The 72,089-nt window shown below is 36.6% G+C and overlaps 2 long non-coding RNA genes across 5 annotated transcripts; one reads left to right on the top strand and one right to left on the bottom strand.

The window, feature by feature from the left end:
• The first annotated feature begins 6,813 nt into the window (after positions 1-6,813).
• LOC104221550 (uncharacterized) lies at positions 6,814-10,218 on the top strand. Its single transcript, XR_709759.2, has 3 exons — positions 6,814-7,071; positions 7,466-7,551; positions 9,749-10,218. It is a non-coding gene; the product is annotated as an uncharacterized lncRNA (long non-coding RNA).
• Positions 10,219-29,112: 18,894 nt separating this feature from the next.
• Positions 29,113-46,593, bottom strand: LOC104221555 (uncharacterized). Of its 4 annotated transcripts, none has more exons than XR_011402196.1 (4): positions 46,339-46,593; positions 45,894-45,994; positions 35,286-36,883; positions 29,113-29,371 (listed from the first exon to the last, which is right to left on the bottom strand). It is a non-coding gene; the product is annotated as an uncharacterized lncRNA (long non-coding RNA). The 4 variants fall into 4 exon arrangements; XR_011402197.1 differs by having other exon boundaries at positions 36,519-36,883; XR_709760.2 differs by lacking the exon at positions 35,286-36,883 and having other exon boundaries at positions 46,339-46,581.
• Between the last annotated feature and the right edge of the window lie 25,496 nt (positions 46,594-72,089).

Below are 72,089 nucleotides of genomic sequence, written 5' to 3'. Positions count from 1 at the left end.
TAACCAAAATATAGTCAAGATGACCAATTTCTCAACAATCTTCAACAACAAATCACATGAACACGATGAACAACACAACTCCAAATTAATGGAAATAAATTAACCATATCGGGAACCAATCCTGGTTAACTTAGACCAAAAATGAACGAGCAGAACAAACAACAAAATGCATGATTCAAATTAAATCAACAAATCAAAAACAAAACAAACTCAAATTAAATTACTGGACGAACTTCAAACAATGAATAAACATGCATTAAAATCTATTTTTAAACAACAAACATGACGGATTAAATGATTCAAACAACATTAATAATTTCTGGAAAATACATAACAACATGAAACAAATTGAAGAAATAATCAATTAAATTTCAATTTGAATCTAACAAACATTAAACTAACAAATTTTACCTAAACAATAAAACAAACATGAAATAAACATGAAAAACAACTAATTAAATTTCCATTTGAAATCTGAATATTAATTCAACAAAACATACGAACATGAACAAAACAAAAAAAAATCAAATATCTAACGATTTTAGATTCGAGAAATATCAAAATGAAATACGGACAAAATAAAACTCAAAATCTACTAACCGGATCGAAACAAAATATGTACGGACTGTTTTGATGACCCCAACCAAAACTCGAACAAAAGACGACGAACACGAACCTAATTAGTTGACGTTGAAACAGTAGCAGCAGTTGACGCGAAACAGAAGCAGCTGGGGGGGTGCGTTTGGTTTGCTTGAAGTTGAAAGCAGAAGAAGCAGCTACAGAACAACTTGGCCATGGTGAGCTCAAGCTCGAAGAAGATGAAGTGAAGCAGCAGCAGCTGGTCGACGCCGAACAGCAGCAGCTCGACGAGGCAGAAGCTGGAGCAGCTGGAACGGCAGCAGCAGCGGTGGCGCGGGCAGGTTTGGTCGCCGCTGGTTCGGGTTCGACGACGATGAAGATGGAGGCTAGGAGCTGCTGGGTGCGTTGCGAAGAACATGAAACTGGAGGGGGTCGTTCATGGTGGTATGGTGGAGCTCGATGTGAAGCAGATGTTCGACGAGAAAAAACGCAGCAACATTGTTGCTCGTCAATGGCGGACGATGAAGGGGTCGTTTGAGAGGGTGAAGAAGATGAAGACGTGAGGGGTCTGTTTGGAGGATGGTTGCCGGGCAGCCATGTAGGGGAAGGTAGCCATGGTTGGCCAAGGTTTGGAGTTTGAAGAAGATGAAAGTAGGGAAGGGGGCGGATGGTTTTAGTTTTAGGGTTTTTGGTTTTTTTTTTTTTATTTTTTGTTTTGTTTTGTGTTGGACAAAAATGAAGAAGGGTGTTGGTTATTTGGGTTAATGGGGCGGACCGGGTCGACCCGGTTCGAAATGGACCGGGTCATGGGGAAGGTTGGACAATTGTTTGGGCCTGGGGTTGAAATTTGAAGAAGTGGCCCAATCCGATTTTTCTTTTGTATTTTTGTTCTCTTTTCTTCTTTCATTTTTCTACAACTAAATTCTAAAAACACTTAAATTATTATTAAGAACTAAATTAAGTTATAAAAACGCAAATTAACTTCCAATAACAATTAACGCATAATTAAGTAATAATTAAGCATAAAATTATTCATTTGGTCATTAAATGCTAAAAATGCAAAAGATGCCTATTTTTGTAATTTTTTAATTTTTGTTTAACTACTAACAATTATAGAATTAAATCCTACATGCAAAATGCGACATATATTTGTATTTTTTTTGTTAATTTAACAAATAAACAAGCACAGACAAATACAAATAATCATCCAAAAATATCACAAAATTCTCACAAAATTACAACCAAGGAAAATCATTTGATTTTGAATTTTATTTTTTGGGAGTAATTCTCATATATGGCAAAAATCACGTGCTTACAATTACTACTCACATTACTCGTATCGAAATACCAAACTTGTCACCTCGAGCGATCTATACGACTTTCTTCAATCAATCTATATAATCACATCAACATCGATCTCGTGTTAATTTTCTTGTTTAAGCTAATTCTTAGCTAATTTAGAATACCCAACCCTCGGGGTTTCATGTTTGACTCAAAATTCTCAATCTGCCCACGCTATGAGTAATTAGTAATCTATCAACTTCAACTTGTTCATATAATTTATCTATCTAATTTTATAAAGTTCTATGGATTTTTCATGAAGAAAAATTCTTAAATACGCGAATGAACTAAAACCAGTAGCATTACTTGTCTATACTTATCCATAATATTTCTTACTAATGTGAAAATTTTCTTTTTCTTGTGAAATCCTTTAATCATAGAAACGAAATTAAAATTTGCAAGAAGAACTCAAATAAGAAGTTTAAGTATTAATGCTCAAAATTTTCGCAGCTGCTATTGCTATGGTTCCAACACACAGCTTCAGTTTTTTTTTTTGGTTAAATGACTCATATGTCCTTGTTTGAAATTCATGGCTATTACATATATGGAATCAGAGATCATTAAAAAAATTAAGTATTTTTCTTATAGACATTATTTAATATTGAAGGTAAATATAGCACGAGCTAGCCAGTTTTTGGATTGGTCATTCAAAAATAGCCAGCGTTTGTAAAGTCATTGAAAAATATTTACTATTTTGCTGCAACAGGGATCGGTCCAGCATAATATACTGGATATCAGTGTACCTGTGTATGAACTTCCAGCATATTATGCTGGAACTCTAACGCGGAAAGTTCCAGCATATTATACTGGAGATTGGAGCATATGTGTATGAATTTCTAGCATATTATGTTGGACCGGTATATTATACTGGAACTCTATTATAATATGCTGAAGTTTCAGTATATTTATGCTGGAACTCCATTATAATATATTGGAGTTCCAGTATACTTATGCTGGAACTCCAGTATAATATACTGGAGTATTTTTGAATTTTGAACAGTATTTTCGTTCAGATTTATTTTTACATGAAAAGTGGCTAAATTTCGATTGCTTTTAAAACTATGGCTATTTTTGAATGATCACTTGTAGTAAAAATAGCACGGTACAGCCAGTTTTCGAACTGATCATTCAAAAATAGCCAACGTTTACGAAGTCAATGAAAAATAGCCATTATTTTACTGCAACAGAGACCGGTCCAGCATAATATACTGGAGTTCGGTGCACCTGTGTATAAACTCTAGCATATTATGCTGGACCGGTATACTTTGCTGACTCCAGCATAATATACTGGAGACTGGAGCACCGGTGCTCCAAACTCCAGTATATTATACTGGGCAATTGTATTTGCTGGAACTCCAGTATATTATGCTGGAGTTCTAGTGTACTTATGCTGGAACTCCATCATATTATGCTGGAGTTCCAACATACTTATCCTGGAACTCCAGTATAATATGCTGGAGTTCAAGCATACTTTTGCTGGAACTCCAGTATAATATACTCAGAGGCGGATCCAGAATTAAAATCTTATGGGTTCAATATTCAAGGTTTTTAGTATTGAACCTATTTTATTTTTAAAATTATGAGTTCATATCAACTATTTTTGCAATTTTAATAAGTTTTTACATGTAAATTTTAACTCCGCGTCAAAAGTTATGGGTTTAATTGAACCCGTTGGTTCAATGCTACATCCGCCCCTGAATATACTGGCATATGTTTCTGGTTTTGAACAGTATTTTCGCTCAGATTTATCTTTACATGAAAAGTGGCTAAATTTCGGTTACTTTTAAACTGGGCTATTTTTGAACGACCCGTTATAAATCTGGCTATTTTTGAATTTCTCCCTCACAAGTAAGCTCTTTACTTGTGGCTCAGTCAATCGCATCTATTTTGTTTATATGACAATAGATTTAATTGTACATAATGTTTGAGGTATCGATTTGATTTATACAGTACATTCATGAAGTAAAATTTTAAGGTAATAGGTTAAATTTTTAATTTTTAGTTGAGGAAAAAACCATCATTAAAATTTGTATTTTGATAGTTAAATGAATTTGAATGCTTGAAAACTGTATAAATATATGTATTAGAGTATTGTTAAAGAAAATGTTACTGTTTTTATGAGGAATATATTGCTAGACGGATTCAGGATTTAAACTTGATTTTTTAAAAATTCAAATTATTTAGCACTCAACTTATTGAACATTTGTAGAACATAATATTTATTAAGATCTTTTATATATATGTATATATATTATGTATTGGCTCCCCTTAATTTCCTGGTATATTTACTTATACATATTTTGACACGCCTTAATGAAAATTCTGATTCCGCCACTATATATATATATATGACACAAAACCAAACTGTATGAATAGCAGGTTTACAAGTCAATTTCCCATTGATTCTACTTCTTCTGTCTGTATTTCATTATTGAGTCAGATACGTGTTATTGATTCTCTGAATTCTTAGCCATTTCTTTGTTTCTTTTGGTAACTACCTATTTGTTGGCAGACGGAAAGAGTTGTAAATTTGCAATAACATCAACCACTTCTACATAGGATAATGATATTGACAACACATTGTTCCTGCCATCATATTTGTTTCAATTTTTATGGCATAATTTAGCTGGACATAGTATTTACAAAAATAATTTTTCCTTACAATTTTTGATCCTAGATATACTGTAACAATTATGTGGGTAAATGTTTTTTGAAACTTATGATCTGAAATATGTCATAACATTTGTGTAACTATAAATTTTTTATCATTAAGAATAAATAGGTAGTTCAACTTAAATTATTTCCAAATTCTGAAAAATATCATTTTTTTGGAGCAGATTGTATTATTATTTTTAAACAGAGAGAGTATGCTTCATGGGTATTCATTGTACTTATAAACACTTCCTTGTTTAATTATTATTAATTTCCTTACAGTTAAATTATAGAAAGAGCATTACATCACTAAGGGATATCAAGTAAGCACACGAAGAAACTATTGTCCGGCAGAGTGGTTGAATTACTTATCGAGTTTTAACTTCTGTATATTAACAGAGAATGTGGAGATTCTCTTTCTAAAAAATATTTCCACATAAAAAGCAAATGAAGGAGAAGTTTTCAAAGACTCTTTCCTGTTGTCCAAAAACTACTAAGCCTCCAAAAATGGATGAACAGAAGTTGAAATGCTCCGTTTTGCACAGAGGCGGATTTATAGATTCAACTGTATCTATTACTTTCAGTTCGAACAATGTATACATACTCAAACATAAGTTCAAAATATATACATATAATATGATCAAACTCATCCTGAACTCACGGAGTCTAAACGATGGATTCGCCTCTAATTCCTGCATTTCTCCGACTTACCAAACTATTTATTTATATGCACTCAATTTTTCTGCTTTCCAACATCTATTTACCTTCTGAATGAATTCTTCAACTTTTCTTGTTAGCTCATCTTCTTCGTCGCAATCAGTCGTTTCATTTTCGTTGCAATTGTTCATTGCTTCAACTGCATTTTCTAAACCATTGTTCTTGTCCATGGGAAGTGGAACAAGTTTATTGTCATGACTAGTCTTTGAGCTTGGCTTTGAACTATTAACTAGTAAGATGACAATGATCAAATTGCAGAAAATGAAGGCAACAAAAGAATTGTAATTTGTCTGATTGAGCAACTCAAATGTTGAACTCAACATATTTGCAAAAAACAAATAGGATAACTTATAATAGGTGATGGATTAGGCCCCTTTTAAAAGCATTTCTATGACTCTAAAAAGTGTGCCAACTTAGCTTTTTGAGTGGTGTGGTGTGCAACCTAAGTTTATTGACTTCTTTTAATTGGATTAATTAAGTCATGTACATGTAAACAATTACTTTAAGAAACTTCCTTTTCAATTAAAGTATGAAGTTGTCTTTAATTATTTTACTAAAGTCTTACTTTGCTCCCTCTAACTACTAAAGATTCTTGAGTGCTTGATTATTTGCTGTTACTACTGACCTCATAATCAGGGACGGATTTAGGGGTGGGAGGGGGTCGCTCTAATACCTTTCGCAGGAAAATTACATTGTACATTTAAGGTAAAATTAGTTTTTTGCCTCTATATATTATATTTTAAATCTCTTTAATACAGCCCAAAAGCATGCTCAATGTTAGAGAGTTCAAAAATCAAAATATTTGTGAGGTTGTTGATTACTTCCCACTTGTCATATAGTCTCTTTTAGATTTTTAAGTTTTTTCTTTTTTGAACCACTTTTTAGGAATTCCTGCCTCCGCCATTGCTTATAATGGCAGGGACGAATGCAGTATTTGAACCTTATGAGTTCTAATTGTATAACAACATCAAGTTTTAATAACTGATTCTAAATTCAAAATTTCTAATATTTAATAAATTTCATAATACAAATATAAGATTTAGGACAAACCGAGGTTCAGCTTAACCCATAAGTTGTCTTAGCTCTACCCCTGGATAAAGACATTTTTTTTTCGAATTAAGTCATTTATATTAATGTACATCGACGGATCTATAATTTTAATTTAGCTAAATATATAGCTCAGAGTTGAAAAAAGTAAATGTGTCCGTTACCTATGAGCATTGAGATGTATTCCCTTTGTGTGATATATTATGATTAAAGTTAGTTAGATCCAGAGGCGGATTTACGGTGAAAAACCATGGTCCCTCGGCTAAAATATGTATATGATGTACATAATTTCCAAAAAAGTAGTTATATCATATGGAGTGGTGCATTGGTTTTGCCTTCTTATTCCTAAAAGCTAATTGCCTAGGAGCAAGGGATCGAATCCCTACTTGGCTTTTGGATATTTTATTTGTTTTTCTTAAATCTTTTTTTTCTCTTCTAGTTATTCTAACGAGCGTTTCATATATCCTATTAGTTAGATATATCAGTGCCCAACTTCTACACAGAGATGACAGATTCACATGGTTCCCCAATTCCCAAATATCAAAATTATTTTCTAATTCCTAATCTCAATTTATCCCAAAAGGTCACACATTAAAAAAAAAAAAAAAAGCAAAACCCTAGATCCTATTTTGATTTGTGCTTGTCTCTTGTTCTAAAAGCTAAAGCTAATCTTGACATCTTGTCTCCATTTACTCTATGACTGCTTGTGCAATGCTATTTTCCAATTCCTCCAAGGTAAGGTCCAATCTTTTTCTAAACTAGTTAATAAGTTTTCTTGTAGGTTTATTCCGATTTTGGAATTTTTTTTTTCCTGTAACTATTGAATGAAGGAGATTTTTTTTCTGATTTAGATTTATTTTGATAACTTTTCTTGAGCTAATCCTTTTTGAATGATATTGAATTACAGTGTATATGATTTACTCTATTGAAGCTAATAAAATATGCATAATACACAAAGTGCTCCTAAGAGCTTATTCATAAATAAAGATAAAAGCAACTCTAAAGTCTAAAGTCTACTGCAAATTGCAAAAGTACCATATTATCACTACGAATGACTCTTCAGTGAAGCAAAGTTTTTTTTTTTTGTGGTTTTATTTCAACAGAGGTTCTTTTAATATAAAAATTTCAGGATTATGTCAAGTGAAGAACTGGGCAGTGGGCAAGCACTTCCATTTGATCTCAAAGATAAAATTATCAAAAGTTGCAGAAGAACTGGTAAGTTTTCATTTTATTTTAATTGAACTTGAAAGGGGTGTGATTCCTCTATTTTATTATGTTTGAAAAGGTGTGATTCCCTTATTTTCTTGAATATAGAAGGGGTGTGATTCCTCTTGTTTATTATGAATTTAAAAGTGTGATTCCCTTAGTTTTATTATGAATTTGAATTTTGATGATGGAGATATTTGAATTTGTAGAAACATCAAAATGGATAAATTTTTGATCAGGTCAAACATTGGCCAATCAAGTTCCAATGGTAGTAGTCAGCCTTCTGTTAGTTCGAATATAGCTCCTGAAATCCAAAGAGGGACAATCTTTTCCCCTCCTTCAAATGTTGATAGTGTTCTTGAGCTAGGATCCCAATCCTGATCCCAAAGAAAGAATACTGATTCTTCAGTATGCCCCTAATATCTGAGATGAAGTGAAGAGACATTATATTCAAAAAGGGGCTTGTCAACCGAGTGGCCATGCTTTCCTAAAACTAAATTTGAGAACAAAATGCGTCAATTTAATCCTGATTGGTTTAAGGGTCCATAGTATCAATGGTTTGAATATAGCATAAAAAGTGATGCTGCATTTTGTTTGTGTTGTTATTTGTTTAAGAATGAACTTGAAAGTCGCGGTAATGCGGGAGATGCATTTACAAAAGATGGTTTTAAGGGTTGGAACAAGGGTACAGAAAGATTTAGAACGTATGTCGGGGAAGTAAGTAGTATCTATCACAAATATTTTAATAGGATGCAAGATTTGATAAATCAAGAACAATCGATTCAATATTCTTTTCACAAGCAAAGTGAGAAAGTAAGAAGTGATCATCGGATACGTTTAAATGCCTCGGTTGATGTGGTAAGATTTCTCTTGTGAAATGGATTGTCATTTCGTGGTCATAATGAAAGTGAAGATTCCGAATACAAAGGTGTTTTTCTTGAACTTTTGGAATTTCACGGGGATAAGCATTCAGATGTGGGAAAGATAATATTACATAAAGCTCCAAAAAATGATATGATGATTTGTCCAGCAATTCAAAAGGATATTGTGGATGCTTGTGCTAAAGAAACAATTAAAGCTATTATCCAAGATTTGAATGATGACTTTTTTGGGATATTGGTTGATGAATCAAAGGACACCTCACATAAAGAGCAAATGGCCCTTATTATACGATATGTTAACAAAAGAGGGGAGGTAATTGAGCAATTTTTGGGTATTGTCCATGTGAATGATACATCTACACTATCATTACAGAAAACAATTTATGATTTGCTTTTGGATCACTCGTTAAGCTCATCCAAGCTACGTGGACAAGGTTGCGATGGAGCTAGTAATATGAAGGAAGAATAAATGGCCTAAAGTCTTTGATTTTACAAGATGTTTCATCTACCTATTGTGTTCATTGTTTTGCCCATCAGTTGCAATTAATACTTGTAGCTCTTTCTAAAAAGCATCCGGATGTGAATAATTTTTTTTGATGTTGTCATTAACACATTGAATACTATTGGTGCATCTTTTAAACGCGGGGAAATACTTCGACAACACCAAGTAGAGAAGTTGGAAGAATTACTTAAGTCTGGAGAAATACTTACCGAGCATGGATTGAATCAAGAACGTGGGCTCCAACGACCGGGTGAGACTCGTTGGGGTTCACATTTTAAGACCTTGGAAAATTTATTGATTATATTTTATTTAATTCTTAACGTGCTTAAAGATATGCAACAAGATAGTCTTCTTTCTCTTGATAGATTTGCAGCAAAAACCTTTTGGGAAATATTCAAGAATTTGAGTCTGTGTTTTTATTGCACTTGATGTTCAAAATGTTGCTTTTTACAAATGAATTGAACAAAGCTTTACAAAAGAAAGATCAAGACATAATCAATGCTATGATGTTGCTTGACCTTGCAAAGATAAGATTGCCGACTATGAGAGAAAGTGAATTCGAGTTCTTGATGAATGAAGTTTACTCGTTCTGTAGTAAACATGATATTATGATCCCCAAAATGGATGAAGACTATCCAAGATCAAAATGAAAGAGGCCGGGAGTTTCATATTCACATCACTTTAGTGTGAAAATATTTTATGCAGCTATTGATTTGCAACTTCATCAGCTAAATAGTCGTTTTGATGTAGTGACTAGCGACTTACTCCTTGGTATGACTTGTTTGAATCCGATTGATTCATTTGCTAATTTTGACAAAGACAGAATAATGAAGTTGGCCGAGTATTATCCAAGTGAGATTGATGACAACAAGCTTCGAGATCTTAGCTTTCAGTTGATAGTTTTATTGTCTATGCTTGAATGTCTCATAGCAAATTTATCAACTTGAAGGGAATGAAGGATCTTGCTATAGTGATGGCAGAGACGAAATTGGATCAAACTTGGTGTTATATTTATTTACTTGTGAAGTTGACTTTAATTCTACCTGTTGCTACTGCAAGCGTGGAAAGGGCATTCTCCTTAATGAAGCTCATAAAAAGTGATCTACATAATAGCATTAGTGAAGAGTTTTTGAATGCTTGTTTAGTTGCAATATAGAGCGTAATTTATTTGCAACTGTAAGTAATGATGCTATTATTGATCGTTTTCAAAGTATGAAAACTCGTCGAGTACAATTGTAAACTGATAATATTTGTTTTTGTGATAATGAAACTAATTATTTTTTTGCTCGGTAAGTTGTTGTGATTGTAAAATTTTATATTATCAAACTAAATGTTAATCTTGAAAGTAATGGTGCACCCATCGTCCCGAATTTCTAGATCCGCCTCCGGTTAGATCTCTAATCTCCAAAGTAATTCAGCCCTTCAACAATAATTATACCTATCATTGCTATTTCCTTGAAATTATCCCAAATTTAGAACTGTAAAGTCCAAATTGCTATTTCCTTGAACTTATTTTTTCAATTTTTCTAACAATAATTGCTTTCTTGTCAACTTCTGTTTTTCCATTATAGGCTACAATTTGAGACTTAAAATTCAAAAAGAAACAAATAAAGAAAAGAAATAATGAAGAATTCATTGTACAAAATTGTGCATTATAGCACAGTTATATAACAGCTACTACATACAATTTTCTTGTACAAATGTACAATTTTCTTGTTTCATAGACTGGCTAATGCTCAACGTACAAACTAACGAAGCATACAGTTCATTGACTTTGGTAACATATTCCCAACTTCTCTGCCCTCCAACCCCTATTGACCTTCTCAATGAATTCTTCAATCCTTCTCCTTAACTCATCTTCTTCTTTGTCATCACACTTCTCAAAATTGTTGGCATTTATTTCCTTTCTTGTTTTTTCCAAATACATTGTTCTATCAATTGTACCATTAGCTTCTATAATTTCACACTTGAAACTTGCATCGTCTTGATGATGAGATTGTTCATATTCGCAATATTGAAATCGAGCAACATCGTCGTATGCTCCACTTTTGTTGTCTTGATTTATATCCCGGAGTAGTTGTATGACCGATGTGTCATTCGATACAGAAAATGTATGTATTTCTTGTGATGAGACACATGTGTTGTCCATTTTTCTAATTTCACAATCAAGGTTCATACCTTTTTGAACTTTTTTAGGCTTAACAATGCCTATTGCTTCTTTTTTCTTGGACATGTCATGATCAAGAATATTGGTCATGTTTTCTTCTGAACTAGGTTGGAATCCACCAAGTAGGAGAATGGCTATAAGAAAATTGCAGAAACAAAAGATAATGTGAGAATTGGAAGCAGCCATAATGATCAACTCACATGTGTAACTCATCATGGTTGAAAATCCCTGAAATAATAGATCACTTAAAAATCTTAACCAGATATCTCAATTCTAGCCTTGAGAATAGAGAACTTTTTAGTAAAAAGTATTTTATCCTTTGGTGAAATCTGTCCGATTAAAATATGGATTAGTCAAGCTAATAAATTTCGAGTACGGATGGTTAACTAGAAAAAAATCTTGGAAATAAAGAACTTGCATCAAGAAGCTGATAGGGTGGAGAAGATATTGGATATTCTAATTTGAAGTACAATGGGATGAAATGAGGCTATTTAAAGGTTTGTTTTGAGTCTTAAAAGTGTGCCAAAGAAGCTTTTAAACCATAATAAGCTTAGAGATGATTGATGAGGTGTGAAGGGAAAGCTAATGGGGTTGACGTAATATTTTAGTATTTGGTTATTTTAAATACTCCGTTATTTAATAGAAACTTCCCTAGTAAAAAATTACTATTAAAATGTGGGGGACATTCTTTGAATAATTTATGTGCATCTATAGTAAGCGACAAAAGAGGAGCATGTATAGGAGCTTGTCCATGTGAGTCTTACTTTTTTGTTTTCTATTCGGGGTCGAGATCATATTCCCTACGTTTCAATTTAGATGATACACTTAGAATAACATAATTTTATATTTAAAAATAATTTAATTTTAAACTTTTGAGAAGCTTTTATACATACAAAAATATCATGGCTCTACTAAGCTTTAACCTCTTAAGCTTTTAGGATCACATGTTTTAAGTCTTTTTTTTTTCCTTAAATTTTTTGTCAAGTCAAACTAAATCATCTAAAATCGAAACGAAGAGAGTAATTAATTTGGATTTGTACCGCATAAGCACGCCTTACCTAAGGTTTTTCTTAAATTACCTCGTTAAGATGGAAAGAATTCTATCCATCCCACTACAACTTTTAACGTAGGACTTTCTTGAATATTTTTTGTGCGTCTACATTATGACAGCTCGAATTAAGACTTTGAATATCTTGTTTTTAGTTCTAACTTCTGAAGAAGTTCCTCTTTTTATATTATGGACCTACAGGTGGCAATCGGTTTACCTGTAAGGACGAGTATATAATTGATTAATCACTAGCCTTTCTTGTTCTATTTTTTTTTTTTGTTGGTGTTGCCCACATTCTATTTAAACCTCTTATGGGATTTAAAATTGTTTAAAACATACAATTTTCTTCTTCTTGGAAATTTTCAAGAAAATAAACGAAAATTAAACTATAATTTTTCACGGAATCAGTTAAGCAATAGTATTAAAGTATACTAAAATTTCCCATGGATGATGATGTTGATTATATCATCATTCATCATTCATCATCGTCATTGTCATTATCATCGTCATGATCTCATTATCATTATTTATTTATTTATTTCTTAATGGGTGGAGTTACAAAAGTGGAGCTTTAATTTTCTAATTTGTTTTTGTAATGTCATTTTCATTTATTTAGTCGGAAATGTATTGATCTAACTAGGCAATTGTACAAGTTAATTTGACATGTATTTTTAGGTTTTCTAATCTATTTTTATGCCATGTCAGAATTCTTTTAGGAATTTTGTAGGTAGGGGCGACCCTTCCATAAAGCAAGTAAAACAACCGTTTTAGGCTCCATATTTTTTTAGGCCTCATTTTTTGTTACACCTAATAAATTATGTATAACTTTTAAAAAAAGTTTTGCAAAGTGAAAAAGTTTGATTTCTTTCTTTAATAAATATAGATAAGAAGGATTTGCAATTGCTATGATTTCTACCAAGGAAATTGCACTTGAAATGAATATAGGAAATTAAAAATTTGATGTGAATGTTGATAATGAAATCTCAAAATCTTTCGAAGAGTACTTTAGAGTTGATTACTTTTATACATAATAGACAATGCTATTTTTCACTTCAAAATAGATTTGAACAATTCACAGCATATAAAAATATATTTGGTTTTCTATTTGACAGTAAAAACTAAGATCACCAGATGTTTAAAATTTAAAAAGATATTGCCTTAATCTTGAATGTTCCTTAAAGCATAATAATCAATTTGTGTTCTATGGTTTAGATTTATTTTCTGATAAAAATATTAAGGAAATACAATTAGAAGATAGCAGCTGAACTGATACACTTAATAAAATAAAAAGATTTAATTCTTTTCCAAATGCCTAAATTGCTTATAGAATAATGTTAATAACTCATGTTACCGTTGCTTCAGCGGAAAGAAGTTTCCAAAATAAAAATTGACAAAATCTTACCTAAGATCAACGTCACAAGAAAGGTTAAACGGATTAGCTATATTGTCAATTGAGAAATATTTATTAGGAGTTATTGATTATAAGAAAATTATTAACAACTTTGTATCTAAGAAAAGCTAAAAAAAATAGACTTCAAATGAATAATAATAAAATTTAAAATTAAGGCCTCTCATAAAATTTGACTTTAGGCCACAAAATTCGTCAGGTCGCCCCTGTTTGTAGGGCTTGAACTACAATGACTTTTAAGTGATAATAGTAAAATTTATTGACTTTTAAGCGACAAAAATAGATAAGAGACTTTTAAAATTAAATATTAATTGAATGACCTTCAGTGAAATTAACCCGACACTTGAAGCGCGGGAGTCGGAAAGTTAAGCCTAAACCTCTTGTCTTCAAGCTATTCTCGAAAAGATTCCAATGACATCATCCAAAGTACTATAGTTGTGAGTCCTAATAGATGGATTTCATAACACAGAATTTAATGGATATTGTATAGGTCAACATCTGCCTCAAAGAGATTTAGCATGAAGTGGTATTACGGAAAGTGATGTGACCGAGGTCGACTAGTAAATAGTGGGGCTCATTGGCTGGCATTCAATAAAGGTCGAGGTCAAGTATCAAGGGCAGTATCAACAAGTAGTTTTTGTACTAGGATATTTGAAAGAATATTCCATTAAATATTCTTTGTAATTGTATCTTAAGGGTTGACTGGGGATATGTTACATATAAATAGAAAAAGAGATAAGGGAAAAGACATGTAATATTCACTAGATAAGAATACTTTTTGAGAAGAAGACTCTCTCTCTCTAGAAAAGATACAAACATTATCTTTTCATTAATATTCTATCATCCATTATTCAATACTTTTCCACCAGATCCGAGAATATATCCAACATTTTAGGATTTGTCTGTCATTCTCACTGTCAGAAACAAGAATCATTCACCTCATTCAATATTGGGTGAATCATTCTCTTTATTTATGTTAATGCCATTTATTGTTATTTACTACTTGATATTTATATCCCATTATTCAAACCATTTGGAATATTAAATGCACACTGCATTTAATCCCAGCAACATTATTCTACATTACTTGTGTTAATCGATTATAAATCTAGGGATATTATTATTAACTAGGTTTAACCCCTCATTAAATAAAAATAATTAGTTTAGCCTAAGATTTACGCTTTTTGGTCAAACAATTTGTCATCGTCTGTGAGAATTTCCTAGTTAAATTTTTAGTTTCTTCTAGAGCTATAACTAGTGCAGTTAAAAAAAAGGGGCAAAACTTATATTTCCTTGTACACACAGATGTGACATGGCAGATAATAGAGAAGAAAGGATGAAGGCAGTGGCTGATCTCACTGCCAACCTCTTGAACACCATCAATGAGTTTTCTAAAGCAGAAGGTGAAGATTTAACGCCTAATGCCTCTCCCAAGCGAGGTGGGTCGCCCTTCCTTCACGGCAGCATCACAACGTCCTGCGGTAAAGGAGCTTCCACATCCACGAAGGAAGAGACGCCACCACCAATAAATAAACTACTTGAGGCTTGTCTGACAAATACGCTGACCAGCATCCTTGACAAGCCCGCCCAGGAGGCAGTTAGAGAAAACGCAAGGACTTGCATTGCACCAACAACCGGCCGAGCAACACGGCCCTCTCCCTCCAGTAACAGGTATCACTCACAATGTTAATAATGCAGGTGACGACACCCTCACAGCAATTCTGAGGAAGATGGAAGAAATGGAAAATGAAAACAAAATGCTTCAGGACCAAATGAGAGAGCACCAAGAAAGAGTCGACAAAATACCAATTGCCTCAAAACTCTTGCCAAAAAGAGATGCTAGTCGGTTCGTTGAGCAACCATACAGTGATGAAGTCGCCCGCATGCCATACTGAAGACCTTCAAAATGCCGCCCTATCTGAAAATATATGATGACACGATCGATCCCGAAGATCACATGACTCACTATGTCACTGCTGTAAAAGGTAATGACCTCACCATAGAGAAAGTGTCCTCTATCTTGCTGAAAAAGTTCAGCGAGACCCTCGCTAGAGGAGCATTAACTTGGTATTCACAACTGCCCCCGCGCTCCATTGAAACATTTGAAGAGATGGCCGACAAGTTCGTAACGGCCTATGCTGGGGATAAAAAGGCAGAGTCAAGAGTGAACGACATATTCGCCATCAAACAGTCACCCTGAGAGGGATTGAGGGATTTCCTCGCTCGATTCAACCAATTAATAATGACTCTACCAAACGTAACGGAAGGAATGGACGTAGCTGCTTTCCAAAATGGGATGAACAGGAATGGCTCGAGGGCAACCAGAAAAATATTAAGCCGGCTTATGAAATATCCTCTAACCACTTGGGATGAAATATACAACACCTACTGTGTCGAGGTCCGTGCTGACGAAGACGACCTGAATAGGGCCAACCCATTAGTTGACCTCAGTACAAGCCGAATCCAGGAAGGTTTGAAGAAACAAGTCAGGAAGTATCTTGCAGCCCCACGACCCAATCAAGAAAGGCATCAGCCGTATATCAGAAGTGCCATCATTCCCCCCTCTCGCCCCGAAGAGGGCCCATCTAGACCAAGGACAAGGACTCACCGGAACGAGAGAGGTATGCCCCTTTATTATCCGCTCACAATTTTTGTGTGTTGCCTTTAGAAATAGTCTACGCATTGGAGAACCTCGGACCAAAAGTGAAATGGCCACAAAAGATAAAGTCAGATCCAAGCACCAAAAAGTCAAACGCCCTCTGCGAGTTCCACCAAGAGCGAGGTCACAAAACTGAGAATTGCATCACTTTAAGGCAAGAGGTCGTAAACATGCTTCACCAAGGACACCTCAAAGAATTGTTGAGCGACCGAGGGAGGAACAAATTTGCCCGAGGACATGAACAACACCAGGGACCGCCAAAACCACCCTCATCGAGGTTTTCCCTCACTATGATGCCCTTGTTATCACTTTACGAACTCAAAGAAAGTATCATCTTTGATAAGTCGGATACCCATGGTTTGGTTTTCCCTCACTATGATGCCCTTGTTATCACTTTACGAATATTAGATACAGACGTAAGACACATTATGGTGGATGATGGGAGCGACGCGTGCATTATCCACCCTCGAGTACTTGTACAAATGAAACTCGAGTATAAGATAGTGTCGCACTTCATCACGCTAACAGGTTTTAACAATGCAGTTGAACTAACGTCTGGAGAAATCACACTCCCCGTCCTGGCCGGCAGCGTCACTCTGGAAACCACATTCCACATCATGGACCAGGATACGGTGTACAACGCCATAATAGGTTGACCCTGGATCCACGCCATGAGGCCCATCCCCTCCGGCGTGTACCAATTTATCAAATTTTCAACCCCATGGGGAATATTCAGCATATGAGGAGAACAACGCACATATCGAGAATGCTACCGTATCGCCCTGGATTGTACAACTACCCAATAAATGAAGGGCAAAGCAAAAGAGGCATAACAATTAGCAAGGTCCAGGTCGAGCTGTGATGAAAGAGAGGATGTCATCAGAGATCCCGAAACCGTGGAGGCCACGGGATCAACCATAGAAGACCTCGAACCCGTCCAACTTGATGATAAAGACCACAATAAGAAAGCCTACATTGACCCGTTCCACCCCCAGTAAGGCAGGTTAGGCGGAAGTTCGATTCTGCAATAAACGATGCAGTTCGCGAGGAGATCAAAAAATCATTGGAAAATGGTTCCATCAAGGAATCAAAATACCCCCAATGGGTCGCTAATGTGGTCATGGTGAAAAAGAAGAACGGAAACTGGCGGATGTGTATGGAATTTACAGATTTAAACAAAGCATGCCTCAAGGATTCATTCCCTCTACCTCATATCGACCAGCTCATTGACGCAACGGCCGGGCATGAACTGCTGAGCTTCATAGATGCCTACTCGGGCTACAATCAGATCCTCATGGAAGAGGAGGACCAGGAGAAGAGTACCTTTATCACCCACCAAGGAACGTACTGCTACAAAGTTATGCCTTTCGGACTGAAAAATGCAGGGGCGGCATACCAAAGGTTGGTGACCAAAATGTTCAAAGATCAACTCGGCAAGTCCATGGAAGTCTACATAGACAATATGTTGGTCAATTCCAAAAGGAAAGAAGATCACATCGACCAGCTGAAAGAGGACATCGATATACTCAGGCAGTACGGAATGAAGTTAAATCCTGAAAAATGTGCATTCGGTGTGACCTCAGGAAAATTCTTGGGCTTCCTAGTATCACAATGAGGTATCTAGGACAACCCCGGCCAAATCAAAGCCATAGAAGGAATACCAGAGCACTTAACCAGCAAAAAACAGGTTCAGAGGCTGACTGACTGTATTGTCGCCCTGTCGAGATTCATCTCGCGATCATCCAACAGATGCCACAAGTTCTTTGGCATACTTAAGAAGGACAACAACCTCTAGTGGACTTCCGAGTGCGTCCAAGCCCCGAAGGAGTTAAAGGCTTACTTGTCATCACCGCCGTTGCTTTCTAAAGCAGAACCAAGGAAACATCTCCTCGTCGTATCTGAAGTGGCGGTGAGTGCAGTCCTGGTCCGAGAATATAAAGGTACACAATCTCCCATCTATTATATTAGCAAAACCTTAATCGATGCCGAGAAGAAGTACTTCCACCTCACAAAATTGACTTTGCCTTGGTCGTAGCTTCGCGAAAGCTTAGACCCTACTTTCAGTGCCACCCCATCTCGGTAGTCACAACTTTCCCCTTAAGAAGCATTTTGTATAAGCCTGAGATATCGGGCAGGTTAGCCAAGTGGACCATAGAAATAAGTGAGCATGATATCACATATCAACCGCAAACGGCGATAAAATCACAAGTCCTTGCTGACTTCGTCGCCGACTTCAGTGTAAACATGATGCCCAAAGTCAAAAGAGAAGCCGCCCATGCTTTTCCAAAAACACAAGATCTATGGATTTTGTACACCGACGACGTTTCTAATGCGTCAGGGTCCGAACTGGGACTTTTGCTCGAAGTCCTGACAGGCAAAGTGATTCGCCAGTCCATAAGGTGCCCGAACATGACTAACAACGAGGCCGAGTATGAGGCTGTGATTGCAGGAGTAAGGCTAGCACTCAAGTACGGAGCGAGACGGGTCATCCTGCGCTGCGACTCTCAACTCGTCATCAACCAAGTCACAGGGACTTTCCAGATCAAAGAGCAAAGGTTACAAAGATACTAGGCCGAGATCTATAAACTATTGCCCAAGTTTGACGAATGTCAACTCGACCAGATCCCTCGAGCACAAAACATCGAAGTAGACGGCCTCGCCAAATTAGCGACAACCACTAGAAACATAACCAAAGAAGGAAAAGTGGTCACCCTCCTCCACTCAGCGATAGCTCAAATCGAGTTAAGGACTATAAATCTAACTTGGGACTGGCGCAACTGTATTGTTACATACTTGTAGGATGGTGTACTCCCAGATGATAAAAAGGAAGCCAAGAAGCTTCGGATGCAAGCGGCTAGGTACAACATCATTCATAATGACCTATACAAGAGGAAGTATGGTGGCCCCTAGCGAAATGCTTAGGCCTGAATCAAACACGACGCGTCCTAGAAGAAGTCCACGAAGGTCACTGTGGGGCTCATTCTGGCAATCGAGCTCTGGTCAGATGTCTCATACGGAAAGGTTACTACTAGCCTACTATGAAAAAAGAGGCCGCAGATTTCGTGAAAAAATGTGAGCAATGCCAAAAATACGCCCAATGATCCATCAAGCGGGCGAGCATGTAATATCCCCTAATTTTAGACAAGAATATATTGGTCATTAGCAACTAATTTAAAAAAAAAAACAAATGAACCAAAAGGCCCAAGCCCACCAGATGAAAATCTGGCCAAAAGGAAAAGAAAGAAAGGGATTAAGGGAAGGGGAGGAAGGCTCACGGCAGGAAAACAAAAAAAAAAATTGGATAGTAAAAGAACTCTAATGCAGGGGAAATTCACGGGCAGCAATGCTTTAAGGGAAAAGAGAAGCTTTGACCAGTAAATTTCAAGAAGGGAGAAGGAAAAAAGATTATCAAGCTTCATTGCTGATTCCTACATAAAAAGGTTAATTTTTCCCTTTCTTTGATTCTTCTTCAGTTTCTAGGATTTCTTTAAATCCCGATTTATATATTCATGGAATTCTATCATGTATTAAAAATTTAAGTATCAAACCAAAAAAAAGGATATTATAGACAATATATTATTTAAGTTTTAACTTATATACATGAGTAAAGAAATTGAATAGTACATGGAATTAAACTACATAAATGCCTTCTCCTTTTTTAAAAGAAGATTTTGGACTAATTTAAATTACTCATAGCATGGGTAAATATGATTCAGCGAATTAAGAGTCAAATATGAAACCTTGAGGGTTGAGTATTCTAAATTAACTAAGAATTAGCCTAAACAAGGAAATTAACACTAGTTCAATGTTGACGTGATTATAGATTGATTGAAGAAAAGTCATACAGATCGCTCGAGGTGACAAATTTGATATTTCGACACGAGTACTGTGAGTAGTAATCTTACCGCAATTTGTATTTTCATAACTTGCATGATTTACACATAATTTTTAATATGAATATATTACCGATTATTTTGAGTTGCATGTGGGATAAGTCTTTTACTCGATATGATACCGAAATAGTTATTTGAGATGATTACCGTTGTTTTAATTATTCTTGTTGTCACTAGATATGTTCTACCGTTACTTGAATTTACTGTTATCAAAATGAAATTATATGATTTGATAAGAACCGAAATGCCCTATATTATTTTAAAACATTTTCCTATGAGTATATACGGATACAGAGATAAGTATAAATGAGAGTAGACTTTGAAGGATCCCGTAACTAACGGTGCGTTCGTTAGACCTGGTGCACCTTGTATTTACCGATTACAGAGTACAATTATAGCCCTCGCTAGTGGGAAGGTAGAACTAGCATACCGTTACCGATTTTCCCTCGAGTAGGGACTACCGTTATATTTGACTTCTTGCGAAGAAGTCCACAGTTATACCGATTACATGATCCGTTCATTGAAACCTCCCAAAATGTGAATACTGATATTATACAGTGGTTACCGAGCTTATTACTGAATTATTAATTATATTTTACTACAAGAAAAGCGTGATGAGACTAAAAATTATTTATTGTTTCTGAAAGGGCATTTTTATGTTGTTTTCTGTTTGATATACTAGCATGTTTTCTGACTTGTCCCCAAATTAAAAACGGTTGTGGTTAAGTGTTATTACTCACTGAGCTAGCAACTCATTCCCCGCTAATTTTTTTTTTACAGAGACAACAATTGACGCATGCGAGAATTTCGTTAATTAAAGCGCACAGGTTGAGAATTCTTGGTGAGCCTCGCACTTGTTCGCGTGGGCGGAGATTTTTATCAATTGTTATGATCTTTTCTTTGAATTCTTAGAGTCGCTCCATAGTCATTTTAGTGTCATGAGTATTCTTCGTTATTAAAGACTTATGATGAGTATCACACTTTCTTATCAAATTTAGAGATAAATTAGAATTTCTGGTTGTTAGTGGGTTGATTATTATTGGTGGAGACTTGTTTTGGTTAATTGCTAAGTTGTTGGTTGGTTGGTTTGATATTAGGATGGTTGGTTGTTGATTTTGAGACAGGAAATTATTTTTGGATAGTCCTAAAACAGGGAAAACTTTGTCCGATTTTCTGTAAAATATCGATGAGGCTTACTTGGGGGCAGTTGCTCTCAAGCGCCGGTCATGATCCTAAATTAGGTCGTGACAAAGTTGGTATCAGAGCACTAGGTTATTCTTGTGACTAATGGAGCACACGTCGGTAGTAGAATCTCAATTATGGTTATGTAGCCGGCCATTTCCATAATTGTGATTCTACGAGGGCGTGATAGGATGTGTCTTATCTTTCTTTCTTATTCCTCCGTACGTGTGTGGCGATTAGGGTCAGATAACTGAATCTATCATTACTTATCCTATTCGTGTATGGCTCGGACCAATTACCCTATAATAGAATTTGGCTAGAGGTTCAAACTTCAAAGACGTCAAATTTCGCCAATGGACATGCAGCCATCTCCAAGCAAAGAAATGCTACATAAGTAGTATACAAGACCAGTGAAAGGTTCATTGCGCCGTATGAGGTGCTTACTGGTAAGATACGTAATAGGGTTCATTTCGGAAATTTATACTAGTCCAGTACTCCAGCGATAAAGGAGTGCTATCACAAAAGGAAAGAGATCTTTATGGATAGAATAGATAAACATGAGAAGAATGAGCAACAGAATAGAGGCTCTAAAGTGCTCATGCATCTAGGAGATTATGGGGAACAACAAAATATTCTTAATAAAGTTTCTAAAGTTGAAACTACTAAGTTTATTATTTCTGATAGTTCAAAGGATCCTTAAAGGTTTTTGTAGAATACTTATCACATTATAAGCTATAGGATATTTCATGAAGAGGTCAATGGAACATGCAACTTTTAGACTAGAGAACATGGCGAATACATGAAATGCTACTGTACTCTTAGAGATGCCAACAAGAGCAACACAACTAATTTGGGAATAATTTCACTAAAGTGCTTATGAATCACTTCCTTCTTAACAGTTTGTGATGTAAACTTGCCTGCTATATCATTTAATAAATTGATTTAGATGTTCGGTATACTTACATATAACACCAAACTTTCTCAGCTGATACGCAAGCAACATCTTATGTTTAGAGGCTTATTGAAGGTTGGTTAATTGTTTAAATAAGATAGTAACTGCATATATGAAGACTTGACCCTCTTCTTTAGCAGTTGCATTTACCAGAAAGATTGAAAATATGGACATGATAGGCGTGCAAGAACTCACATAAGAAGATCGAGATTAGAATATCTTTCAGTATGAATTTTAATATGAGTCGAAGATTTAAAAAATCAAAAAATATTTTGAGATACTAAGCGATTCTTTTCGGGTCCACATCTGCGGAAAATTTTTAGTAGTTAGGCATGTGTTTAAAACTTTTAAGATTCAAGTTAAGAAAAAAAACCCTAGCTAACCAAGTTGTACTTGATATGGTTGACTCTAACGTACAAATGGATATGGATTAATTATCTTCTTACCATGCTACCCTCGGTTACAATGGAAAGACTATTAGGTTTGTTGAACAATTGAACTTGAACTTTAAAAGCTGGTTTTGTCCAAAAAGAGGATTATAAGTTTTAGAGATGAGCAAGTTATATATTTTGAAGACTACGATTATAGAAGAAAGATTATTTGGATCTCATAGATACGGTAAGGGGCACAAGAGAAGAAACACTTAGTTTGAGAAAAAAAAGGTATCATAATGAGAGATTCTCTAATGTATCCCTAAAGATTTACTAGGACTACCTCCAATATGAGAAATAGACTTCGGTATTGAGCTGATACCTGACATGCAAACTGTATCATATGGCACCAACAGAGTTGAAAGAGCTAATTGAATAATTGAGAGATCTACTAGATACATGTTTTATTATATAGAGTGTTGCGCTATTGGGTACACCAATTTTTTTTTTTTTAATTTTAAAAAGAGAGGGGATAAGTACTTAAGAATGTGCATCAACTACAGATAATTAAATAAGATAACAATATACAATAAAAGCCCATTGTTTTGTATAGATAACTTGTTTGATCTGTTACAAGGAGCCATTGATCTTTAATTTGGTTATCATCAGCTTACAATAAGAAAGTAAAATATTTGGATGTTTGCCTCTAGAATCCGATACATACATTAGGAGTTACTTATGATGCTTTTTAGACTAGTCAATGCTCCAACTATATTGATGTACATAATGGATAAGGTTTTCAAGTTGGCTTTTTGGAGGAAAAAGAAAATTTCATAGTTCTTAAAAGCGATATTCTTGTATATTCTCGTAGCTAGGAAGAACATGGGGATCACTTGAAAAATGGGTTAAAGATGCTGGAGGAAATCAGCTATTTACCAAGTTCGCAAAGCATGAATTTTGGCTAGACTCGGTGGTATTCCTCGGGCATATTGTAACTAAGGATGTGATCACGGAGCAGTTCAAAAGTGGCAAGGATCAACTACTTCTATGGAAATTCATAACCTCTTGGGCTAGGGAGGCTACTACAAGATATTTTTGTAGAGTTAGTAGCGGCGCCATTTACCAAGTTAAAAGAGGAAAAAAAACATCAAAGTTTCAATGGACGAAAAAATGTGACCAGAGCTTTTCGAAGCTCAAGACATGGTTGACCACTAACAATATTAGCCTTACCATTATGTTCTAGAGGATTTACAATGTTATGTAATGCTTCGAATGTCAGATTACGATATGTTCTCATTTAGACTGATCATGTGATAGCTTATGCTTCAACACAGCTAAAGAGGTACAATCCCATCTATGATTTGAAGATTGCCATAATTGTATTTTCTCTGAAGATTTAGAGACACTACTTGTACCCTGAAACTTGCGAAATTTTATAGACCACAAGAGACTAAAATATGCCTTCTAGCAGAGATATTTGAATTTTTAGCAAGGTAGATAGATAAAACTATTTAAGGATATGATTATTGCATTATTCTATATCATCCCGAAAATGCCATTGTTGTGGCCAATGCATTAGGTAAAAAAAAAATGTAGGGTAGTTCAGCACATATAGCTCCTATAGCGAGACTTTTGGTTAAGAATGTGCATAAACTAAATGGTACAAGTATCAGATTTAGTGTGAAAAATTTCAGATCTTTTGTTAGCTTGTGATCAACTAATATTTTGATTTTTTAAAATTTTTTAATCTATTAAACTTCAGTTATGTGGCCTTATCCACATCATGACCTTTTTTTTATCATACTTAAAAAAAAATTTTATATCAAATTTAAATAAGTTTTATCCTTCTTTGTTCTCTATGATAGAAATTTTGATTTTTTCTCTGTTTGTTTCTTATTTTGCTATTGTATATTCAATACTTAATATTATTAACGTTGTCATGTGCTTTTTATTAGTTTACTTGAATTTAATATCGACTTTTATCACATTCATTTAATATAATACAAATAATAAATAAAAATTATTTCAATAGTAACTTTGAATCTATTGCTCATATTCTTAAATATGAATTTTCTCATCATATTAAAAAAAAAAGTCCAATCTCAAATTCAAATATATCTTATTCTTATATTTTCTCCATTGGACCATATTTCTAAAAATCATCTTATACTTTCAAACTTAACCTAGCAATACTCAATTCAAATATTAATCGTAAAAACTCTAATTATTGCAATAATATTTTCACTATTATTTTAAGAAATATTTATTTGTCCGAATTGTCAACATTAACATAACCTCATTATATATATATATATATATATATATATATTTAAATTATTATTATATATATATATATATATATATATATATATATATATATATTACTATTTAATTATTTTTCCTACCATAACTGAATTATACACAAAATTTAATTAAACATACCTATAGTAATATATATTGTTCACAAATAAGGTCAGATACAAAGCTTGTACTAAATAAAAAATTATTATTTCAACTTAAAATTAAAGTGTAAGATACAAAATAAAATTTTAATTAATTTTTTCTCAAAAAAAGATACCTATAATAACTGAATTATACATAAAATTTTAATTAAAGATACATTTAGTAATGTATAATGTACCCAAATAAGGTTAGATACAAAGCTTATACTAAATAAAGAATTATTATTTCAACTTAAAATTGATGTGTAAGATACAAAACGAAAATTTAATTGATTCTTTCTAAAAAAGAATACCTACCATAACTGAATTATGCATAAAAGTTTAATTAAAGATACCTACAGTAATGTATATTGTACCAAAATAAGGTCTGTTACAAAGCTTGATCAATTAGTTAAAATTTGTCCCTACCATAATTATACAAAAAAATGTTAAGTAAATTATACTACTAATAGAGATTTGTATCGTAATTAAAAAACAATTTTTTATTGAACTACTACTTTCATTAATTATGTTTCCATTTATAATTCAAATTTTTAATGTTGTCTTAAAATTGCCAAGTGGCTTTTTTTTAGCTTGCCACTTGGCTTAACCTCATGCTTCACTACTCTCCTTTTAATATAATACTATTATTAGTACCTGCGCGATGCACGAACACAAATATCAAATTAGAATTTGAGTTATTGGAATTATCTTAAAATTTAAAACTTCCAGATAACATGTTCCTTTTTATTTATATTTTTATTTTATATATGTAACAATCTAACTCCTTGATTTAGTACTTGTATTTTATTTTGTGGTCAATATTAAATAATACTCAACATATCACGTTTGTGATATGTCTTGTTTGAGCATATTATTTAACAAAATTCTTACTACCACTTTATGTTTCACCGCAAATTCGAATAAGTCTTATCCTTCTATATTTTCACCCAAGACAACTCTCTCTTTAATCTTTGCTTATAGTTATTGCATTATCTATTACTTAATAATGTTATATTCATGTGATCTTTTATTAGCTTACTAATTGACTTGATATCCTGCTTATTACCCTTTTGATAAATATATATAAATATATATTTTTTTATTCCTAAAATTTAATTTATTTTTGTACTTTTATCCTCTTACTTGGAACTCTATTTTCATTTAAATCTTTCAATAATATTTTTGAGTATTATTTAATTATTTAATATACTTATACTTAATTAATTCAAAGTATAAATATTCTCACACTATCTCTATTTTCCTCTTTATACATCCTCTTCCCTATTATGAATTTTAATTAGTTTTTTTACATTAATATTTTACCAATAAACAAAATATATAATATCACATTTTATTTTAAGTTATAACTTTGAATAAGTTTAAAATATTAATAGATAATTTTTTTATTATTATATTTTAAATCTATTAAATTTTCTTATAATTATTTTTTGTATCATGTGTAATTAAATTTTCTTTCTCTTTTAACGTTAGGATAAAAATAGACTTTAATTTTCGTTCATAAAATTACCCACACGAGATATTTATTTTGTATTTCCTTAGTTTTAATTTGTTATCCAATTTTTAGTTTTTTATCTAGTAAAACTTTAATTTTGTAGTCCTATCCATAGTTTGAGCGTTTCACCATAATTTTAATCTAAATCTCAAGTTCAAATCGTCTTTCCCTTCTATTTATAATATTAAATATTTTTTAATTTTTGATTATTGCTATTAAATTACCTAATATATAGTATTTTATTTTCTTATGTGGCTTTCATTAACGTGTCACTTTATTTTATATCATAATCTATTTATATCCTTTAATATTATTATATAAATCGCTGTATGATTTTTTAATCTTGAAATGAATATTTATTTTATTTAAAATTAATACCCAAAATTATCAAATTGTTTAAATTTATTAATAATATTTTAAGCATTACATATTTGCTTTATTTTATTTTTTTAAACTAATTCTTAGTATAAATAATCTCACATTATCTCTAATTTATTAATATTTTGATTTTTTTAAATTTTTTAATCTATTAAACTTCAATTATGTGACCTTATCCACATCATGGCCATTTTTTATCATACTTAAAAAAAACTTTTTTATATCAAATTTAAATAAGTTTTATTCTTTTTTGTTCTTTATGATAGAATTTTTGATTTTTTTCTCTGTTTGTTTTTGCTATTGTATATTCAATACTTAATATTATTAACGTTGTCATATGCTTTTTATTAGTTTACTTGAATTTAATATCCACTTTTATCATATTTATTTTAATATAATACAAATAATAAATAAAAATTATTTCAATAGTAACTTTGACTCTATTGCTCATATTCTTAAATATGAATTTTCTTATCATATTAAAAAAAAATTCCCATCTCAAATTCAAATATATCTTATTCTTCTATTTTCTCCATTGGACCACATTTCCAAAAATCATCTTACACTTTCAAACTTAACCTAGCAACACTCAATTCAAATATTAATCGTAAAAATTCTAATTGTTGCAACAATATTTTCACTATTATTTTAAGAAATATTTATTTATGTATAAAATATTTATTGTCCGAATTGTCAACATTAATATAACCTCATTATATATATATATTACTATTTAATTATTTTTCCTACCATAATTGAATTATACACAAAATTTAATTAAAGATACCTATAGTAATGTATATTGTTCACAAATAAGGTCAGATACAAAGCTTGTACTAAATAAAAAATTATTATTCCAACTTAAAATTAATATGTAAGATACAAAATAAAAATTTAATTAATTCTTTCTCAAAAAACGATACCTACCATAACTGAATTATACATAAAATTTTAATTAAAGATACCTGCAGTAATGTATATTGCACCCAAATAAGGTCAGATACAAAGTTTGTACTAAATAAAGAATTACTATTTCAACTTAAAATTAATATGTAAGATACAAAACGAAAATTTAATTGATTCTTTCTCAAAAAAGGATACCTACCATAACTGAATTATGCATAAAATTTTAAAAAGATACCTACAGTAATGTATATTGTATCAAAATAAGGTCAGTTACAAAGCTTGATCAATTAATTAAAATTCGTCCCTACCATAATTTATTTCGTCCCTACCATAATTATACAAAAAAATGTTAACTAAATTATACTACTAATAGAGATTTGTATCATAATTAAAAAATAATTCTTATTGAACTACTACTTTCATTAATTATGTTTCTATTTATAATTCAAATTTTTAATGTTGTCTTAAAATTACCAAGTGACTTTTTTTAGCTTGTCACTTAGCTTAACATCATGCTTCGCTACTCTCCTTTTAATATAATACTAGTGTTAAAACCCGCGCGATGCGCGAATAATTTGAAAGAATTATCTATTTTTTGAGCGTTATTTGCTTATCTTCTATTTTTTTAATTAGTTCATAGTATAAATATCCTAGAATTAACTTTATCCCCTCTTTTTGTATGTCCATTTCCACTACAATATTTGATTAGTTTTCTCATTTTATATTTTACTTAAAATTTGAATAATATAATATTTGTTTTAATTATAATTTTGAATCATCAAAAGTATAATAAGCCTTTAGTTTTTATAAAAAATTTAGCTAATAAATGTATTATATATATATATATATATATATATATATATATATATATATATAATATTATTGATTATATTTTTATATTTTTTATTATGAAATTATGAGTTCTATTTATCAACTAAAATTTTCTATATGAGAAATTTAATTAATATATTTAATTTTACTCTATCACTTGGAGCTTTATTAGGATTATTCCTTTATGACGTTTTATTTATTATGATTTCTGTTATGTCTATATCACCATATATGTATAATTTTTCTCATCATAATTTTAGTTATATGTCACGACCCGGATTTTCCACCCTCGGGAGTCGTGATGACGCCTACTCGTAGAAGCTAGGCAAGCCGCGCAAATGAAGAATCACTAACACTTTCATTTTACCCCTTTTTAACAACTGAGATTAACATGTAATCAACATTGAATATTAATGATAAATAAAACAAGTGGAAGACTTAAACTGATAAAATAACCAATGCCGGTACTACAATGCCGACGTACGTCTCTATCCGGAATCCGGTATCACAATATCACGGACTGTATATGAGTACTACATACAAGTGTCTGAAAAAGGGAATACAGTCTGTCTCGGATACAAGTGAAAACAGAACACATAATAAGATAGAAGCACGCCTGCAGGACTACCTCGGGATCTCTAGCTGGACTGAAGGCAGCAACCCAAATGCTATGGTCCAAGAGCTGCTCCGGGATCTGCATATAGTGGAGAGTGTAGTATCAGCACAATCTGACCCCATGTGTTGGTAAGTGCCTAGCCTAACTTCGACGAAGTAGTAACGAGGCTAGAACCAGACTACCAAATAACCTGTGCAGTTATATAACATACAACGAAAAATAAAACAGGAATAAACAAGTAAAGATGGAGGGGGGGGAGTACATGCTGCGGGAGTATACCAATATCAACAGTAAATCAAGAGTAACAGCATAAGAACAACTTAGATTTCACAGCAAAACAATAAGAAATTTGTATCCAATCTATAAACACTTTGTATCAGCAATTGTTGCGGCGCGCAACCTGATCCCAATATATATCAACACTGTTGCGGCGCACAACCCGATCCATATCATTTATCACTGTTGCGGTGTGCAACCCGATCCACATATAATATTATTGCGGCGCGCAACCCGATCCACATATACGATCAACAACAATCATAGCAAGAGTCCCGACAAGTGATCAATAAAGAACTACACTATCCCGGCAAGGGAATCGACTGAATAAGTAACAGCATCCCGGCAAGGGAGAAACAGCTATAACCAACCTTGTTCAAACATTTAACTACCTCAGCTAACACTAATACTCAGTCATAAGTAATTTCCACGAGAATAATCACTATCCTTGCTCAATACAGAGAGTCATCAACTTAAGTATCCGTAGTATTATTTAAGAACACAATAAATTACAATTCAAGACTCACGGTCATGCTCGACACCAACGTATAGATACTCGTCACCATGCCTATACGTCGTACTCAACAAGAGACAAGTAGCAAATAAGACACAACTCCTAATCCCTCAAGCTAAGGTTAGACCAAACACTTACCTCACACTTCCACAGCCAACTCAAACCTCAAACAACGCTTTTTCTTTTGAATTTGGCTCCAAATCAATTGTATCTAGGCATAATTGACTTGATAACATCAATAAATGCTAAATAATCCAATTCCAATGCTTAATTATAGCTTTCTAATCATTCTTCCAAAAAGTCAAAAATCGACCCCGGGCCCGCTTGGTCAAAATACGAGGTTCAGACCAAAACCTGATCACCCATTCATCTACGAGCCCGAATATATAATTTATTTTGAAATCCGACCCCAAAACGAGGTCAAATTCCCAATTAATCAAAAAGCCCTAACTCTACCCAAATCCCTAACTTTCTACCCTTAATCTCATGCTTTAGGCCTAGAAATCTAGTGGATGTTGATAAAAATGGAAGAAAAGGAGCTTAGAATTACATACCTATGAAGCTATGGTGAAGTTCCTCTTCAAAAATCGCCCAAGAGGTGTGGAGAAGATGAAGTTTATGAAAAATAGTGAAATTCCCGTAATGCATTCTGTTTTTGAACTTAAAAAGTAACTGGGCGAATTTGGTCTATGCATTCGCGACAGGCTCATCGCGTTCGCGATGAGCTAGGCCTGAGAGACCTTCGCGTTCCCGGAAAAAGGCTCGCGTTTGCGGAGCACTAACTCCTCGATCCTTCGCGTTCGCGTCCAGGTGGTCGTTTTCGCGTAGGTATAATACCCCTCCCCCTGCCTAGGCTCATAAGCCTTCACGTTCGTGATACCAGGCCCGCGTTCGCGAAGGGAAGACCCTCCCCCCCAAGCTTTGCGTTCGCAACCTGGGTCTTGCATTCACGTAGAAGGAAATTTCTTTCAGTATGAATAACTCATCGCGTTCGCGAGGGTCCTCCCGCGAACACGAAGAAGAAAATACCAGAACACCAGAACTGAAAAACCTGCAACTTTTTATGAGTTCAAAACCTTCCGAAACACATCCGAAACTCACCCGAGCCCTCGGGGCTCCAAACCAAACATACGTACTAACTCAATAACACCATATGAACTTATCCGGGCGATCAAATCGCCAAAATAACATCATGAACATCGAATTAAACCTCGAAATCAATGGAATTTCTCAAAACTTCTTTGAACATCAAATTTTGCATTTAAGGTCCGAATCACGTCAAATGGATCCCATTTCTTACCAAACTTTACCGACAACACATATAAATCATATTGAACGTGTACCAGGCTCCGGAACCATAATACGGGCACGGTATCACAAATTTCACATAGCATTTCACTTTCAAAAACCTTTATATTTTTCAGAAAATAATTTCTTTTAAAAAATTCATTTCTCAGACTTGGGACCTCGGAATTCGATTCCGGGCATACGCCCAAGTTCCATATTTTTCCATTGATCCTTCGGGACCGTCAAATCACGGGTCCAGACCCGTTTACCCAAAATGTTGACTGAAGTCAACTTAAATGCATTTTAACTCAAAATTTCAACATTTTCATAGTTTTTTTACATAATAGCTTTTCAGCTACGCACCCGGACTATGCACGCAAATCGGGGTGATGTCGAAAAAGGTTTTTAAGGCCTCGGAGTGCAGAATTCATTTTAAAAACAAGTGATGACCTTTTGGGTCATCATATTCTCCACCTCTAAAACAACCATTCGTCCTCGAACGGACATAAGAAGGAAGTACCTGAGTTGGAGAAAAGATGGGGATAACGACTCTGCATATCGGACTCGGACTCCCAGGTCGATGCCTCAACAGGCTGACCTCTCCACTGAACAAGAACAGAAGGAAAACTCTTTGATCTCAACTGACGAACCTGCCGGTCTAGAATAGCTACCGGCTCCTCCTCATAAGACAAGTCCTTGTCCAACTGGACAGTGCTAAAATCTAACACGTGGGATGGATCGTCGTGATACCTCTGAAGCATGGACACATGAAACACTAGATGCAAGACTGATAAGCTCGGCAGCAATGCAAGTCTATAAGCCACCTCTCCCACTCGATCAAGAATCTCAAACGGGCCAATGAACCTAGGGCTAAGCTTGCCCTTCTTCCCAAATATCATCACGCTCTTCATAGGCGACACTCGAAGCAATACCCGCTCACCGACCATGAAAGCCAAATCTCGAACCTTGCGGTCGGCATAGCTCTTTTGCCTGGACTAAGCTGTACGAAATCTATCCTGAATAATCATGACCTTGTCCAAGGCATCCTGAACCAGATCCGTACCCAACAACCGAGCCTCTCCGGCTCAAACCATCCAACCGGAGACCGACACCGCCTACCATATAAAGCCTCATAAGGAGCCATCTGAATACTCGACTGGTAGCTGTTTTTGTAGGCAAACTCTGCTAAAGGCAAAAACTGATCCCATGAGCCTCCAAAGTCAATGACATAAGCTCAGAGCATATCCTCTAAAATCTGAATGGTCCGCTCGGACTGCCCGTCCGTCTGAGGATGATATGCTATGCTCAACTCAACCTGTGTGCCCAACTCTCACTGAACTGATCTCCAGAAATGCAAGGTAAACTGCGTACCTCAGTCCAAAATGATAGACTCAGGCACACCATGAAGACGAACAATCTCCCGAATATAGATCTCAGCTAACCTCTCGGAAGAATAGGAGACTACCACAGGAATGAAATGCGCTAACTTGGTCAGCCTATCAACAATAACCCACACTGTATCGAACTTCCTCTGAGTCTATGGGAGTCCAACAACGAAGTCCATAATGATCCGCTTCCACTTCCACTCAGGAATCTCAATCTTCTGGAACAAACCACCAGGCCTCTGATGCTCATACTTAACCTGCTGACAATTCAAACACTGAGCCACATATGCAATGATATCCTTCTTCATTCTCCACCACCAATAATGCTGCCGTAAATCCTGGTACATCTTTGCGGCACCCGGGTGAATAGAGTACCGGGAGCTATGAGCCTCCTCTAAAATCAACTCTCAAAGACCATCCACATTAGGCACACAAACTCGACCCTGCAATCTCAAAACTCCATAATCACCTAAAGTAACCTGCTTGGCACCTCCGTGCTGCACTGTGTCTCTAAGGACACATAAATGGGGATCATCATACTGCCGATCACGGATACGCTCCAATAAAAAAGAACGAGCGACCGTGCAAGCCAACACACGACTGGGCTTAGAAACATCCAATCTCACGAACTGATTGGCCAAAGCCTGAACATCCAAAGCAAGCGACCTCTCACCGACCGAAATATAAGCAAGACTGCCCATATTGGTTGACTTTCTACTCAAAGCATTGGCCACCACATTGGCCTATCCCGGATGACATAAAATGGTGATATCATAGTCCTTTAATAGCTCCAACCACCTTCTCTGCCTCAAATTCAACTCCTTCTGCTTGAACAAATACTGCAGACTCTTGTGATCCGTGAATACCTCACATGCCACGCCATACAGATAATGTCTCCAAATCTTCAACGCGTGAACAATGGCTGCTAACTCCAAATCATGAACCGGATAATTCTTCTCATGAATCTTCAACTGCCGCGAAGCATAAGTAATGACCTTGCCATCCTGCATCAACACCGCACCAAGCCCAATACGAGATGCATCACAATAAACTGTATATGGCCCTAAACCCGCAGGCAAAACCAACACCGGTGTCGTAGTCAAGGCTGTCTTGAGCTTCTGAAAGCTCGCCTCACACTCGTCCGACCACCTGAACTGGGCACCCTTATGGGTCAACCTGGTCATTGGGGCTGCGATAGATGAAAACCCCTTCACAAACCGACGATAATAGCTTGTCAATCCCAAGAAACTCTGAATCTCCGTAGCTGATGCTGGTCTAGGCCAGTTCTTAACTGTCTCAATCTTCTTCGGATCAACTTGAATACCCTTTGCTGATACAACATGACCCAAGAATGCAACTGAACTCAACCAGAACTCATACTTCGAAAACTTAGCATACAACTGACTATCCCTCAAAGTCTGAAGAACCACCTTAAGGTGCTGCTCGTGCTCCTCCCAGTTGCGGGAGTATATCAAGATATCATCAATGAAGACTATCACAAACGAATCCAAGTAAGGCCTGAACACCCGGTTCATCAAATCCATAAAAGCTGTTGGGGCATTTGTCAACCCGAATGACATCACCAAAAACTCATAATGCCCGTACCGAGTGCGGAAGTTGTCTTAGGGACATCAGATGCCCTAATACTCAACTGATGGTAGCCAGATCTCAAGTCAATCTTCGAAAATACCTTGGCACCCTGAAGTTGATCAAACAAATCATCGATCATCGGCAACAGATACTTATTCTTGCTTGTAACCTTGTTCAGCTGTCGGTAATCTATACACCTTCGCATCGATCCATCCTTCTTCTTAACAAACAACACCGACGCACCCCAAGGCGAAACATGGGTCTAATGAAACCCTTCTCAAGCAAGTCTTGCAACTGCTCCTTCAACTCTTTCAACTCAGGCGGGGGCATACGATACGGCAGAATAGAAATGGGCTGAGTGTCCGAAGCCAAATCAATGCAAAAGTCAATATCCCTGTCGGGTGGTATACCCGGTAGGTCTAAAGGAAATACCTCAGGGAACTCACAAAAAACAGGCACAAAATCAATAGAAGGAACCTCGGCACTAGAATCACGAACATATGCCAAATAGGCCAAACACCCCTTCTCGACCATACGCCGAGCCTTCACGTAAGAGATGACACTACGGGTAGAATGACCAGGAGTCCCTCTCCACTCTAAACGAGGTAAACCCGGCAAGGCTAAGGTTACCGTCTTGGCATGACAGTCCAAGATAGCATGGTAAGGTAATAACCAGTCCATCCCCAATATGACATCGAAATCAACCATGTCCAGAAGCAACAAATCTACACGAGTCTCAAGACCCCCAATCACAACTATACAAGAGCGATGGACTCGATCTACCACAATAAAATCACCCACCGGTGTGGACACATATATAGGGGCACTCAAGGAATTACTAGGCATGACCAGATACGGTGCAAAATAAGATGACACATAGGAATATGTAGACCCTGATCAAACAAAACTAAAGCATCTCGGCCACAAACCAGAATAGTACCTGTGATAACTGCGTCGGAAGCCTCAGCCTCAGACCTGGCTGGAAGAGCATAACATCGGGGCTGGGCCCCACCACCCTGGACTACATCTCTAGGACGACCTGCAACTGGCTGGCCTCCACCTCTAGCGGTCTGAGCTCTACCTCTAGTACCTTTACCTCCACCTCTAGCACATCTACCCCCACCTCTAGCTGGCTGGGAGGGATGTGGAACACCTGGTGCCTGAACCATAGCACGGGAACCCTGCTGCTGCGACTAAGTACCCACCAATCTCGGACAAGCCCTCCGGATATGACCATACTCACCACACTCAAAACATTCACCTAAATGCTGCGGCTGAGGAAACTGACCCTGGCAACCTGAATGACCACCCCGAAAACTCTAGAGCGGCATTGCTTTGATAGGAGCTGGTGGTGCACTGTAGGGCTGCTTATCAGAATACTGCATATGTGAACCACGACACCTGAAGTGCCGTGAGAAACCTGAAGTGCTGACTGAAAGGACCTAGGAGGGTGGCCTCTACCATACGAATCATTGCCTCCAGATGAGGCACCACTGAATCTGCCTGAATGGCGAGGCCTCTTGTCCGACCCATGACCTCCTCCCTGCGACAGAACCATCTCCACTCTCCTGGCCACATTGGCCGCCTCCTGGAAAGAAATCTCACTCCCTGTCTCCCTAGCCATCTGAGGACGAATTGGCTAAATAAGTCCATCAATGAACCTCCTCACCCTCTCTCTCTCGATGGGAAATATGATAAGAGCATGACGAGCCAAGTCGATGAATTTGGTCTCATACTGGGTAACAGTCATAGAACTCTGCTGGAGACACTCAAACTGCCTCCGATAGGCTCTCTCTGAGTGATGGGGAGAAACTTCTCCAGAAATAGCTGAGTAAACTGCTCCCAAGTCAAAGCCGGTGATCCGGCTGGTCTAGCCAAGCAATACTCTCTCCACCAAGTCTTGGCGGATCCAGACAAGCGAAAAGTAGCAAAATCGACCCCATTGGTCTCAACTATCCCCATGTTCCTGAGAACCTCGTGACGGCTGTCTAGATAATCCTGGGGATCCTCAGTAGATGTACCGCTGAAAGTAGTAGTGAAGAGCTTGGTGAACCTATCCAATCTCCACAAAGCATCGGCAAACATAACTGCTCAATCGCCGGTCTGAGCTACCATACCCTGGCTGGACTGCTCTAACTCGCTGAACCACTAGAGTTTGGAACTGAGGAGCTACCTGCTTTGGAGTGTGAGTAGCAGGAGTCTGGGCTCCTCCTCCAGCCTGAGAGACGGCTGGTGCTACAGGAAGCAAACATGCCCGGGTGACACTCTCCATAAGGCCCACTAGACGGACCAGAGCATCCTGGAGAACTGGGGTAGCAATAAACTCCCCTAGGACCTGAGATGGGACCATTGGAACTGCTGGGCTGGAACCTCATCATCAAAATTAACCTAGGGCTCCGCCACTGGTGTTGCTGCTCTAGGCTGAGCTCTGCCCTTGCCTCGGCCTCTAGCACGGCCTCGGCCTCTGCTCCTCGTGGGAGCTACTGCTTGGGGATTGGGCTGCTGATCGGTGGATAAGGAAGCGCGTATTCTCTCCATCTGTGAAAGAACAGAGTAGAAATTCAATTAGCATTGAGAAACCAAACCGCACGACAAGAAAGAACAAATGTGAAGTTTTCCTAACTCTGTAGCCTCTGGGGATAAATACAGACGTCTCTATACCGATCCCTCGGACTCTACTAAGTTGTCCGTGAATTGTGAGACCTATGTAACATAGATCTCTGATACCAACTTGTCACGACCCGGATTTTCCACCCTCGAGAGTCGTGATGGCGCCTACTCGTAGAAGCTAGGCAAGCCGCGCAAATGAAGAATCACTAACCCTTTCATTTTACCCCTTTTTAACAACTGAGGTTAACATGTAATCAACATTGAATATTAATGATAAATAAAACAAGCGGAAGACTTAAACTGATAAAATAACCAAAGCTGGTACTACAATGCCAACGTATGTCTCTACCCGAAATCCGGTGTCACAATATCACGGACTGTATATGAGTACTACATACAAGTGTCTGAAAAAGGGAATAAAATCTATCTTGGATACAAGTGAAAACATAACACATAATAAGATAGAAGAGAACGTTGGGCCTGCGGACGCCTGCAGGACTACCTCGGGATCTCTAGTTGGACTGAAAGCAGCCACCCAAATGCTATGGTCTAAGTGCTGCTTCGGGATCTGCACATAGTGCAGAGTATAGTATCAACACAATCCGACCCCATGTGCTGGTAAGTGCCTAACCTAACCTCGACGAAGTAGTGACGAGGCTAGGGCCAAACTACCAAATAACCTGTGCAGTTATATAACATACAACGGAAAATAAAACAGGAATAAACAAGTAAAGATGGGAGGGGGGTACATGCTACGGGGTATACCAATATCAACAGTAAATCAAGAGTAACAACATAAAAACTTAGATTTCACAGCAAAACAATAAGAAATTTGTATCCAATCTATAAACACTTTGTATCAGCAATTATTGCGGCGCGCAACCCGATCCCAATATATATCAACACTGTAGCAGCGCGCAATCCGATCCATATCATTTATCACTGTTGCGGCGTGCAACCAGATCTACATATAATATTGTTACGGCGCGCAACCCGATCCAAATATATCATTATTGCGGCATGCAACCCGATCCAAATATATCATTTGTTGTGGCGTGCAACCCGATCCAAATATATCATTGTTGCGGCGTGCAACCCTATCCAAATATATCATTGTTGCGGCGTGCAACCCTATCCAAATATATCATTGTTGCAGCGTGCAACCCGATTCACATATACGATCAACAACAATTATAGCAAGAGTCCCGGCAAGGGATCAATAAAGAACTACATTATCCCGGCAAAGGAATTGACAGTATAAGTAATAGCATTCCGGCATGGGAGAAACATCTATAACCAACATTGTTCAAACATCTAACTACCTCAGCTAACACCAATACTCAGTCATAAGTAATTTCCACGAGAATAATCACGATTCTTGCTCAATACAGAGAGTTATCAACTTAAGCATCCGTAGTATTATTTAAGAACACAACAAATTAATTCAAGACTCACGGTCATGCTCGATACCAACGTATAGATACTCGTCATCATGCCTATACGTCGTACTCAATAAGAAACAAGTAGCAAATAGGACACAACTCCTAATCCCTCAAGCTAAGGTTAGACCAAACACTTACCTCGAACTTCTACGGCCAACTCAAACCTCAAACACCGCTTTTCTTTTTGAATTTGTCTCCAAATCAATTGTATCTAGACATAATCGACTTGATAACATCAATAAACGCTAAACAATCCAATTCTAATGCTTAATTATAGCTTTCTAATCATTCTTCCCAAAAAGTCACAAATTGACCCCAGGCCCGCTTGGTCAAAATACGAGGTTCAGACCAAAACCTGATCGCCCATTCATCTACGAGCCCGAATATATAATTTATTTTGAAATCCGACCCCAAAACGAGGTCAAATTCCCAATTAATCAAAAAGCCCTAACTCTACCCAAATCCCTAACTTTCTACCCTTAATCTCATGTTTTAGGCCTAGAAATCTAGTGGGTGTTGATAAAAATGGAAGAAAACAAGCTTAGGATTACATACCTATGAAGATATGGTGAAGTTCCTCTTCAAAAATCGCCCAAGAGGTGTGGAGAAGATGAAGTTTATGAAAAATGGTGAAATTCCCGTGATGCATTCTGTTTTTGAACTTAAAAATAACTGGGCGATTGGTCTATGCGTTCGCGACAGGCTCATCACGTTCGCGATGAGCTAGGCCTGAGAGACCTTCACGTTCGCAGAAATGGGCTCGCGTTTGCAGAGCACTAACTCCTCGAGCCTTCGCATTCGCGTAGGTATAATACCCCTCCCCCTGCTCAGGCTCATAAGCCTTCGCGTTCGCGATACCAGGCTTGGGTCTCGCGTTCGCGTAGAAGGAAATTTCCTTCAACATGAATAACTCATCGCGTTCGCGAGGGTCCTCCCGCGAAGAAAAAAATACCAGAACACCAGAACTGAAAAATCTGCAACTTTTATGAGTTCAAAACCTTCCGAAACACATCCGAAACTAACTCGAGCCCTCGGGGCTCCAAACTAAACATACGTACTAACTCAATAACACCATATAAACTTATCCGGGCGATCAAATCACCAAAATAACATCATGAACATCGAATTAAACCTCAAAATCAGTGGAATTTCTCAAAACTTCTTTGAACATCAATTTTTGCATTTAAGGTCCGAATCACGTCAAATGAATCCCGTTTCTTACCAAACTTTACCGACAACACATATAAATCATATTGAACCTGTATCGGGCTCCAGAACTATAATACGGGCCCGATACCACAGATTTCACTTTCAAAAACCTTTATATTTTTTAGAAAATAATTTCTTTTAAAAAATTTATTTCTCGGACTTGGGACCTCGGAATTCGATTCCGGGCATACAGCCAAGTCCCATATTTTTCCACGGACCCTCCGGGACCGCCAAATCACGGGTTCGGGTCCGTTTACCCAAAATGTTTACCGAAGTCAACTTAAATACATTTTAAGTCAAAATTTTAATATTTTCACAGATTTTTTAAATAATAGCTTTCCGGTTACGCGCCCGGACTGCGCACGCAAATCAAGGTGATGCCAAAAGAGGTTTTTAAGGCCTCGAAATGCAGAATTCATTTTAAAGACAAGTGATGACCTTTTGGGTCATCACATTATAAATCTTATATTTTTTTATACTATCAATGAAATTTATATTTTATTCTTTCTTTTTGTTCCTTGATTATCTAAACTTATATTATCCATTACTTAGTATTATTAAATTGTCATATGAATTTTTAATAACTTACCATTTTAATATAATACAATAAATATAGTTTTCTATTACTCTTGAAATTTAACTTGACTTTATCTTGTATGACTATTTCTCAAAATTAATTCATTGTTTAAATTTATTTATTATTTTTATTTTATCTTTTAAAGCAATTCAACGTATAAATTTTCTTACACTATATCCATCCCCCTCTTCCTAATATTTAATCTAATTAAGTGGTATTTTCATCATCTTATTTCTGGCTCTAGAGAAAATAATGTATTATCCTTGAGCATATGTTTGAAGAGTCAAAGGAATAAGGAGAGATCATCTCTCTTTGATAGTATTAATCTTGTTGTAATTTTAATTGTATGATGATGTCCTCTACAGTATAAAATTAAACAGAAAAGATTTAGAAGAAAAACTTAAATGTTAATTTTATCAAGTGAAGCATCTGAATAAATTATAAAAACTTTGCATAGTGCAAGCAATTAACTTGTATATTTTTATAAACCAAAAAAGTTAACCTCTAGCGTAAAAATATTTTGAAAAGCCCCAAGCATTCTTGTACAATAAATCTTATGTACAACTACCTCTGCTATTTCCTTTAATACTTTCATAATTTTCTCAACCTATACAAAAATCTCATTTAGATGTTATTTTCTACTAAAATCATTCTAAAACTAAATGTGGTATATGTACTCCTTCTCATAATAATTGATTGTCCGATTTTCATCTTTCACAATTATATCTACTTTTCCTACTTGAACTACTTTTCTCTACACCTAAATACTACTTAAAAAGAATAATACTATCCAATACTTTATATGATAGTAAATATAGATTGACTACCTCATTAAATTAAACAGCAAAGGCCGTGAATCAGTCTCCTTCAGTTTTGGTCTAGGTATAGCATTGTTAGTATCTTGAGTTATTTTGCCACTTGATTTCCTCAACCTGATTATTTGAAAATTATCATGAAGCAGAATATGCATTTATGTTGTAAGTACATAACATGCTTCTCACTGCATAAACTTCAAAAAATGAATCGAGCAGTATGATATAAATACCTTCTCATCCGGCAGTAATATCTCCAATTAAAATGGATTATCTGTATTTTCGCGATCTGGAACCATCCATATTCCATAATCACACGACACGAACCTTTAAATTTCATAGCATCTTTGTATCGGATATATCATTGATGATGTCAGTTTTCGTATACATTTCTTTGAAGGAAGTAATGGCTTCAACCTAGTTTTTTTTCTCTATATGATGTATACTTTAAAGGTTGAAGTTATAATGTATTATAGGGTTATATTCCAAAAATATTGTTGTATTCTTGGTAGTATTTATAAAGTAGCGGACTTTTTATTAGGGTCTAGAGTCTATCGTTAAGGGTGTCTTCAATCATTAATGACCTTTCCTTTGGCAGAGAACTTTTGAATAAATTCAAAGCTTGATTGTTTTTTATTTTGGAATAACTCTTGGTCACATTATTCTTTTCCAAATATGCCTCGTGATTATTGCATGATTATTCACTTTCCAACTATATTTCTTGATCATCCCTGTCGTGCATCCTTAATTTCCTCACTTTGAAGAAAATTATGCATATTCTTTGTCATATAATTTAATTCCTTGTATGGTAATATTTGAACTGCAAATATTTTAAGTAATACGTTGTAATATACAATTTTAATCTCAATATTAAATTTAAAAAGTTAAAAAAAATGATTGTGTCTACAGTACTAAGATTATAAATCAAGATATTGCTTATATTCACAAAGCTCCAAAACTCATGATGAAATTCAACTTACAGAAAATCTTGGACTAAAATTTCTATTAAATATGTTTTCCTTTATAATTCAAATTTTTAATGTTGTCTTAAAATTGCTAAGTGACTTCATTTTAGCTTGCCACTTGGCTTAACCACATGCTTCACTAGTCTCTTTTAATAGTATAATATAGATAGATAGATTTGTGAGTGATGGCCCCTTGTTTAAAAATGAAATTCTGCGTTCCGAGGCCTTAAAAACCTCTTTTAGCATCACCTCGATTTGCGGGCGCAGTCCGAACGCGTAGTCGGAAAGCCTATATGTGAAAATCTGTGAAAAATAATAAGTTTTGACTATAAAATGAGTTAATTTGACTTCGGTCAATGTTTTGGGTAAACGAACCCAAACCCGTGATTCGACAATCCCGGAGGGTCCGTAGGAAAATATGAGACTTGGGCGTATGCCCGGAATCGAATTCCGGGGTCCCAAGCCCGAGAAATGAATTTTTAAAGAAAATTATTTTCTGAAATTGTTTAAAGGTTTTGGAAATGAATTTTGATTAGAACGTGTTGGTATCGGGCTCGTATTTTGGTTTTGGCACCCGGTACAGGTCTTATATATGATTTAAGATAATTCTGTGAAGTTTGGTAAGAAACGGAGTCCGCTTGACATGATTCGGACCTTAATTGAAAAATTTGATGTTTGAAGAAGTTTTGAGAAATTCCATTGATCTTGAGGTTTAATTCGATGTTCATGATGTTATTTAGGTGATTTGAGTACACGAATAAGTCCGTAGGATGTTTTTGAGGTTGTGTGTATATTTGGTTTGGAGCCCCGAGGGCTCGGGTGAGTTTTGGATAGACCATGGAGTACATTTCGAACTTAAAAAATTGCAGGTTTTTCACTAGTGTATTCAGGCCTGCAGGCTTCGCATTGGCTTGCAAATGCGAGTTCGCAATTGCGAAGGCTGAGTCGCAAACTCTTCCTCGCAAATGCGAGTGTTCCTTCGCAAATTCGAAGAACCCCTCTTGGGCCAGTTATCGCAATTGCGAACTATTGTTCGCATTTCCCTTCTCTCAATTGCGAGGCCCCTTTCACATTTCCCAACCCAGCAGAGGTCGGGGTTCGCAATTCCCACATCTGAGATCTGCAACTTTTATACTTAGACGATTTTAAACCCATTTTCATATCTTTTCAAAACACAAACTCCTTTGGGCGATTTTCCAGGAACAACTCTTCTTCCAAATCGATTGTAAGCTAATTTTAACTCATTTCCTTCAATCATTAACATCTTTTAACATGATTTCAACCTAAAATCAATGATTTTCATGGGGGAAATTGGGTGTTTTGGGTAGAACCTAAGTTTTTCAAAAATTGGGGATTTGGAACTCGATTTGAGGTCCGATTTTAAAACAAATTATATATTTGGGTTTGTGGGGGAATGAGTAATCGGGTTTTGGTTCGAACCTCGGGTTTTGACCATGTGGGCCCGGGGGCGATTTTTGACTTTTTGGGTAAAACTTTAGAAAACTCATTTTCATGCATTGGGGTTGATTCATTTAGCGTTTATTGATGTAGTTAAGTAACTTGTGACTAGATACGAGCGAATTGGTGGTGGAATCAAGGGGTAAAGCTATAGTTGAATCGTGAATTGTGTTCGTGGCATCGAGGTAAGTGTTTGGTCTAACCTTAGCTTGAGGGATTAGGAGTTGTTTCCTATTTGCTATGTGGTAATTATTGAGTATGACGTATAGGCATGGTGACGAGTATCTATACGTTGGTGTCTAGCATGCCCGTGAGTCTTTATATTGTGATTATCATGACTTCATTGTATCTTTATGCCTTAGTGGTGGTTTCTATTTGTTGTATAAAGTTTGTGGAAGAAATCATGATCTATGAACATTGAGGAGCGTTGATTCAAGTTGCATAACGAATTGTGAAAGTATAAGTGATAATTGAACCTCTAGAGCATTGGCTCGAGTTGTGAAGTGAATAGTGAAGCAAAAGTGAGAAAGAGAAGAGATCATTATGTTGTCACCCTTGCCGGGCTATTGTTGATTTATTTGTTATGTTCCCTTGCCGGGATTTTTATTGCAATTTCATTTGTTCCCTCGCCCTATTGTTTGTGATTATTATTTGGGTGAGGACGAGAGTTAAAGCACGAAGGGTGATGTCATGCACTGTTTATTTTGTGAGGAAAGAGTGTAAAGCACGAAGGGTGATGCCGTGTATGATTGTGAGGAAAAAGTGTAAAGCACGAAGGGTGATGTCGTGCCACACGATGTACCATTCTGTGCCGATTATATTGATTATATGGTGAGGAAAGAGAGTAAAAGCATGAAGGGTGATGCCGTGTACGTTTTTATTATATGATTGCTTTGGTGAGGACGGGAGTAAAAGCACGAAGGGTGATGCCGTGCATTTATTGATTTCTGATTCTTTATTGACATTCGAGTTATGTTGTCTCTCTCGGTTACTTGATGTCTTTATTCAGAATTGTTATCTCCCCCACAGCATGCTTCCCCTCCCATACTTGACTGGTTATTTCTGTGTTACTTTTTCGCTGTATATATATTTGAACTGCACAGGTTTATTTGGTAGTCTGGTCCTAGCATCGTCACTACTTCTTCGAGGTTAGGCTGGACACTTACCAGCACACGAGGTCGGTTGTGCTAATACTACACTCTGCACTGTGTGCAGATCCTGGAGCAGCTTTTGGACAGTAACTTGAAGGCTTTCTTCAGTCTATCCAGAGACCCAAGGTAGACCTGCAGGTGTCTGCAGGCCCTGGCGTATCCCTCTGTCCCTATTTCCTGTTTCATTTTCCTTTTATTCAGAAACAGTATACTGTTATTTCTTCAGATTTTGTATGTAACAAATCTTAAACCGTCTGTGATACTGTGACACCAGGTTTTGGGTGCTTTAGGTTTTTAAGAGTTGTAATAGATGCAGATTTCAGATATTTAATTGTATCTTCCGCTTAATTATTTAAAGTTCCGCTGTTTTCATGTTATCGCCTTATATTTGTTAAAAAGAAATAATTGGATAATGAAGTAAGTAGTTAAAGGATTTGCTTGCCTAGCTCACATTAGTAGGCGTCATCACGACTCCCGAGGGTGGGAAATCCGGATCATGACAAGTTGGTATCAGAGCTCTAGGTTACATGGGTCTCATAGTTCACAGACAAGCTTAGTAGAGTCTGAGGGATCGGTACAGAGACGGTCTGTATTTATCCCCCAGAGGCTACAGAGTTAGGAAAAACTTCACATTTATTCTTTCCTATCGTGCGGTTTGGTTTCTCAATGCTAATTGAATTTCTACTCTGTTCTTTCGCATATGTAAATGTGTATCTGTTCCATAAATGACCATTGATAATAAGGCCATCAGGTAAGGGAAGATTATGACCACTATCTAAAATGTACTTCAGTTGTTGCAAGAATCAAATCCCCGTGCATATTTAGCACCAAAATGATAAAATTGAAAAAATAACAACAAATATATTAAGTAAGCCAAACAGATGGAACTTACCCTGTGACTTCTCTTGACAAAAGTAGAAATTTTGTACTCTTTTAATTCTTGTTATTATGGTTTGTCCTCTGCCCAGAATATTTGGATTGCATACAAGAATAACACAATAAAACAATATATATTGTTGAAGATTAGTAAGACACACAAGCAAGGAAACAGATGCATAGTGCAAGGTTAATCACATACTTAGACTACCTCTCAAGCACTGTTAACAATATCGAAAGACCTCTTGAGAACCACTAGAGACTCTAACTTCACCACATCATTCGCAAAGAAGTACTATGTTTTCTTATAACCATACAATAATATATGTATGCCTTATAAAATTAAAAACTACATGTCTACTGATTAGGCACATAACCATATAAGAAAAAAAATAAGAATGAAATGCCGACATGTAAAAGGTCTCTCAAGAAGAAGGTTTTAACTTACCTTGGAAAAGAGATAAGATTCTATCAAGACCGGGAATCAATAATAATAATACCAAGTACGCTTTAAATGATTCTTTCTGTGTGATTATTTTTGTTGTATTCCTGTAAATTATCAAATGGTTCAGAGAAATTCGAGATGAAATCTCAGAATACAAATGTGAAATTGCTTAAAATATATTTATCCTTAACTGCATGTTGGAAATTTTGTCTTACAGAATCATTGTAAAAAATACCCAAATGTAAATATATCTTATATAAATCTTTATAGGGTTTTAGTTAGATATGAGATAGTAACAAATAAGAAGGAAAGGAAATACGAAATCGATTAGGAACATAAATCGTTTCTTTGATTCTTCCTCCACAAAATCGATCAATTAAAGCAGAGCAGCTTCTTTCTCAAAAAAAAAAAAAAAAAAAAAACGAAAAGATTAGGGATTTGAACATACCTGACAAATGAGATTCACATTTTGATTTGAGGGATTTTGATTTGGGTGAAATTTTTGCCGAGGAGAGAACTGATTTCTAGAGAGAGGGCTGACCCCAGAGAGTTTTTCTGCTTTTGTATTCTTTCACTTTGGCCTTCTGTTCCAGCAGACAATGGTTAGTGAAAGATAGGAATTTTTATTTTCTTTATTATTTTAAAAGTAAATTTCTATCGTGTAGGAGCGACCCAATCGCTGCAAGAGATATTTAACAGCCACTTTCACAAATTCGCCACAAAATATACGGAGCCAAAATTTTGTTCTTGGCGGGACTGAAAATTTCAGCCATATTAGAGGCAAAAAGTCGCTGCTAAAAATTAACCTTCTGTAGCGACTTTTAAAGTCGCCGCTAATAATATAGGGTCGCTGCTATATGTCGCCACTAATAATCAAATTTCTTGTAGTGTCATCCACTGATCAGCAGCCCGAGCCCCCAGCAGCAGCTTCCACAAGGGGCAGAGGGCGAGGCCGATCCAATCCAAATTGATATAGTTGATTTGGTTTGGTTCTGATAAAATTCGAATCAACACTGTCCATGTACACCTCTGCCTACCGGTGGCAATTGTTTTACCTGTAAGGACGAGTATATTTATAATCACTTGCCTTTCTTGTTCTATTTCTTTTCTTCTTCTTTTTTTCTTTTTCTTTTTGTGTGTTGCCCACGTTCTATTCTTTTCAGTTCTAACAAAACTAAATTTTAAACCTCTTATCGGATTTTTCATTATTAAAAACGTACAATTTTTTCCTGCTTGGAAATTTTCAAGAAAATAAACGAAAGTTAAAGTATAATTTTTCACGGTTCAGTTAGGCAATAGTATTAAAGTACACGAAAATTTCCCAATGGATTGTATTGGGAAAAATTAAATTTATATATGTGATTCATTATAAGATGACACGTCATGACACGTGGACCAGTTAAAGAAGAACAAGTGATGAAGAATAATCAAAGAGGCACGAGCTTCAACAGGCACGGGTAGTCATTCAGATAAAAGGCAAGGAAGGCAGGTGCTCGAACCTCTTTATGACGGAAGAAAATGAATCTGATAGAAAATAAGGAATAGATACGAACTATTGGGCATTAAATACCGAAACGTTAAGGAATCTGTATTGAATCAAATATGATTGCTGATTGTAACGTTACATTAAATGCCATTAATTGACAATAATGACACAATTATGGAAAAAACGAAACGTACCACTTAGAAATAGCTATAAAAGGAGAAGATTGATCATTTGTAAGGAAAAAAAAGATCACCGAAATATACTGATTTACTTTGTTTTCTTCTGTTCATCTGATTATTATCAAAGCCAATTTCTTTTATTCATTTTATATATTGATTATCAGTAACCCGAGTTCTTTTAAAATAAAGCTTTTACCGAAATTACTACGTGACTGCATTCACAACTGGTGTGAAGGGCAACGATTTAACCAAACAAGAAACTGAATCGGTGTTGGTCAAAAAATTTGGTGAAACACTCACCAAGGGTGCACTAACATGGTATTCCCTTTTACCCGAAAATTCTATAAATTCTTTTGCTGAGCTTGCAGATTCTTTTATCATAGCAAATTCGGGAGCTCAAAAAGTTGAAAAGAGAATCAAGGATATTTTCAAAATCAAGCAAGGAGATTCAGAGTTGCTTAGGGAGTTCGTGGATAGGTTCCAGCGTGAAAGAATGATGTTATCACGCGTACCAGATAATTGGGCAGCTATGGCTTTTGCTAGTAACTCGAATGAGAAAAGTTCAGAAGCCACGAGACGATTCAAGGAAAGCATGTGTGAATTTCCAACAACAACCTGGAATGACGTTTATAACAGATACAGCACAAAGCTGAGGATAGAAGAACACACTATCTCCCGATCTCAGATAGAGGAGAAGGTGAGTTTGAGACAATCAGAAAATGAAAAAAGGTTCGGTAAAAACAGGTACGAATCATATATGGGCCCAGCAGGAAAATATTCACGATCAAAACAAAATAATTCAAGGTACGATCGTAGATCGAGAAATAGAGAGTCGGGTTCGTCATCGAGATTTGGGAACGATCGAAACTCACGGGAAATTCGAGATGATGAAAGGAACTTGAAGGCAAGATTTGGCGGTTACAATTTCAATGTCAGCACTTCAGAATTGGTAGCGGTGTTAAGAGGCATGGGCGATAAGGTGCGTTGACCAAAAGAAATGAGATCAAATCCAAACAGGCGCAATCCTGATCACTGGTGCGAATTTCACAACAATCATGGTCATAAAAAGGCAGATTGCAGATTGCTACAAGGCGAAGTTGATCATCTATTAAGGCAAGGGTATCTCACTAAATTATTCAGTAAGAAAGGTAAGCAAGCATACATGAAGAACAGGTAGGAGCCCCCTAAACCTCCTTCTCCCAAAAGGACCGTTAATGTTATAAGCGGGGGCAAAAAAATCAATGGTGTAACGTACACAGCAGCCAATAAAGTTTCCAAAGTCACAATTACCCATGGGAAGCAGGTGTGACATGCCTTAGAGGAAGAAAGTATAACGTTTGATGATGCAGATGCGGATGGCGTATTAACTCCACATAACGATGCACTGGTAATATCCCTACTTGTACATGATACTAATGTTAAACGAGTTTTGATTGATCCAGGTAGTTCCGTGAACATTATTCTGCTGAGAGTACTGCACGAGATGCAAGTTGAAGATAAACTAGTACCAAAGGCGCATACTTTGTCTGGATTCGACAATTTCAGTGTTGTAACGAAAGGGGAGATAACACTTACTACATTCACAGAAGGGGTTGTCAAAGATACAAAGTTTCAGGTGGTAGAGATGGAGATGGCTTACAATATGATTCTCGGTAGACCATGGATACACGAGATGGATGTCGTTCCGCCTACCTTACATCAAGTTATTAAATTTCCATCACCATGGGGGATACGTCAAATTCGTGGGGATCAACAGACATCTGTAGACATGTGATTTTTTATCCTCCCCAATATCTTTTATATATTAGCGTAAAATATTCAGTTTAGGCATAATATAGATATTTTAAGTAATTTTGACTCTTTTACTTTATTTTAGTACAAGAAAACAAAAATTACAACAAATAATAATAATAATAATAATAATAATAATAATAATAATAGGTTCATTAATGTTTTGTAGTCATTTTTAATAAAATAAAAAAAATAAAAAAAATCTTAAAAAATATATGCAACAATAGTATCGTATTTTTATTTTAGTATGATATTTTGAAAATACCAAAAATAGATTTGTTTTAATGGTTAGTTTTATTTTAATAATTATTTGAATAGTAGGAATAATTAACAAATGGGCGCGTATTTTTAATCTCATTCGCGGCAAAAGAATAGAGCTTGGGCTCGAGCAACCCATCTTTAGGCCTAATTTTGGACCTAGCCCACAATTGCCAAGCCCATAATTCCTAGGCCCATACCCCTTAACCTAAAACCCTACAACCTAGACTCTACACTGTAAAAAAAAGACTAAAGAATAAGAAAAGGGACGAGAGGAAGAAGCTGGAAAGCAGCAAAGCTGCGCAACCATAACGACCCTACCTCTAAGAACAACCCCCCCGATCATCGTCTTCCCGGACTCACCACTGTGGTTCTCTTCTTCTTCATGTAACAGCCAGCATTCAGCAGCGTTGTAGCAGTGTAAAACAAAACCCTACTCCCTCGTTCATCATTTGCTTGAAGCAGCCATCCATGGCTTGTTGTCGAACGAAATAATAGACCCCCCTTCCCCACGAGTTTATCTTCTCCGTTGGAGCTAACAGATGGAGAAAAAGCTTGGAGGAAAAGCAGCAAAGCTGCGCATGGATCTCTAGCACAAAAACGACCCCCCCTCGTTAGTCATCTTCTCCAGACAATCCCTAGCAGTCGACGAGTAGCTGCTGCCTCGTCCTTCACTGAACATCCAAAGTCCAAATGCCGCTGCTTTCGTCTTCAACCCATCGTCCAGCTTCACGTAGCCCAGCCTCCATTAAACCAACCAAAAGTTCAGCCTCGTCGTCTCAGTTTCTTCTTCTTCATTTCACAACCGAGGACGAGTCGAGGTCATTGTTCGAGTTGAGGTTAGCGATCTTGGTTCGATGTCATTGTTGGCTTCGGTTAGCATAGCTGAAGCTCATAATTTTGTATGCAACCAAAAGGTTAGAAATCTTCAACTGAAATATCCACTTCTAAATCGTTTTTGGTTCAATGTTATATGTATATAGGAGTTGGCCTCTATTTGTGTGTATTTCTTTATGTATATATAATTTTGATTCAAGTTGTGGTATTTTTGTTGAGAGTGTGATTTTTGTAATGAAGTTGAATTTGGGTCTTATGAGTTTGTTGTTTGGTTGTTATATTGTTGTTATGAGATTTTGGGTTTTCACTTCAAACAACATTTCAGTTAATTGAATACCAAGGCATTTTAGCATGTTTTGTAGTTTAAGGGATATTATATGCCAATTGTGGGTGAATATACTGTTTTGTTATGGTTAAATTGTATTTGGTTTTCTATATAGGCTAAGTAAAGTAATATATGATTGTAGAATTATTTAGAAGAAGAGCTAGGGGCGACGAGTTTTCTGTTGGAATAAGATTCGTTTTGACTAATAAATGGGTTCGATTAATTTCCTTCATGTTTAATCTTAAATAGCGGAAATGCATCATGTGAAAAATGCGTAGTTTCTTTAGACGCGTAATTGAAATTACCTTCCTAAAACTCGGGTGCGCATTGATGCGACCCAAATCCAAATCTCGACAAAATCAATGTGTTGACAATCACGGGCGCATTGATTGTGACGGGGTTCGAAACATGTTTCCGCGACATCGTAATTCTTAAAAATAAATAATGATAGAAAAGAGTTTCACAAATTGAGACGAGCCTCACCGCGCAAAAAATAAATAAATGTGTGGCCCTTAGTAAATAATTATCGAAATATTAGAATTTGGAATGGCCGTTTAGAGAACTACATGGCTTTTCCCAAAATAACACTACGTCAGCATCTTTAGGCACGATTTAATTAAATAACCTTCTTAAATTCGGGTGCGCATTGATGTAACTCAAATCCAAATCTCGACGAAGTTGAAATGTGTTGATAACTACGGGTGCATTGATTGTGACGTGGTTCGAAACGCGTTTTCATGACGTCGTAATTCTTAAAAAAAATAATAATTATAATAAAAGCGGTGTAAAATTAATAAAAGGCACATAAGCTAGCATGTATTAAAATCAGATAAAATCAAATACAACAGTTAAGCGACCGTGCTAGAACCACGGAACTCGGGAATGCTTAACACCTTCTCCCGGGTTAACAGAATTCCTTACTCGGATTTCTGGTTCGCGGACTGTTAACAGAGTCATAAATTTCCTCGGTTCGGGATTCAACCGGTGACTTGGGACACCATTAATCTCCCAAGTGGCGACTCTGAATAATTAATAATTAAATCTCGTTCCGATTGTCCTTTAATTGGAAAAACTCCTTTACGCCCTTGCGGGTGCAAGAGAAAAAGGAGGTGTGACAGCTCTAGCTGTGAGCACGATTTTGCCCTATATATGAATAATTCCCAAAATTCCAATAAAATAATTTTTTCTTTATTTTTACAATTCTTGTGAATTTTGGGGGCATTTTGTGTTAATTATTGGCATCTTATTTGTGCATGTTAATTCATATAAAACACAAAGAGTACGCATTTGCATTTAGGTCTTAATTTTTATATTTAGTATCAATTAAGGGATAATTTGTTTAGAACAAAGCATGAAAATCACAAAAATAGTTCACTTTTGCATTTTTAATGATTTTTATTGTGAATTTGTCACGAAATATTTTTTTGAACAATTTTAGGAATTAATTAGTCTTTGTTTTACAACAATCAGGATTTCATGTTAGTTTTACATCTTTATAAAAATTATAAAATTTATTATAAAAATTGTAAAAGCAAGAAAAGAAAATAAAAAGAAAATAAGAGTATAAAAAGTGGTCTTATTTTAAGACCCAATGGGCCAAATGCATTGAAACATCTCAGGCCCAAACGCCTCAAAATTGTCCAACCCAAATCCATGCCCGGTCTGCCCTCACCTTCTAAACGAAACGGTGTCGTTTCGGGGTTCCTGAATCAGGACCGCTGGATCTCATCAATCCAACGGTCCGGAACTAACGAGGTTCTTAATATAAAAGGGTCTGAACCTTCCCCCCCCACCCCCATTTGCCTCGTCTTCCTCACCCCACCACTTCTCCTCAAACCCTAATCCGCGCCGCCCCTAAATCCCTCGCCGGCGGTGAACACAACCTACACTGTTCACCCCGAGATTAACACCACAGATCCCCCTCACTCTCCTCTTTCCACTGCACCCACTGGTTTACCTCGAACAAGGCCGGAACTCGTCGAATCTTGGTTTGAAGTTTTCCGGCCAAGTGACAAGTTCATCCAAATCAGTCCAAAATCACACCCCACAACCCCCGGCCCTTCCTCAACACTAATCCATGGCTATTTTCTTTCAAATCACCGTGAAACGACCCGAATCTTAGATCTAAGAATTTCTGGCCAAACCCTAAAACCAAATCCTTTTAATTTCGAACCGTAGTATCCTTAACCATGTGTTCTCTTGTAAGAACACATGGTTAGGGATGTTACGCGTCAAAAATCTGAAAGGATTCAGATGTGTCTGACTGGCCGGAGTCCCTTATGCCTTTGTGAGTTTTTTTACTGCTTCTTTTTACTCGCATGTTTGAAGTGTTATTTACAGTTGTTGTTTCGTTAATTGTTCTGTTAATTTTATGATTTAATTGTATTAGTTTAAGTTCTGTTAATTACTGTTGATTCTGAGTTTGATATTTGGTTGAATGATTGTAAGTTCATGGTTTAAGAATTAGTTTAAAGTTCACTTAATATTAATCATGGTAGCTTAAGCTCAGTTTAATTTCATTTAGCTTGATTGAGTTGGTATAATCGAACAATTTGGTTTTGGTCAGTCTAATCAGTTAGTTTCTGAATGTTAATTAATTAATTTCAGTTAGTTTAGATTGGGTTAGGGTATTGGGTATAGCTGTTAAGGGTGAGGTTAGGTTCAGTGATTTTGAAAGGCTTTCAGGGGTAATCTGGGTATGGAAAAGGGTAGTTCTGATAGGAATAGTAATATCAAGGTATATGGAAGGGCAGTCTAGGTATTATATGGGTAGAGGAATACCTTAGGGCCTTCTAGAATGGGGTGCAAGTGTAGATTTTGATAATTGTAATGCAGTTACTTTTTTAGCAAGATAAAAATAGAGGGACCAAATTGAAAATAGGGAGGGACTGATTGGAAAATAAGAATCTAATCTATTCTCTTTGGGGTTGCCTATAAAAGGGCATGAAATGCCTTGGGAAAGGGGTCGGGGCTGGGATTTCTGCCTTAAGCTTTGAGTTTCAATTTGAGCTTTCATCAGTTAGCATTTTAATTCCAAAATTATTCAGAAAACAAAAATATCAAAAATGGAGAAATCCGAAACAACTGCACAGTTCCATCACTAGTTTTGGGATTTCAGTTTTGGGTTCTGGGTTTAGCATTGTTACAGAGGTGTTTAGGTGCAGCTGTGAGGGTCAGGAGTATATTTGAAGTATGTGCTGAATTAATCTGGGAAGGCTGCCTGTATTTCTAATTTTCAAAAGTGTTTCCTGGACTGTCTTGTGGTATATATGGCTGAGTTTACTGCTGTCGTTGTTGCAAGTAGCTGACTCCTCTCTATTTACATTCCAATTTCCAGGTATTTGTTCTGCAGCTCTCAAGTCTATGGGGTTGGAGTAAATATGCTGTATGAATTTGATCTTTGAATTCTTCATGTTTTGTCTAAACTTAATGTATAAACAATTAGCTTACTCATGTCATTTGGATACTATATTAATCCTGGTTTGTGTAAATGGGACTGATAAACTGTCAAGCATGAGTATGTTCCTTTCGATTAGTAAGTGGACATTTAGGTGTTTAGATTCATGTATGTAATCAAGGTTGTGGACTGTGTAGACCGTGCATATCATGCTTATGCAATTGTAGTTTACAATTTAAGTTCCATAGGCTGCTGAAGTTAAATCTGCAAAGTTGTAATTGCTTTAGAGGTCAACACACATGGTTGCTTTTAATTTTGGTCTAATATGAATTGTACACAGCTTCATACTGGGCCAATTTTGGGCCTGGCGAATTTACAGTCGGCCCAGACTATGGTTAGGTGAGAAATCGAATTGGGGCCTAGATTCATCAAGGTTTAAGAATTTAATTAAATAGGAAGGAGCCCCAAGGGCTCGATCTCTGGGCTGTGCATTGGCCCGTCAATAAGTAAAAAGTTTGGCCTCCGTTAGGCCTGGTTCTTAGAGCTCTAAGAGCCTATACCTGCAGCATATGTAATGACAATGCTTTGGACCGTATGGGCTCAAAGCCCATTTCCTCAGTACTTCTGCATAAAAGGTCGTAATTCAAGTTTAACAAATGTTGGCCTTAACCAGTTAGGATCCTTAAGTAATTAATAGCATAATTATCTCGTTGCTTAGATTTGGGAAGGTTGTTTAGCGAATTTCACGGCCTTCCCCAAAATAATATTACGTTAGAATCTTTAGACGCGATTTAATTAAATCACTTTCTTAAACTCGGGTGCGCATTGATGCGACCCAAATCTAGATCTCGACAAAGTCAAAATGTGTTGACAATCACGGGTGCATTGATTGTGACGTGGTTCGAAATGCGTTTTCACGACATCGTAATTCTTATAAAATAAATAATGATAGAAAAGAGTTTCACAAATTGAGACGAGCCTCACCGTGCAAAAATAAATAAATGTGGGGCCCTTAGTAAGTAACTATCGAAATAATTAGAATTTGGGATGGCCGTTTAGCGAACTTCACGGCTTTTCCCCAAAATAACACTACGTTAGTATCTTTAGGCACGATTTAATTAAATAACCTTCTTAAATTCGGGTGCGCATTGATGCGACTCAAATCCAAATCTTGACAAAGTCGAAATGTGTTGATAACCACGGGTGCATTGATTGCGACGTGGTTCGAAACGCGTTTTCACGACGTCGCAATTCTTCTAAAATATAATTATAATAAAAGCGGTGTAAAATTAATAAAAGGCACATAAGCTAGCATGTATTAAAATCAAATAAAATTAAATACAACAGTTAAGCGACCGTGCTAGAACCACGGAACCCGGGAATGCCTAACACCTTCTCCCGGGTTAACAGAATTCCTTACTCGGATTTCTGGTTCGCGGACTGTTAACAGAGTCATAAATTTCCTCGGTTCGGGATTCAATCGGTGACTTGGGACACCATTAATATCCCAAGTGGCGACTCTGAATAATTAATAATTAAATCCCGTTCCGATTGTCCTTTAATTGGAAAAACTCTTTTACGCCCTTGCGGGTGTAAGAGAAAAAGGAGGTGTGACAACATCCAGGAGCATCAATTTTGTAGCATATTCAAATACGAGAAACGAAGAAAAATAGCAGTTACAAAATCCAATTGAGGATACCACAACACAAGCCTCAACTGAACAAGGGCAAACAGATGTGGACTCAAGCCTCAACTAAATGTTACCGCTTTGATATTAACTGAACTTTATATAAACTGTGCCGACACCCTTCTCTCTTCACCTCCGGGGATGTGCTTACTGGTTGAGACTCCCTATTCTGTTAGTGTCATACCTTGAAATAAGAAAGAGGCCGGACAAGTTACGAAGCCAGATGGCCTTTTGGTTCCCGGTAAGTTGCCCCTCCTCGACTCGAGTTGTCCGCTCGGGTACATAGTCTAAAACACTGACCCAGGTTTTGAACATAGAATAACGTGACTTCATGCCGGATCCCTAGTAGGAACGCTTATTTGCGTCATGTTGCATTTTACTTAGGGGACTCAACACAGGGGTTGGGTCCGTCTAGGACTAGCAACCTGAAATGAAAAGACCGTCCTGATGCATCCTACTTGCTCTGTACATATATTTGTTTCGAACCTGCATGTTGACCGGTTTCTGAATCTCGGGAATATTGGAAAATTGAGAAAAAAGAGAGAAAAAAAGAAATATCAGTTAGGGAGTTAATTGATTATTTTAGAAATAAAAATCAATGACCAATTACTGGCGAAACTCTGTCGAAATTTTGAAAAAAAGAGGAAAATGTTTTATTTTGTTTTACTAAAAAAAAGCAAAGAAAAAATAGAAGAAAAAAAAAGTCTTTTATTTTTGGAAAGTTGGTTGTTGAAAAAGAAAAGGATAAGAAAAGTTTTTTTGAAAAACATAAGTTGTTTCATTATTTGTTGAAAAAAGAAAGGAAAAAGAGTCTTTTATTTTTAGTTTGGAAAAATAGGTTGTTTTATTGTCTGTGGAAAATGAAAAAGAAAAAAGAGTCTGTTATTTTTAGCTTGGTAAAATAGACTATTTTATTTGTTGAAAAGAAAAAAAAAGAGTCTCGTTTCTAAAAATAGTTTTTATTCGCTTATGAAATGCCAAAAATAAAGGAAAAGAGTATTGTTTTAAAATAGTTCGGTTAATTTGCAAGAACTACGTACGATCTGATTCATGAGGAGTCATGATATGTAGGCAATCTCCATAAGATTCGACCGCAACCAAAAAAAATGAAAAATGAAAAATGGAAAAGAAGAATTGAATAAAAAAATGGAAAAGAGGTTGTTAATAATGAGGACCGATTCAATCTATTCTAACATGTTTTGTTTTGAATTGTGAAGAAAGGTGAGGTGGTTGGTTTGTGGTAAGCTGGAAACACAAGATCTGAGGAAAAATGATAACTGACATCGAAGCTGTTACGAGTGCTCAAGAGACTCAGGGTCAGAGGGTTCAACAAGAGTCTACGGTGGTTGAGGAAAATAGAACACTGAAACAACAAATGACCAAAATGCGCCAAGCCTGGGCCAATGGCCAAGGACAGCCTTGTCACGAGTCACAATTTGCTACACAACAAGAACAGTACCACTATCCCGAGTACCACTCGTACTCGGTTGATCTTCCTGCAAACATCGAGAAACCTGCCCGAAAGAGGGTACAAGAAGAAATAACCCAAAGAGTGAAAAGATTAGAACAACGGTTGAAAAACACGCAAGCAATGGCAGGACAAAAGAGTGTTGCCTTCAGAGATCTATGCATGTTCCCCGATGTCCACTTGCCGCCTGGGTTCAAGGTTCCAAAATTTGAAATGTACAATGGACATGGAGACCCCATAGCCCACCTGAAAAGGTATTGCAACCAATTGAGAGGTGTGAGAAGAAATGAGGAATTGCTTATAGCTTATTTTGGGGAAAGCCTCACGGGAGTAGCATCTGAATGGTTTTTGGATCAAGACACATCTTGCTGGTACGTCTGGGATGACATGGCACGGGCCTTTGTCAAACAGTTTCAATACAACATCGACGTCGCCCCAGACCGCATTTCCCTTTATAACCTAAAAAAGAAACCAACTGAAAGTTTCAGGGAATATGTCATCAAATGGAGAGAGCAGGCAGCTAGAGCTAAGCCACCCATGGATGACCACGAGTTAATCACTGTCTTTCTACAGGCTCAAGAGTCAGATTATTTTCAATACATGACGTTCACAGTGGGTAAATCCTTCCCGGAAGCAATCAAAATGGGAGAAATGGTGGAGAACGGTCTTAAGGCAGGCAGAATTATAAGTCAAACAGCTCTCAAAGCTGCAGCTCAAGCTGTCCAAATTGAATCTGGTAACACAAATGAGAGGGATGAAGAAATCATGGTGATATCAGGGTCGAGAAGAGGTCCTAGGAGAACATCTCGAAGGTATGTTCAGTCTCATCAGGTTTTTCATGACCCCCCTAAGCATTACTATCCACCTCCGAACCCCCCATACTCGCCACCAAATCACCCAAGAAAGCGAGCATGAGTATCACAAAATCTCCAACAGCCTCCGCAAAATTTTCAATTTCCTTGTAACCCACATCCAAGCCAGGGGTATAGAAGGGAACAAAAATTGAAATATAGTTTTAAACCAATAGGAGAGTCCTATGCAAGCTTATTTGGGAAGTTAAAACAACATGACATGATTGCACCCATTCCTCCAAATCAGGTGGACCGACGTGCGAGAAGCTTTGACTCATCTAAAAGGTATGAATACCACTCCAATTCTCTGGGGCACAATGTAGAAAATTGTCGGGATTTGAAAAGAGAGATAGAAAGGATGATCCAGGAAAATTTGATTCAAGACATGGCACCCAGAATATCACGCTGCATCCCTTACATGAGGAGGCACACTTGGTGGGGATGATGCCCGGTGACATGGGGTATGAGAATACTCTTGGGAACTTGTTGACTGAAGTTGAAGATACTGAAGCAGATAGTGGTCATGGCAATATGGATGCGAAGCTTAGTGGCTAAGATGCCGTGCTTGTAATTGGAAAGACGCTCCATTCCTAAGTCAGTTGGGGAGGAGCTTTGGTGGTCCATTTGGCTGTCATTTCTGTTGTCCGGATTATTTGCAGGGTTGTAATCCGGATATTGTCTTGTGTTCAAACCCTCCTATCCTTTCATTTTTGTCTAGCTTGTTTAGTCGTAGTGGTTTGTCTAGGGTTGTCTAGGTTTGTTTAAGTTCATTCTAGGGTTGCAATCCAGTTTGTTTTGTTTTTGTTTTGTTATTCGAACTGTTTCATCGTTTGTCTAATGAAAATTTCGATCTGTTGTTACTCCCAATCATTTTCTTTGTTTAGTTCTTTTCTAACTTTTTGTTTTGCCTTTTGCCGGTTCTAGTGACATGACATGCACGCATAATTCTCAGTCTGATCTTCAAAAGTTGCGAAGCAATGAGACCATTTTGAAAACGATAAGGACACTTGAGGAAATGAGAACAGATTGGGACATTTTGAGATTGTTTGACGCCCGAACCATGTGAAACTGGGGCAAGTAAAACATAAAAATCCCCGTAAAAGCAAGTTGGCCAAATTGACAGGGGGCCGGTCGGAAATGGCCATCAATTCCGATGCGGTCAAGAGATGATGTGTATGGTTTCTTTATTCTAATTGTACTTGTTTTGTATTTGGCATATTTTGAAGTTTGAAATGATGAAGGCGTTTTGTTCTGCTATACCCTTTTGTCAACCTCTTTGAGCCTTATTTGTTTTCTTTCATACCCCTCTTTCGTAATCAACGGCACAATTAAAGAAATGCAAGTGCCGGAGATACGCAAATGGAAAAAGAAGGAAAAAGAAAAAAAGGAAAAGGAAGAAAGGAAAAGGAGAAAGAAAGAAAGAAAGGAAGAAAGGAAAAGAAGAAAAAAAGAAAAGGGAAGAAAAGAAAAGAAAGAAAGAGAAGAAAGAAAAAGAAAATGAAGAAAAGAAAGGAAAAAGAAAAAAAAGAAAAAAAAAAGAAAGAGAGAGAAAGAAAATCGCAACAACGTAGTTTCTATGAAGTGAACTACGTTTGACTTGATCCCGAAAGGGTACGTAGGCAGCCTTACTCCAAGGTTCAGTCATACCAAAATAGAAATCCAAAATCCCCAAGCAAGAAACTGGGGCAGAAGGTGTAATTTTTGTGAAAATTGGATTTCGAAAGTTGTAATTTAAACCCATTCGAATTGTTTTGAGCCTTTTATACCTTTCTTTCTAACCCAATCCAAAAGCCTACATTACGCTCCAAAGAAAGACCTTTTGATCAATTTCTAAGAAATGCCAGGTCGAGCAGGTGACGGTAATTCGTATCAGTGGCGACACTCTGGTTCAAGCAAGAAAAACGGAAGTAAAATGAGAGAGTCTTATTGGTGAAAACCTTCACGGGCACCGTAAGGCGACGGGAGCTGAGAGAAAAATAAATGAGAGAGTCTTATTGGTGAAAACCCGCGCGGGCACCTTGAGGCGAAAGTGAGTTGAAAGAGGGTTAAATGGCAAAAGGTTTGTGGGTGGAAAAATGTTTCAATTTTAAGTTCAGCAATCAGGAGCCCGCCTGGATAATAGAGAAGCAGTTTCAATTTTAAGTTCAGCAATTAGGAGCCCGCCTGGATAATAGAGGAGCAGTTTCAATTTTAAGTTGAGCAATCAGGAGCCCGCCTGGAAAATGGAGGTGTTAAATATTTTAAGCAGTCGAAATCAGGAGCCCGCCTGGATAATAGAGGAGTAGTCTTAATTTTAAATTCAGCATGTCAGGAACCCGCCTGGATAACAGAGGAATACATTCGAGTTCGAGTTTACTCAAGTTCAGCAGTTTGGAGAGAGGGAATAATATCTCAATTCACTAGGGAAATAGCAACAGGGATTGTTATCAAGAAAGCACGAGACAATGAGGCAACAAGGAAACACGAGACAATGAGGAAACAAGGAAACACAAGACAACAAAGCAACAAGGAAGTACAAGAGCAAGTTTGAAGAATTTAGATAGGATTTTTGGCAATTCATAGAGCATAGTTGGTTTAGTTTCTTTTATCTTTGACATGATGTAACAAGGGAGGTCAGCAAGCAGTAACATCAGCAGTAATAGCAGCAAGCGCAGTGCAATCACAGTTCCTGGTAGTCCCAGCTACCAGACACTCCCGAACTATACTGACCTGATTCCTGTTTAGCCCAGGATATGTAGGCAACCTCCAAAGCAGGATGCGGTCAAATTTTTCAAAAATGCTTCGCACGGAATTTTCAAACGGGCAAAAATCGCTCGTATTTGCTCACTTGTCTTTGCCCAAAAACCTTTCGCGTTTCCGAGCAAAGAGGGGCAGCTGTGAGCACGTGATTTTTTCCCTATATATGAATAATTCCCAAAATTCCAATAAAATAATTTTTTCTTTATTTTTACAATTCTTGTGAATTTTGGGGGCATTTTGTGTTAGTTATTGGCATTTTATTTGTGCATGTTAATTCATATAAAACACAAAGAGTATGCATTTGCATTTAGGTCTTAATTTTTATATTTAGTATCAATTAAGGGATAATTTGTTTAGAACAAAGCATGAAAATCACAAAAATAGTTCACTTTTGCATTTTTAATGATTTTTATTGTGAATTTGTCACGAAATAGTTTTTGAACAATTTTAGGAATTAATTAGTCTTTGTTTTAAAACAATCAGGATTTCATGTTAGTTTTACATCTTTATAAAAATTATAAAAAATTATTATAAAAATTGTAAAAGCAAGAAAAGAAAATAAAAAGAAAATAAGAGTATAAAAGTGGTCTTATTTAAGACCCAAAAGTTGGGCCAAATGCATTGAAACATCTCAGGCCCAAACGCCTCAAAATTGTCCAACCCAAATTCATGCCCAGTCTGCCCTCACCTTCTAAACGAAACGGTGTCATTTCGGGGTCCTTGAATCAGGACCGCTGGATCTCATCAATCCAACGGCCCGGAACTAACGAGGTTCTTAATATAAAAGGGTCCGAACCTTCCCCCCTACCCCCATTTGCCTCGTCTTCCTCACCCCACCCCTTCTCCTCAAACCCTAATCCGTGCCGCCCCTAAATCCCTCGTCGGCGGTGAACACAACCTACACCGTTCACCCCGAGATTAACACCATAGATCCCCCTCACTCTCCTCTTTCCACTGCACCCACTAGTTTACCTCGAACAAGGTCGGAACTCGTCGAATCTTGGTTTGAAGTTTTCCGGCCAAGTGACAAGTTCATCCAAATCAGTCCAAAATCACACCCCACAACCCCCGGCCCTTCCTCAATACTAATCCATGGCTATTTTCTTTCAAATCACCGTGAAACGGCCCTAATCTTAGATCTAAGAATTTCTGGCCAAACCCTAAAATCAAATCCTTTTGATTTCGAACCGTAGTATCCTTAACCATGTGTTCTTAAAGAACACATGGTTAGGGATGTTACGCGTCAAAAATCTGAAAGGATTCAGATGTGTCTGACTGGCCGGAGTCCCTTATGCCTTTGTGAGTTTTTTTTACTGCTTCTTTTTACTCGCATGTTTGAAGTGTTATTTACAGTTGTTGTTTCGTTAATTGTTCTGTTAATTTTATGATTTAATTGTATTAGTTTAAGTTCTGTTAATTACTGTTGATTCTGAGTTTGATATTTGGTTGAATGATTGTAAGTTCATGGTTTAAGAATTAGTTTAAAGTTCACTTAATATTAATCATGGTAGCTTAAGCTCAGTTTAATTTCATTTAGCTTGATTGAGTTGATATAATCGAACAATTTGGTTTTGGTCAGTCTAATCAGTTAGTTTCTGAATGTTAATTAATTAATTTCAGTTAGTTTAGATTGGGTTAGGGTATTGGGTATAGCTGTTAAGGGTGAGGTTAGGTTCAGTGATTTTGAAAGACTTTCAGGGGTAATCTGGGTATGGAAAAGGGTAGTTCTGATAGGAATAGTAATATCAAGGTATATGGAAGGGCAGTCTAGGTATTGTATGGGTAGAGGAATACCTTAGGGCCTTCTAGAATGGGGTGCAAGTGTAGATTTTGATAATTGTAATGCAGTTACTTGTTTAGCAAGATAAAAATAGAGGGACCAAATTGAAAATAGGGAGGGACTGATTGGAAAATCAGAATCTAATCTATTCCCTTTGGGGTTGCCTATAAAAGGGCATGAAATGCCTTGGGAAAGGGGTCGGGGCTGGGATTTCTGCCTTAAGCTTTGAGTTTCAATTTGAGCTTTCATCAGTTAGCATTTTAATTCCAAAATTATTCAGAAAACAAAAATATCAAAAATGGAGAAATCCGAAACAACTGCACAGTTCCATCACTAGTTTTGGGATTTCAGTTTTGGGTTCTGGGTTTAGCATTGTTACAGAGGTGTTTAGGTGCAGCTGTGAGGATCAGGAGTATATTTGAAGTATGTGCTGAATTAATCTGGGAAGGCTGCCTGTATTTCTGATTTTCAAAAGTGTTTCCTGGACTGTCTTGTGGTATATATGGCTGAGTTTACTGCTGTCGTTGTTGCAAGTAGCCGACTCCTCTCCTTCTCTCTATTTACATTCTAATTTTCAGGTATTTGTTCTGCAGCTCTCAAGTCTATGGGGTTGGAGTAAATATGCTGTCTGAATTTGATCTTTGAATTCTTCATGTTTTGTCTAAACTTAATGTATAAACAATTAGCTTACTCATGTCATTTGGATACTATATTAATCCTGGTTTGTGTAAATGGGACTGATAAACTGTCAAGCATGAGTATGTTCCTTTCGATTAGTAAGTGGACATTTAGGTGTTTAGATTCATGTATGTAATCAAGGTTGTGGACTGTGTAGACCGTGCATATCATGCTTATGCAATTGTAGTTTACAATTTAAGTTCCATAGGCTGCTGAAGTTAAATCTGCAAAGTTGTAATTGCTTTAGAGGTCAACACACATGGTTGCTTTTAATTTTGGTCTAATATGAATTGTACACAGCTTCATACTGGGCCAATTTTGGGCCTGGCAAATTTACAGTCGGCCCAGACTGTGGTTAGGTGAGAAATCGAATTGGGGCCTAGGTTCATCAAGGTTTAAGAATTTAATTAAATAGGAAGGAGCCCCAAGGACTCGATCTCTGGGCTGTGCATTGGCCCGTCAATAAGTAAAAAGTTTGGCCTCCGTTAGGCCTGGTTCTTAGAGCTCTAAGAGCCCACACCTGCAGCATATGTAATGACAATGCTTTGGACCGTATGGGCTCAAAGCCCATTTCCTCAGTACTTCTACATAAAAGCTCAAAATTCAAGTTTAACAAATGTTGGCCTTAACTAATTAGGATCCTTAAGTAATTAATAGCATAATTATCTCGCTGTTTAGATTTGGGAAGGTTGTTTAGCGAATTTCACGGCCTTCCCCAAAATAATATTACGTTAGAATCTTTAGACGCGATTTAATTAAATCACTTTCTTAAATTCGGGTGCGCATTGATGCGACCCAAATCTAGATCTCGACAAAGTCAAAATGTGTTGACAATCACGGGTGCATGGATTGTGACGTGGTTCGAAACGCGTTTTCACGACGTCGTAGTTATTATAAAATAAATAATGATAGAAAAGAGTTTCACAAATTGAGACGAGCCTCACCGCGCAAAAATAAATAAATGTGGGGCTCTTAGTAAGTAACTATCGAAATAATTAGAATTTGGGATGGCCGTTTAGCGAACTTCACGGCTTTTCCCCAAAATAACACTACGTTAGTATCTTTAGGCACGATTTAATTAAATAACCTTCTTAAATTCGGGTGCGCATTGATGCGACTCAAATCCAAATCTTGACAAAGTCGAAATGTGTTGATAACCACGGGTGCATGACGTGGTTCGAAACGTGTTTTCACGACGTCGCAATTCTTCTAAAATATAATTATAATAAAAGCGGTGTAAAATTAATAAAAGGCACATAAGCTAGCATGTATTAAAATCAGATAAAATTAAATACAACAGTTAAGCGACCGTGCTAGAACCACGGAACCCGGGAATGCCTAACACCTTCTCCCGGGTTAATAGAATTCCTTACTCGGATTTCTGGTTCGCAGACTATTAACAGAGTCATAAATTTCCTCGGTTCAGGATTCAATCGGTGACTTGGGACACCATTAATATCCCAAGTGGCGACTCTGAATAATTAATAATTAAATCCCGTTCTGATTGTCCTTTAATTGGAAAAACACCTTTATGCCATTGCGGGTGTAAGAGAAAAAGGAGGTGTGACAACATCCAGGAGCATCAATTTTGTAGCATATTCAAATACGAGAAACGAAGAAAAATAGCAGTTACAAAATCCAGTTGAGGATACCACAACACAAGCCTCAACTGAACAAGGGCAAACAGATATGGACTCAAGGCCCGATTCCATTCAAGAACCAGAGGAAAATGAAAATATCAAAACAACGATTGAAGAACTGGAGGCTATAGAGTTATTTACACAATGGCCTGAAAGGAAAGTCTATGTTGGGGCTAACCTAAGCCACGACATGAAAGGTAAGTTGATTAAGTTTTTGAAAACTAACGTGGATTGTTTTGCTTGGTCCCATTCTGATATGACAGGAATACCGCCGGAAGTAATGACTCACAAGTTAAATTAAGACCCATCATATCTACCTGTCAAACAAAAGAAGAGAAAGCAAGGGACTTTCAAAAATTAGGTGATTCAAGATGAGGTCCAAAAATTACTAAAAATTGGGTCTATTCGCGAGGTAAAGTATCCTAATTAATTAGCTAATACTGTTGTAGTACCTAAAAAGAATGGTAAATGGCGAGTTTGTGTAGATTACACAGACCTTAACAAAGCTTGTCCTAAAGATTCTATTCCATTACCACATATAGATCAACTAATTGATGTTACTGCAGGATATGAGTTGTTAAGCTTTTTAGATGCGTATTCAGGGTATAATCAGATCAAAATGGATCCCCTAGATGAAGAAAAAACTTCATTTATAACAGACAGGGGGACTTACTATTATAAAGTAATGCCTTTTGATCTCAAAAATGCTGGTGCAACGTATCAAAGATTGGTAACCAAAAAGTTCCAAGAACATTTAGGAAAGACTATGGAGGTCTACATAGATGATATGCTCGTCAAAACTCAACATTCAAGGGACCATATATTGCACTTGTCTTACACGTTTCAGATCTTGCGAAAATTCAATATGAAACTAAATCCTGAGAAATGTGCATTCGCATTTCATCAGGTAAGTTTTTTGGTTTTCTTGTTTCTAACCGTGGTATTGAAGTAAATCCCTTACAGATTAAAGCCATTGAAGAAATTCCTAACATGCTTATGAGTAAAAAAGAAGTGCAAAGGTTGACTGAAAGAATTGCAGCCTTAGGGAGATTTATTTCCAAATCATCAGAAAAATATTTTAAATTCTTTTCAGCTCTTAAAAAGCAAGATCAGTTCGAATGGACTGAGGAGTGTCAACAAGCACTCAAAAACTTGAAGACACACCTGTCAAATCCGACGTTGCTCGCAAAACCAAAGGTTGGGGAAAAATTGATCGTTTATCTTGCTGTCTCCGAAGTAGCAGTAAGTGCTGTTTTAGTTCATGGAGACCAAGGTAAACAATCTCCAATTTATTATGTCAGCAAATCATTATTAAATGCGGAGACGCGGTATCCTCAATTAGAAAAGCTTGCACTTACACTAATTATGGCATCTAGAAAACTAAGGCCTTATTTTTAATGTCACCTTATTGCTGTAGTAACTGCTTATCCATTACGCAATATATTATACAAGCATGAGTTGTCAGGTAGGTTAGACAAATGGGCTATAGAATTAAGCGAATATGACATCACATACTAGCCTAGAACCGCGATAAAATCTCAAGTGTTAGCAGATTTTGTGGCTGATTTTAGCCAAGGAATGCAATTAGAAGCAGAAAAAGAATTACAGGTGTTCAACGGATCTAATCCAGGAATTTGGACCTTATTTACTGATGGCTCATCTAATGTAAAGGGGGCAGGCTTAGGAATTGTTTTGATACCACCTACGGGTGAAACCATTCGACAAGCCATTAAATGTCATTCTATAACTAACAATGAGGCAGAGTATGAAGCTGTGATTGCAGGTTTAGAACTGGCACTGAAACTCAGCATTAATCAGATTGTAATCAAAAGTGATTCGCAGCTTGTAGTTAACCAAATGTTGGGGACTTATACAGCCAGGAAAGCACGAATGCAACAGTATTTAGAGAAGGTACGGGATTTGATTAGACAATTTCCAATCTAGAAGGTCACGCAGATACCAAGAGATGAAAATGTCGAGGCAGATGCCCTAGCCAATCTCGCATTTGCAGCAGACGTGACAAGCAATGAAAATGCTTCCGTAATTCATTTGTTTCATTCAGTACTCGATCCAGACAAAAATAAGGTAAATTTTAATAGATTAACCTGGGATTGGAGGAACGAGATTGTTGCTTTTTTGCAGTATGGTACCGTCCCTGAAAACAAGAAAAAGGTTAACGCGCTTCGAAAAAAGGCTGCTCGATATTGTTTAAAGCAAGACAATCTTTATCGAAAAATGTTTGGTGGTCCCTTAGCAAGATGCCTCGGGCCTTCTCAAACGGAATATGTAATGAGAGAAATACATGAGGGGCATTGTGGGATTCATGCCGGAGGAAGATCACTGGTAAGAACCATGATTAGGGTAGGTTATTATTGTCCAAAAAATGGAAGAAGAAGCGGAAAATTTCATGGCTAAATGTGAAAAATGCCAAAGATACGGTAATAACGTGCATAGATTAGCGGAGTTGTTACATACGGTCATTGCACCGTGGCCTTTTATGAAATGAGGGATGGATATCGTGGGTCTACTACCACAAGCAGAAGGACAGGTAAAATTCTTGCTTGTACTCACTGATTATTTTACTAAATGGGTGGAAGCAGGAGCATTCAAACAGGTGCGAGAAAAAGAGGTCAGAGATTTTATTTGGAGAAATATCATATGTCGATTCGGTGTACCAAAGGAAATCCTATGTGATAATGGCCCGCAATTTATAGGCATACAAATCATAGAATATTTTCAAAGTTGGCAAATCAAAAGGATTACATCTACGTCTTATCATCCGGTGGGTAACAGACAAGCTGAATCAACAAATAAAGTTATTGTTAACAATTTGAAGAAGCGATTAGAAGAAGCTAAAGGCAATTGGCCAGAATTGTTACCTGGTATTTTATGGGCATACCGCACGACAACAAAAACAAGCACGGGAGAAACACCATTCTCATTAGTATATGGAGCTGAAGCTTTAATTCCAGTTAAGATAGGGGAGCCAAGCGTGAGGTATACGCAAACGTCAGAAGAATCCAATGAAGAAGAAATGTGCATAAACCTTGATTTACTTAAAGGAAAAAGCAAAGATGCACTAATAAGAATGGCAGCACAAAAGCAAGTCATGGAACGATACTACAATCGAAGAGCACTATTATGATATTTCAAGATTGGGGACTTCGTACTCAAGAAAGTTTTTCAATCCACGAAGGCGGCCAATGCGGGTAAATTAAGTCCAACCTGGGAAGGACCCTACAAAAATTCATGGTATTGCAGGGAAATGAGCATACGAGCTGGAAACAATGGATGGCAAGATATTACCTTCACATTGGAATGCCATTCACCTGAAGAGATACTATTTCTAAGGAGTACCCACGGTCAGGTATCCTCAATTTAAAATTGTATTTTTGAATTGTTAAAATTTTACTAACGATTTTAGATGATAGGCAAAAAGTTGGCCCGTACTAAATGATGAATCATGACTTGCAAGGCACGTGGAATAAATTAAAATTTCCGATCTAGGGTTACACCTATTCTGATAAAAATTGATACGTGTTAAGCAGTCTTCATCTATTATCGTACCTCCGAGCCCCGTATGTTTTATTCCTTTACAGGAAAAGGACCGAGTAAGAGGAGTAATCAAGTGCTCGAGACTTCATACTTCAAAGCTCAAACACTTGGGGGACTATATAATATACATGGACATATGTATAAAGAAGACAAAGAAGGTTGGGAGATAATCAAAGTTCAAGCCTGAAAAGTTTACCCATTGAATGAGTTAAGTGCAGAACAAATTTACGAGCTAAGAGCAAAGTTACAAGCTAAGGCCAAAGAAAAACCTTATCATAGTTAGGTTAAAGGCAATATACTGAAACGGGTTATAAATAAAAACCTGTGTGTTATTTTCTTTTTTGAAATCTGTTGTAAGGAAAACATTACGAAAAAGTTATAGAAGTTACTTAAATACATGTAAGGTAGAAATTGACAAAGTTCAAATAAAAACTTGTCGAGGTTATTCCAAAAAACATGCGTATTCCTATTTCTTTTATCGTACATTAACACCATTATGAAGCTGAGACGTCTTCTTCATTAAGTGTTGCATATAAAAGGGCCCGCTTTTATAAAATTCATGATTGATTTAAGACATTCATGGAATTAAGAAAGCATTTTACAAATCAAAAGTGCAAATTATCGAATAAGTTTTTAAATATAAAGGCAAGACAGAAGTTCAAAAATAGCTATGAAAACTTCTTAATATTAAAAAGTTTAGACTAAGTATGAACTTAGTCATAAACTAAGAGTTGCTTATACAAAATGCCCCGAAAAAGGTCTGGGGACTTAATGTTTTCAAACCCTCAAAAAAGACCAAGGGTTGCAACCACATTCCACCAAAGAAAAAGAAAAAAAAAGTCACACATCATTGACTTGTCACTGAGGAGTTGAAGAAGGAGCCAAAGCAGGGTCTTCAGTAGTAGCAGGCTCAATTTGACTTGAAGTAATTGGGGTATCCATATCATCTTCAACATCGCCAGAAGCTTCAGTCACGGGAGAAGGAAAGTCTTGGCTCTGCTAAGTCTTTTCAATAGTCTCTATGATTTTGGCTAACTCAGATTCCAAGTTAAAATTCTCCTGGCTAACTTCAACAAGGGTATCATGGCGAGAATTTAAAAACGCCCAACTCACTTCAATTGCGGTTTTATCTTCAATAATCTCGTAATCACTTTCCCAGTTAGCAATTTCATTTTTTAGCTTCTCATTCTCAGCCAAGGCAGAATCATTAGAAGTTTGAAGAGAAGCATGTGAACTTTTTAAGGAACGAACTTTATTAGAAGATACCCGGAGGTCTTCTTGAGTTTGAGTCAGAGTCTGCACGAGTTCACCAGTATATGCTTCTTTCTTACCGAAGAGAGCCTTCAACTCTCTAATCTCTTCACTTGCCTTGGAGAGTTGCTCGGAAAAAGAGGTTTCAAGAAGATTCTTCTCTTTACCTGCTTAATTTGATGAAGCCTTTTCAACCGCCAACTCTGAAGTTAAAACCCTTACCTGCTGCTCTAAGGTACATTTACTCTCTTCTAATATTTTCATGTCGATTTAAAAACTTTCAAACTGTTCCTTCCAATTATCCACCTCCACTTGGTAGTCACACGCTAATTGCTCTGAGAGGGAAATTCTCTTTATCATCTCCGTGCCAATTAGATTGACCTAAAAAAAAGGGAAAGATGATAACCCTGAAAATAGAAAAAAGGTAAAGAAAAGTTTGAAAAAGGGATACCTTTAAAGAAGCATGCACTATATCGTTCATCAAAGTCAAGGAACTGTGGCCATCAAGTTTAGCTCTTTCAACTGGACCAATCAAAAGTTTCAATAACACGTCAGCTCGACCTGATTTCCTCAAAAGGTTACCCTCAGCAGGAACTTTAATGGTAACTTGCCTCATAGTTTCACCTCTACTTGAGGAACCAACCTCGGTATGATGGATAGTTGAAGTAGGAACTGAAGAAGGAGGAACTGTAGAAGGAGTAAAAATAGTCTGGGGAGTAGAAACAACCTGGGGAAGAGCATCAACGGTAACAGTCACGACTGGCAAAGTGGGTATCAAAGGAACGGGTGTAGAAAAAGAAGCAAGGGGTGCTACATCAGAAATTGGCCCAAAACTTTCACTACCAAACCCGCGGGCAAAAGCTGTTCAGCAGAAACATGAGCAGCAGCGGGAGTATCATCATCAGAAATCACCAACGAGACATCAACAGGCTCGGTGGAAGGAATAGAATGAGGGGGAGATATTTCATCATTTGAAATAATTCTTCTTCTAGCCTTTGGCCTTTTTATCAAAGAGCCCTCATCTTGTTCTTCTTCCTCCTCAGAGTCTTGATCAACAGAAGCTTTCCTTTTTGATGAAGAACCCAAAATTATTTCTTGGGCCCTTTCCATAGAAATTCTGGAAGATGCGACGGCCTCAACACTTACGTCTCGAATGGGAAATCCTGACAAAAAGAAGGATCAAAGTAATTTCTGAAGAAAACAATGAGTAAAATAAGAAAAACTTTTACCGTGAGTTTTCACTTTCCAGCCAAAACGATAAGAGAGATTTTTCCAAGATCTATCGTCCATCGGAGCGGTACGTAACAATTTTCCTATCTAACCACAAAAATTGGAAATTTCATCAACAACTCCCATGGTTGCTGGAAAAGAAAAGGAAAATTAAAATAATGATCATTAAAATTGAGGAAAAAAGGTACGAGAAAGTTATTAAAAAGATAACTCACATGCAAAATTTCACTTCTCAGGGAAGGGAACATTTTCATCACCCACTAAACCAACAGTGGGGGCAGCAACAAATCGGGCGTACCAGCCACGGTCTTTGTCATCTTCTGGACTGACCAAAACTCTTTTGCTTCTTGCCACTAGATTAAAGACTCCTTGGCGAAAGAGTTTAGGAGAATAGAGGTGGATTAATGAGAAAAAGTAAAAGGCACGCCAGCCATGTTGGTCAAATGCCTCAAACAGGCAACAACTCTCCATACAATAAGGCCAATTTGACCTAAGTAAACATCGAAAAAATGACAGAATTCAAGTATAACAGGGTCAATAGCAGGCTTAAAACCCAATGTGAAAGGGTAAGTGTAAACAAAAGAAAATCCAGTTAAGTAGGAAGTGATTCTTTGGTTCGCATTAGGGATTATAATGGGAAAGCCATGGCCCCAATGGCAATATCTTCGAACTATTGAAATCAGACCTTCAGTGATTTGAGTCGGATAAGTATCGCACGATCTAAAGAGGACAATTGGTTTCTAAGGGATTCTCTATTGTTGTAGAAAGATAGTTCCGCTGGGACTATTTCCTCTACTAAAGGTTCACGAAGAGGTTCAGAGGATTCTTTACCTCTAGAAGAAGACCTTTGAGAAAGGGAACCTCTAGTTCTAGACGGAGGAGTAGAACTCGATGAAGGAAGAGAAGGGATTCGTGATGAAGAAAACCCTAAACTACGAAGCCTTCCTCCTCTCTTACTTCTAATAGAAGCAAGAGAAAGGTTGTCAACAATGGGAACTCTCCGAGGGTTAGGGTTTGAAGAAGACATAGTAGTACGAGGAAGAAGAA

Source organism: Nicotiana sylvestris, chromosome 9 (assembly GCF_000393655.2).
Source record: "Nicotiana sylvestris chromosome 9, ASM39365v2, whole genome shotgun sequence".
In the NCBI taxonomy this organism is placed as follows: Eukaryota; Viridiplantae; Streptophyta; class Magnoliopsida; order Solanales; family Solanaceae; genus Nicotiana; species Nicotiana sylvestris.
The sequence above is the reverse complement of the archived record's forward strand: the minus strand, read 5'-3'. Positions and strand labels throughout refer to the sequence as shown.